The sequence below is a fragment of the Protopterus annectens genome, chromosome 1.part1 (assembly GCF_019279795.1).
Source record: "Protopterus annectens isolate FY-2018-M chromosome 1.part1, PAN1.0, whole genome shotgun sequence".
In the NCBI taxonomy this organism is placed as follows: Eukaryota; Metazoa; Chordata; order Ceratodontiformes; family Protopteridae; genus Protopterus; species Protopterus annectens.
In genome coordinates, this window is record NC_056726.1 from 675,878,557 (window position 1) to 675,950,645 (window position 72,089).

Genomic DNA, 72,089 nt, shown 5'->3' on the forward strand with positions numbered 1-72,089 from the left:
TGGAACAGACTTAGTAGAAATATAAGGCTATATAACAAACAATACTATAAATAAATAAATATGTACACATGTAAAAAACTTACCCACCACCTATATATGCCATAAATTTACAGTTTACAGTTTTCATAGAGCAGATAGAGACATACAAAGTAAAACGCATGACATGTCTTTCTTCTTTGCAGCTATTTGCTGCACCCATTAAAAATCTATGGAAGGCCAAGTGCAACAGGACCACCTCGATGTGACTGGTTGTATTGTATAATAAACATGAACATAGAAAGTGTGGCATACTAGACAGATCTTTTTCTGAAATGATTTCAAGCCTTTATAAACTAAAGCACTGCTGGTGATTTTTGCTGGGTGAGGAACATAAACCTTTATTTTTTGTCTGTGAGTGACAGAGCTGTTTTCTATTAAACCTGCTCCATTTTGTTTCATTCTAAGAAATCTGCTTAGCCTAGTATTTTAGTTTTATGAGAGAGATAGACCCTGGGATTCAGCAAACTTCCATGCAAGAATAGCTTATTCTTGCACATAAGGGACCAACTGTTGCCATGCAGCATAGCAGCATGCCATGCATATACATGAAGACATGCTGCCCTGCTCTAATACGGACATGGTTATGTGTATGAGTGCAGGGGGTATGTCTGAGAGCAGTGCTCTCACAATACACATGGCCCCTGCACTCCATAATTGCCATACGGCAATGTAAAAGTAGTGAGGGTGTCTGCAGACACCATTACCTCTCAAACTCACAAAAAATCTGGACAAAGTCATACAAAATAAGGGACAAATAGGGACAAATGTGAGATATTGCTCTCACAAACTTATAAAGTTGATAAAATGACAGGCTTTGTATTAGCATAAAATTCCCAAAGGGTATGAAGTGTAAAACCCAAATGTTTGTCATTACTTACTAACTGCAGTCTTTAATGCTTTGACACTAATCTACCAGAAAGCCACACTTGTTTGAAACCTAGACCAAAAATATAAGGCAAAAATCTGGACATTCTGTGAAAATCTGTACAGTTGAGAGGTATGGCAGACACTGTTAGTGTCCATGGAGCATACCTCTCAAATGCAAAGCCTGTCATGTCATCACTGTTTGAAAAGCACAGACCCCCCACAGATAATGTTGCAGAAATCAATGTGCATACCCTATATTACAAAAATAAAACACAACAGTTTAATTTTTTTTTTAGCCCACAATAAAGTTTAAGCATAGCTGAGTGGGTGTGCACATTGTGCAGCTTGACTCAGCTTAGCTTACACATCACAAGGAGCTAAATAGGAATATACTTCAAAAAGTAGCAATGCAGAAGTAGCAGTGGTTAGAACGTTTGCTTTGCAAATAATCATTCCTGATTCGATCCCCACTGAAGCTAATTTTCATTTTACATGTGAAAGCAGTACATCATTTTTTTTTAATAATTAGGTAGTAAATAACATATATTTGTTAACCAGAGTAGTGTAGTATGTCCAAATGTGAGGTGTCAGTGTAATAAAGTTGTGAAACCCCCATATAAACACAAATGCCCCATACAATATAGTCACACACGAAAAAATGTAATGAAAGCACATGGGGGGGGGGTGTCAGGGAAGGTAAACAAAATTATAATATGTCAGGAATGCTGAATCAGTCCCAGACAGCTGATAGTCTATAAAATAAAACATAAGCAATGCTAAGCATTGCAATGCTATGCTTACTGGGTGTAAGCATTGTTTAAATATGAATGGTAAGCAATGAGTAGCCCAGCTAAGTTGATTTGCCCATTGATAAGTAGTGCTGAACCTGCCCCTTTAAACACTGCCAACCTTAACTAAGCAGGTTTGCCCGTAGCTTAGCTCAGCATATTCAAAACCATCCAATCACAGCAAAGGGTGGGAAATCGGCCATATTTAAACCTTGCAGATGGGAATACAGCTCATAACCAGTTGTAGCTCCCCACTGTAGGCAGTATGGCTGGTGTTGGAGAGGGTATACACTTTCGAGTGCAGCACTGGGGCATACAGGAGTCCAAGGTCATGGTAGGACTCCTTGTTAAAAGCCATGATGTGAGACTGCTGCAGGACCAGTACCAGGGCTCTCAATACAAAGCAGAGGCCTGGGAAAGTCTTGTCCATTATCTCACCAGTGCCACTGGCATCGCTCAGACTGGTGAGCAGGTCCGGTACCACTATGCCGACTTGAAGCGGAGGAAGAGGGACCTTTTGGACCAGTGGGTCCAAGAAGTATGGCAGAGGGGTGATGTCCCAGGCATGTGTAAGTATTCATATCAATAACTGTTTACCAAAGTCCAGCCTGTGTATGTGATGGATAGGTATGCATAAATGTTTCTCTATCTTCTTTACAGCTCCAGCTGAGCAGGCTGTGAATCAGGAAGCCCATGCAAGCAGGTTGCAAAGGTTGCATCGTGAGGCTGATGAGTAACAATCTAGCTTGTAGTATTCATACCAAATAAATATAAAGGAGTAGACTGTCACCTGGCAGTATTAAAAATGAGTATGGTTTATACTGAACATACCAGACAATATTACAGTAATAGTTTCATATAGGTTATATATAAATAAACCTATAACTGCCTGTCAATAAAATTCAAAACCCTGGATTGGTTGCGTTTACTCTGGTACTGTATGAATTGAAATGTGTACAGGTTATGGATAGCAACTATAGCTCTGAAAGCATTAAACAATCAAGTCTCATCTGGCAAAGTTAGTGCCTCTGTAAGACATGAGATTAACTGATATGAAATGTTTCATGCACCAAGATTTGATACCTGTATAGTAATGTTGTGGTATTTCCATATTCTTAAGGATGCAAACACCTCCAGAGTAGTAAACTAACATTATGCATTACAGATCCTGCAGGTGCAGCTAACATTGGATAAGACAGTGGTTCAAGTTGTAGCCTGCTATAGGTCCCCAAACATGTCACATGACTCACATACATGACCCTAAACACTCTGGAGAATATTAGTGTCCAACCTAACACTCTCATCTTGGTTGACTTCAACTGCCCCACCATTAACTGGAAAGCTACTTATGTATCGATGCACATGCCCATCACATCAGCCTGATCCTTGCTAACATGGGCGACTGTTGCTGTACACCAATAGTCAACTCCTTCTTTGTTATATCTGAACACAAATTAATCACCTTTGAAAATCCACAGCCCTCCCACTCCCCCTGCACAAGTAACCACCATGAAAAGCCTTTCCAAAGCTAACTATGGCCTCCCAAAAACAGAAGTGGCTAACCTCATGGCAGATATGCAAATGGAGACTAGTTACATGACTGCTGAATCAAACAACAATGCACTATGAACACATACACAAATGCATGGATACCGCAATACCCAGTAGAACCAGGACCCTCATCTTCAAAAAAATGAAGCCAACCTGGTGGTCCCCGGCCATAAAGAAACTGTACAACAGAAGGAGGGAAGTGATATGGAATAAGATGAAGTCCCAAGACTGGAAAAAACCCTTATCAGCCTCAATTAAAAGTTGAGATCCCTCATCAAATACTACAAAGTTAGCTCTGAAAACAGAATTGGAGCACATAGTAAAGACAACCACAAGGCCTCATACAGTTATGTAAGGAATCTACATGCCAATATCAAGATTTGCTCTGAGCTACTAGACAATGGTACCTCCTAGACTGAGCCAACAAATATTGCCAATATACTGGCGGACATATTGAGTGCAAACTTTAACCCTCCCCCTAAAGGATCAATCACAATATGGTATACTGCCAGGCACCCAGTATTACTGCTGCACAGGTTAAAACACCACTGTCCAAGACCAAGAATACAGCTTCTATGGGACCTGACAATATCTCTGGCTGTGTTCTACATGAACTACAGAGTGGCCTGGCACCTCACCTGTGTGCCCTGTTCAAGCACAGTCTCACCTCAGGCTTTGTCCCTACTGAATTATGCACTGCTACAGTCACCCCTCTCTACAAATGGGGTGCGACTACATACCCTGGGAAATAACCGCCCCAACTGCCTGACTGTTATGCAAAGCTATGGAATGCATCATCATGCACCTAATAAACAGGGATATGGGAATCTGCAGACTCATGATCCCACACAGTTTACTTTTGTGAAGGGTATGTTATACTCAATCAACCTGGTCAACTTCTTAGAGTCAGTCACGTGAGCTGTGGATGAAGGCAAGGTGGCACATACAGCCTACCTTGATCTGGCCAAAGCCTTTGATAACATTCCCCACTCAGGAATCATGCACACATTCACTAAGCTAAGCATCAACCCCTATATCACTAGGTGGGTTGCAAACTGGGTCACAGGTAGGACTCATAGTGAGAAATAGCTGACTCCAAGTCAGACTGCTGAGCATTCATAAGTGGAGTCCCACATGGTTCTGTCCTGGGTCCTCTCATGTTTGGTATCAACTTCTCTGAAGTCCATGCCAACATGAAGGGACTCTGGCTGACAAAGTTTGCAGACAATTGCAAGTTGGGAGCTATTATTAACTACCCAAGTGATGTTGGCATCCTACTGAAAGGCCTCACTGAGACCAATGACTAGTGTCAGAGTCATGGCCTTATGCTCAATGTCAGAATATGTGTTGTCATCCTCTTTGGGGAAAACCGTGTTCCCATAAATTACCACATCAATGGTAGTCCCCTGAACAAAGAAGGCATTATAAGAGATCTGGGTACACAGGTTGACAGCAATGTCTCTTGACCACCACATTGTCACTGTGGTCACAAAGTCTTTCTATGTGGCACATCTCAGTCCTAATGCATTAGCATCCAGGAAGGAAGAGGTCATTGTCCCCCTGTACTCTTCCTGATAGAGTGACACAGTTTGTTTCAGCATACATATTCTGATGGATATGAGGTAGGTAAAAGAAATGTATGTCCTCATTTTCTGACAACAATCATATTATTACAGTGATTTTCCAGAGAAATGATAATAATCTGTAAAACAGACCTGAAATATGAACAATAAACCTAGACATCCTGAAACAATCCAGCCAGTTGACAGGTATACTCAGAACCACTTTCCGCAATGAATTTGAACCAAGGCTGACAAAGTGGTGGTTGGAAGCCTTGGAAATGGGGATGTATCTGAAGTACTGGCATGGATAAGCTAACACAGTTGCTGTAGTAATACCATCCTGTGTGCTCTAACATATATTTAGTGAAACAGCACAAGTAATTGAACTAGGAAATCTGCTATGGGTAATTACACATGTATTTGCAAATATATCAGGCACTAAGGGGATGTAACAGCACTGACAGACACCAGTGTGAAAGTGCATACCCACAATCAATATCACCACAGTCACATACCGGTAAGTCAAGTGAACAGTAGAGTATATGGACTGTGTGAGCAAACACATCATTGTTTGCCACTCACACACTAGCCCTACATGTACTGTCTCAATACTCAGTGTAGTCTGAATCCTGACCTTGGTAAAGGATATGTCTCACTCTGCCCCTACAAGCACATACAGCCAATAGTTCAGCAGAAACTGGAGCAGCATGCGCAGTCAGATAAAGGAGACATAACACTTACATCCACTCCCCTGCATACACAGCCAAATAACATGTACACATGACATGTGTACACAATCATGACAATCTGTTAACAATGGCCAGACATACACAGGCCTCTCATGCACAGTTCATCTCAGAATGTACAGGCTCAGGAATCATGTTTATGGACTCTTCCTTGACATGTCTGTGGGTCTACTACATCACTGGGATGGTAGCAGAAATTAAGTCAAGAAATAATGATAATAAATACATCTGCACCTCACTGACATTTGGACAAAGCCTGACATTTGGGGACAGAGGCACAAACACAGGGGTAGAGTGAACATATTGCTGTCATACATTGAGACAGTTGCAGATGTTACTGGGTTTGTTGTAACATCCTTTATGTGGAATATGCCATCGGTAATACCAATAGATGTGAGTATTTACTGACTGCATTCCCCAAAGTACACAACTGATTTATCAAGGGCACCAACTGTCTGGGGAACAGACAAAACATAATAGGCAAACATTTGGCCGGTCTATGAACAGTGTTCCAGTGGAGATGTATGTCAGAGACATATCGCTGTCAGTTGTGAAGTCACTCACTACATGCATGTCCACACAAACCCTGTAAATCTATCAATCCACCATGTGTATAACAGCACTGTTGACATAGAATCTGTTCAGAAATCTGGGGATATGTCCCCCATGTTGTTTGGCTGTCTCCACATGTCCTATCCTGTGCTGTATTGCCATCTACAGTATGTGAATCTGTAGCCCACCACCTCTATAATGTCCCTCACACAGGCAAGGAAAAGGGGCAAGACCCACATTAAGGAATGTCTCATATGTCAGAACTAGCAGCAGTGTCCAAGCCCACAGCACAATACTATGTGGGCACCTACATAGTGGTATGGCCTTAGCAATACCTGACATCTGCACATCTGTACAGAGGACAGACAGAAAGTAGATAGCCAACAGGTTATGCATTAGAATTAATGTTTTGAAAGATAGAAGTCTGAAACTGAAAGGTATGTCATTACTACATGACAGCAGTCCTCAATGATATGTCCAGAAAACATAGTAGTCTAAAGTTTATATCAAAATATCAGATCAGTATCCAATAGAAGATACATAAAAACATACAGCTCAAACACCAAGAAGAAGATAGTCAGTGCTCAGAGTCCCAGCTTTGCAAGCAGGGGTGTATGGTTCTAGTACTACAATCTGCAATCAACTTTTACCTGGTAAAGCACTGTTAAATGTACTAATGTAATGATACCATTTGCGCTAAACTATTTTTGTCAACCAGTGTACTGTAGCTGGTGTAACATGCAAGTGTGACTGCATATAACCTGGGATACTACCCATGTATGAAACAAATACAAAGAAAAAAGATTGTGGTACTATCCATGAATACCCAGGTGTCCCATACAGTATAGTCACACCCCTTGCTACTGTAATGACAACACATAGAAGCATGTTATGTACAGGAAATTAAATACACTTATTAAATATGTCATTACCCTGCTATTTTATCAGACTGGAATGTGATCATTGTTTACCAGGTCTGAGCTATGCTTAGCAGGTTTAAGCATTGCTTAAATGTAAATGCTAAGCATATTTGCACACTGTTAAACAAGGCCTACATGGTTTAAGTACCTATTCACTTAACCATACTTTAGCACCACTTACCGTCACAGAAACCCACACAAACACACTTAAAGCTGCCCGAAACTGCCTTAACCACTCTGTATCCAACAGTCCTTGTTTTGCCTAGCAACAAAATAACAGCCCATGCAGGTCTGTATATTGTCTTATATATATGGTTCCCCTTTATAATCTCAAAATACTATAATCTCAAATTTCAGTATCTCAAGATCATAAAGGCGAATGCTCAAAATCCCGAAACCCCAAAACCACAAAAAACAAAATCGCGAACATTAACACACCATACATCACACAACACATACACCATCCTACCCACACTACAACAAATCAAACAACAAAACATACACAAACACAACACACATCAACAGAGCTAACTGTGCCCCCTTACACCACCCTACTTATATATACTAACTCTGAGATCTCACAAACAGGAAAAGACAGCAAACTCCCTCCCAGACATTTTACAGTCTCACACACACACACACACACACACACACACACACACACACACACACACACACACACACACACACAACACATATACAAACACCAACACATCCAACACTTACACACTCATACTTGCAATACCTACCCTAACCCACACGTGCAACTTAAAACACACTCAAATGCATCCAAGCTCCCACCCAAAACCCTTACAAAACACTCACCTTAAATCGCACCTAAATCCACACATGACACAGGACACCATCCACACAAAGCACCACACATAAAGTAGCGTAAAGCCATAACCACAAATTTGAGATATTCAAATTTGTGATTATGAACTTTCACTATTTTAAAATTTCGCTTTTATGGTCTCAAGATACTGTAAATTTGAGATTTCAGTATTTCAAGATTAGAAAGGGGAACCATATCTATACATGCATACATGTCTCAAAATTCCCATATAAACATTACTGCTAGACCACCCATAACTAGGGCAGCATGCACAGTCAGATACAAAAGGACCCATGACACTCACATCTGCCCCCCACAGTCCAAATAAATAAGTGAACAGTACACTGCTACAAAATCATGATAGGCCATACACAATGGCCAGACATACAACAACCTCTTAGCAGAACAACTAAAATGACTGAACACAGCAAAGAGAAATACAACCAGCCAGTAATTCACACATTTATTATACTCTGATGTCTTCGCCAAAGCCTTCAAGGAGTAAAACATTACAAGAAATACTTGCCTTAACCACAAGAAGCAATTAACACTTAATTGCATAATTAAATACACAGCCTCTAATTACACTCCTCATTTAACCCCCTAAGGGATAAAGTATCACATTTAATATTAATACATTGAGTCTGTACATAACAATTGTCCTTTTATGAATGTTTCGTCAAACTGAGAAACAGAACTTTTCCAAAACAGTGCCTTGGAACCCACTACTGTCCCCATGGTGAGATTTATTCAAATGTACGGCTATAGAGCTGTCATCTTTCTTATCAGTAATATGTCTCGTGTTCTAACACCTAGTTGTAAAACATGTGTTACTCTCCCCCACATAAAATATGTTACAAGGGCATCTAAGAACATTCTCTATACATCATCCTCTTGAATCTACAGACTTCAACATGTTTTCCAGCCTTTCCCCTCAATAGGAATGACAGCACTAAAATGATAGACCATTATACCTATCAACCTCCTACTGTATGACATCTGGACAAAGCCTGACATAATTTGTGGACAGAGGCCTAAATACATGGCCATACTTCAAATATCGCTGTTATACATTGACAAAGTTGTTGGTGTTACAGGGTGTATTGTAACATATCTTTTCTGAGGGATATAAAGACAGAAAAATAAATGGATGTTAGCATTTACAGATTGCAATCACCAATGTCTGCTACTGATTTGCCAAGGACAACACCTGTCTGGGGAACAGACCATACATAACAGGCTAACCTGTGGCCATTGTGAATAGCCCTACAGTTGAGAGCTATGCAGAGACAGAACTCTGTCAGACCGAAATCCATGCAGAAGTAGCATGTGCATACAAACCCTGTTAAACTATCAGTATTCAAAACATATAACAGTAATACTCACATTCTGCCCCTAAGTCTTGAACCTTTTCCACCATTTAGTTGGCTTGTCTCCACAAGTCTTGTTGTAAGAGGTAGTAGCCCACAGAACTCCAGGATGTCTTCCTCACAAGTAAGGGAAACGGCCAATGCCCACATGAAGTACTCAATTATAGGAGTGTATTGCAATGACATTGGCTACTGGATGAACTACCCAGCTGCTCTGCATGCAATTAGCAAGTGGGGAACACTAATAGGTGCACAGGCCATCACCTAGTCATGAGCATCACCTACAAAAGCCATGCTGCCACCTATTCAAACCAGCTCTATCTTTGTAGTGCACAGCGAGAGAGAGAAAGAGAGAGATAACAAATAAAACAAACTGGAAAAGTGAAGAAAAAAGAAAAGGTAAGTGGAACATGTAAGCATGTAATTGAATATAGTACTTGGTCTGTAATAATGGGAAATATGATTTGGAAGAATATATGTCCCAACAAGACTTGCTGTAATAATGTCCTGCTGAACAGCCACTATGGCCATAGCATCTGGCCCTCTCTACAGTGGGAGAAATCACAGCCATACCTCTTAACTGTACAGATCTTCACAGAATGGCCAGATTTTCCCATCATAGTTTTTTGTCTGTTCTTCTGAAATCTGTAATTTTATGGCAAATAGGTGCGGATTGAAGTCATCAAGTAATGAGAAACACTTGAGTTTAAGACTCCACATCCTTAAGAATATTCACGGTGATGCAAGGTGTATCATTCTACAAACTTCCTAAGTTTGTAACAGGAATATTTAAAGTTTATCCCTATTTATCCCCTCATCATTTTAGGCTTTATCTAGATGTGATGCTCTAAGAGGTTGTGAGGTAGGATGACAGCTCAGGAGCCTGAGTCACCTTGGGAAAGTACAGCTCACATATGACAACTACTGGAGTGTCTATCAAACAGTTGTGACTGTGCCCTGCTAGGCCAGTTAATGGGATGTTGTCCATATCGATATGTTACCTGTGAATTTGAGTATGATACATGTTTGTCTTGTAAAGCTAAGAGACCTATATAGGGCATGTGCATAGTAAAGTACTGTTGAAGACATGTGTGTTGAACTGCATGTGATACGTTGAATTAATAACATTCAACTGTAAAGTGTTCTGCTGGACATTAAGCACATTTGTGACTGATATATGTAGTCACATACACATATACCTGTGTTATGTCAGCCAAACCATTGGCAGGTCTATGAGCAATGACAATGTAACATAACAGCTACTTATGACTGTTGGACATCATCCAGGTTATCAAAGTGATGTCAAAGCCTACTGTGCAATCAACTTACTAATGTATGGTGCAGCTATATTAATACAGTATCAATACCGATGTCCCTTTTGTCACCCATTTATGGGTCCAGACATACTGCTATAACAGGTTGAGAAGTATGATTGAGCAGCATGACTGTAAATACAGTGTGCCATGCTAACATAGAACAGAAATGTATTCCAGGTATCCCCTGAGCACATGTATGTATGCATATGTTCAGCTGGAAGGCCAAAAACTAATCACATGGATTTCAAGCAGTCAGGTACATAGGTTGTGCATCCTGCACATGTGTGTAATATCAGTGTCAGTGCATACAACAGACATAAATGTGCACAGCTACTGGTTGTTGTATTGCTCTGACACTGATATGGGTACTAGAGTAGGCATGATTATCAGGTAGTACTCAGAGAAGTGTCCAGTTGTGTTATGACCCTCTGTACATGCCTACCACTAACAGCTATATCAACACCTATATACAGTGGATATCGCAAGTGTACACACCCCTGGTGGAATGCAAGGTTTGTGTGCTGTATGACAATGAGACCACAGAAAATCATTTCATAATGTTTCTCATCTTGAATGTGACCCCTAACCTGTACAATTACATTGAAAAACAATCAAATGTGTTTCTAGGAAGGTTTGCAACTATTGCCAAGTGAAGATGTGCCATGATGTTAGAGTCCAAACCAAGATGAAGGAATGCTGTAACCATCTCAAGAGGTGCATACACAGCATATCAGTTTAAGGGTGTGCACACTCATTCAACTGGCTTATTGCACTGGTTGTTATTTTCATATGTTTTCACAGACCAGATTGTCCTGTTTTCAACTGAATTGTACAGGCTATAGGTCACATTAAAGGTGGGAATTGTTTTGAAATGAGTTATTATGGTGTCATGTTTCAATTGCACAAATACCAGGCATTGTAACAGGGGTGTGTACCCTTTATATCCACTATAGCTATATGGACTCAGCAGTACCTGACCTGTATAACCAGTCTCCACCAAGGTAGAGTAATCCCCTTTGATGGACACCAGCAGTACACAAACCACATAATAGTTTGCTATATTGGTTGTACAGGGACACATAGTTGCAGGCAACAACTTGGAAGCAAGTTCACCTCTATCTAAGCAAGCATGTAAGTTCACAGGTGACTTCCTGTAAGGCTGACTATGACTACAAATCAGACATATCCACACCATCAAAGACATTTACAACAGTGTCTCCACATATGTTGCCAGTCTTACAGGAAACAACACAATTCACCCTATACTGGGGGTAAAAAACACCTCATACACACATGCCATCAATATAGACAACTTGCATCAGGCAGGTTAGGTGGGAACATCACCACTCTGTTCACCCCAGTTGTATAGGGGGATATGCACATCAACCACACTCCTCCCCTCAGCAAAAGTGAGTATGTATATATTGCCTACTGATGGCAACAATGGCAAATCTCCATGGGGCATAATAACATCACTGTCTGCCTCCTACATGAACTCAGGTATGTGCTCACAACACCATCACACACCACAGTTAAATACAGACCTGCCATCATCCTCACACCATCCACATGGAAAATGGCTACTGTCAACTCTCTAAACATAAATGAAAGGAGAATAGAGGATTATGCAATTAAGTGTCCAACATTGGGGGAATTTGATAGCTCAGGCCCAGGAGTGTAATGCAAGCTGCTATAGCCATGATAGATTGGAGGGTTATGGTGTAGTTTGGATTATTTGCAAGTAATATCCACTGTTGATGTGCAATTTGACAACCGTATGAGGTCATGTGACCTTTTCCTGTTTATGTCTTCCAAGTAACACGCAGAGGGCTCACCTACCAGCATTCTCTGTTGGGGCATCTGACATCATCACCCAGTATATGATTGAATATTATGCCCTGTTATTTGGACGGAGAGCAGAAGATGTGAAGGAGAGGACTTCCCTGTGGAACAATCTGGTCCACAGGGTAAACGATGCTGGGCTGCACCACAGACCTTATGAGCAGGTGCAGCCTCAGGCCATCAACCTCATCAACCATGCCCTTCAATGGGCTGCTGCTGTAGCGAGGGACCAGTTAGCCACAGGTGGGCGCCCAGCCATCCAGCACCCACTGACACCCACCAAGGAGCCAACCTTGGGGCACCCGTCCAATGCACAAGCCATGAAGCTGAGGAAAGCATTGTGGAGGTGGGTTGCACACAAACACTGGATGAGGAGCATGCAGGTAAGGGCCCAGTGGGGATTAGTACACTAATGTATCACACATACATGTATTTGTATTGTATCTACATGTATGTGTGATACATTAGTACACTAACATATCACACATACATGTATCTGTATTGTATCTACATCCATGTGTCAGGTCCAATTGTAGTTGTGGATGGGGTTTTCTAATGCACAGAGGTGCACATCTATGGTGAGGACAGAACACTGTGCATTACTGGAGTTAGCATTGCAAATGTGAAGACATGCTGCATCCATCCTGTACCAAGGCCACATGTGAGTCTGCTGATAATAACTCCCTCTCACAACTACCTAGGACCCTCTGGTCTGCATATGGGACAGCAGCCAGAAGCTGGTGAGTATGACATTGTTCTGTTGTTGCCTGGCAACACCCCAGGCATGTGAAGGTCATGCAATTTACCATGCACACAACTATGAGTAATAGCTATATTGCTTTATGTAATAGCTATATTGCTTTATGTGCATGTTTACTTGTGCTGGGGTTAACTGCATTGCATCACAGTGGTCACCACTGGGGCCTATCTGACATGAATTCAACATTCCTATAGCATACCTCACAACTTGTCAGTGCCAAGACGTCTGGACAGACCAGCAAAATGGGCTGGACAAATGGCCTATGGTAAGAATATGTGTGACATATTAGTGGTATACAGTGGATATAAATTGTGTACACACCCCTGTTAAGATGCAAGGTGCTCCTGTTTCATACCCATTAGGAACACAGTATACCGGTCCACACCTCTTCCAGCCTTTAATGTGACCCATAACATGAACAGTTCACTTGTAAAACCAAGCATCCAGACTCATGTATTGCACCTACAATGCTGGCCACCTATGAGAGTGGCAGATGTCATATCACTATGATGTTTCAGTCAGGTATGATACCTCATGCTGCCATATTTGTCAGTACACACAGTGTCCTATTTGGCTACAATATCACATACATGGGCATTGTTAAGGCACACAGACCACTTCTGACCATGTATAAGTTGTAAACATCTGAATATTCCAGACACATCTGTACAGAGGACTGTGCAATGGTTTAACTTGTTTCATGTGAGGCAGATGCTGTTACCACACTATATAAAGTAATAGAAGTGGGAGGTGGTCACCAGCCGTGTATGGTATACACATCAAAATGGTATAAGCCACACAAGATATGATCCTCACACGTACAGTTGCCAGCATTTGGATTAGATCTCCTGCCTATTTAGGTATTTCTACTACAGTGCTGCACAGTTCTCAGGTGGGCCACAGAGCTTATACATTTCCACCTTCTCTAAAGGTACTTCTAAGTTGGATGACATCAACTGGACTACTAAATTGGAGTGAGGGGAAATGTAAATGGTAGTAGTGAGGTTAAGTGTAAAGGGTAGTACACAGGTCAAAAACAGTGTAACCTACACTACATTATTCTTACACAAACACACACACACATCCACACAGTTGCCAGTAGATTAAATTAGAACTCCTGCCTATCTAGGCATGTCTACTATAGTGTTATGGAATTAGCAGAAGTACCACAGAGCTTACACATTTCCACCTCCTCCAAAAGTACTTCTACGGTGGATGACATCAACAGGACTACTAAATTGTAATGAGGAGAAGTGTAAAGGGTAGTACACAGGTCAAAAATGATGTAACCCACACACTACATGATTCTCACACAAACACCTTCAAACAGTTGCCAGTAGGGAGATCAGAACTCCTGCCTATTTAGTTATTGCTACTGTAGTGCTACACAATTAGCAGACGTGCCACAGAGCTTACACATTTCCACCTCCTCCAAAGGTACTTCTACGGTGGATGGCATCAGCAGGACTACTAGATTGGGGCGAGTAGAAGTGTGAAGATTAGTACACAAGTCAAAATGGTATAAGCCAGCCAGTACATGATTCTCACACACGCACACACACACACTTGCCAGTATTGGGATTAGAAATCCTGCCTATCAAGTTATGTCTACTATATTGTTACAGAGTTACTGCACTTGCTACAGAGCTTACTGAACTTTCACCTGGGCAAAGCTGCTGATAACTGCACAGCTAAGGTAAAGTATTACAGGTGGCAGAAAGTCTGCCTTCAGTTCCACTCTTACATTGTGCTAGTTTTTTTCTGTCTTGAACTTCAAATAGCATTATGGCTTGGCACTTCACCAGACTATTGTATCAAGAAGTGTTGCACATCTGGGAGCCATCAGCAGTACTCATTCATCACAGAAGTAGCCCCAATACTTACTAGTTATGTCCACCCCTCCTGACATGATTGAAGGGCAGTTTTCTGTGCTTTCACCCATTAACCTGGTGCATGTGTCCATTCTGAGGCACTGTTGCAACTGCCTCATGTACACAGACAACCCTCCTCTCTAAACTCCAAACACTCAGACCTGTGAGAGTTACCTGTATATCACCCAATGTGGACATATGCACTCTCCAGCAAAGACTGGATTAGTGGGTCAAGATGATAAGATCAACACCTACACCACACCATGTGGAACAGATAGCTCACCATGACACCCACTTTGACAGCCATGACATACAGTGAAAACCCGCACACCCACCTTCACAGAGGTACTCAATGGACATTTACCCAAACAGCACAGACCAGCAAGACAGACACCCACTCAGACACCATGACATGGCACATGACAAGGGACACATATTCAACCTACACAGTGTGCCCCTCAACCTAAGCTCCTAAGGCTAGCCATCTTGCACAATACAGTGATCATGGGTAACTCAATACTGAGGCACACACATATCCCAGTCACTAAGTTGAATATGGAACAGGTAGCAGCCAACTATCTATCACATGCCAGCATCCGACACATGACACAGCCAATTATGGCACTCTACTACAACTATGAGTATCACTCTGTAGCCATGTGTGTGTGAGTGACTTGGGACACACCTACATGGTTGAACTCTCTTATGTGGTCCAGGCAGGTGTGGCAGTAGCCATGAGCAGTGTACTGCTGTCACCCAGAATGATGCTGCGGTACTATCAACATATGATTGACTGCAACACTGGCTTATGCGTTTTGTGTCATTCTCACGGGATCCAGTACCTATCTGATTGGGATGACATTTTTGATGGAACCCAATGCCTTGAAACAGATATCCTACATCTGTCAGCGCTGGGTTTCCAGGTACTGGCTACGTTTCTTGCCACCCCTATGATGTCTTATTAGGCAGTGTTCCTAATGTAATTACCACCATAACAGCTAGACATGTATGCAATCTAAGGGTCATACTGCTCAACAGTAGACATCTAACTGTCAGGATGCAGTCACTCAAAGCAATTGTTGGAGTGGAGGACATTAACATGTCTGCTGTAATGGAGAGGTGGTTCACAGCAGCCTGCAGTATCAGGCTATAATGCATTCCACAGCTGGACATGGACCACACCACACCTCCACAGGAGGTGTTGTCTCCATATTCTTTATGGATAGGAACACCTCCAGTCTAGTATCTCAGCATAATGCTTTGGGAATACTTCCAGTACAATGGACTTGGGGTAATAGTACAATCCAGACCATAGCCTGCTATGGGGCCATATCTATGTCCCTAGACTGTCAAAGCACATTCCTCAACACCCTGCCATCTATGGTGGTCCAACACAACACTGACATAGTATGAGACTTTAACTACCCCTCCATCACCTGGGGAAGGTAGCCAAGCACCAGTACAGTGACACAAGACTTCCTGGGATTCATCATTTCCAATGCCCTGGACTGGCTCATAGTGACCACCGGTAGAGGATGCAACAACCTTGACCTGTTTTGACTACTTAAATATGAGACTGTTGCTCATCCATAGTTGTCAATCCCTCCATGGTGAGATCCACACAGGCTGTAATCAAAATGAGACTCAACCTGTCCCTCCCACCCCCCACATAGGTAACCACTTTTCATAACCTCTCCAAAGCTGACTTTGCAACAATGAAAATAGGGTTAATGACTTCACTGCACCAATGGCAATGAGAAATAGCTGTATGACTGTCGAATCATACACATATGCACTGTACAAACAGGTACAGGGATGGGATGCATGGTACTAGCCAGAGCCAACAGAACCCAGACACTGTCCTCCAACACTGGGAGACAATGTGATGGTCCCCTGCCATTACTAAAGTGTACAACAAATGTGAAACAAATACACAACTAGAAAAACTTGTACTGTTTAATGGTTAGCACTTTGATCTGCCACTAATAAGCAAACTTCATCAGCCCATAGAACAAAAGGAGGACACTGTTGCACAGACAGGTGGTGTCCCATGACTATTGAACTCCCTTATTAGCCTCAAACACAACTTGGGATCCCTCATGGAATCCATTAGAGGCATCTATGAAGGCAGACATGCAGCAGACACTGACAACAATCACAACAGCCTTTGATAGTTACATCAACAACCTCCACAGCATTAAACACAAGTGACGTGAGTTACTGCATAATGGTAATACCTATCCTGAGACAACATATATTAGCCACAGTCTTGGCAACACATACACTGCCAGATTTACCCCTCTCTCCCCCCACAAGTAAAGTGCTGAGTGAATGTGTTCTCATATGCTGTATCCTGTTTCCATTCTAGGAGTCTGTGTGTCAACAGAATGTGGCCCTGCAGCAAGACCAAGGGGTATGGCAGTGTGGTAACACATCCACCATGTCTTAGGCAGGGTACAGCGGTATCTGTATGGATCTCCCAGGTCTGTAACACAGTGATTGCATATGCCTCACAGATTATAGGTCTGAGGGTTGTACATAGGTATATGTTGATTTGTAACATCTGTGTCATCTGTTGTAGAGTGGAGAATGGTACATGTTGTTTGAACACACCTCCGATTGCTAATAACCACAGCCACAGAGGATATTCATCAACAAAACACAATGGGATTACTATTCACACACAGATACATGCGCGCACACACACACACACACACACACACACACACACACACACACACACACACACACACACACACACACACACTTGCCAGTACTGAGATCCATAGGTTCATTGCTTCATAGGTGTATAGTAGGTGAATGGGCCTAAAGGCTCTACAAGGCTACCCCAAGGGAATACCCTGGCATCAGGCCACATGACAATAGTCCCCGGTGTGGCTCAGGAGTATAGTCACTGGAGTGGTCCCTGGGGGTGCGTATTGTATTCCCCATCCACTCATTCAGATTTCTATTGTGGGTGGCCAGTAATGTATGTGATTTATATTCCAATAACATGGACAGTGTCTGGGTTGTGCACCTGTCCCACAAGCATGTCCTTTAAAGTGTGGAAGTGTACTTGAGGTCTCTGTGGCATGCTGTGTGGACAGATTGGTATCTTCAGATGTAGCATTCCTGATCTAGTTTGGTGAGACATGGCTGTGTAACTGAGCTAATGATTGCACCTACATAGACAGTTTGATACAGGGATTAATTGGAGTTATTGGAGTCTGTCCATACAGGGCATGTGTATAAGCCATGGTATTCCATTTGTGGGGTAGGTTTGCAGACTCTACAGTTGTTGCAGGTATCTAGTGGGGAGCATGGCAAAAGGGCCACTGTACACATTGATTGGGCTATGGAGGGGATGGTACAGGGTGACCATGTACTTTTACTTGCTGGATAATACACAGTTAGGTGATGTAACACATCAAAGTATTTTCTGATGTCAGTGGCACTGTTGTGGTCAACAGGCAGGTGACTGTCAACCTGTGTTCCCCATTCTGTTATAACAACATCACTGTTCAGTAGACTACCGCCAATGTATTACTTCATGTGAGCCATGGTGTTCGCAAAGGTAATGGCGGCACATCTCTTGGCATTGAGGTAAAGTCCAGGGTTCTGACAACAGTCATAGGTGTCAAGTGGCCTTTGTGCATGATGTCAGCATCACATGGATTGGGAATGCTACCCACCCACCTTACTGTTGTATGTCAACATTTTCAACCAGGATGTCTTTGTGTTCTCCTGCACCTCAGAAGGGTAGATCCCAAACATGAGAGGATATTGGTCCATACCCTGTGTGACACCAGTCATGTCTGGTCATCGGTTTGACATGGAGTCCACTGCAATCACATTGTGGGTATTATCTGTGAGGCAGTTTGCAGAAGAACTACTGATATAGTGGTTGATGCCTAGCCAAGTGTGTTTGTGTACGATTCCTGGGTGGAGAGTGGTCTCTGAGTATTAGAAAGGTTGCCTATATTGTTAACTATTCCATATTGTCACATAGTCACTGCATATGGCACTACACATTTAGGGCTGTGTATTGTCTGCACCAACCTCTACAGTATTTGACAACTGTTGGCCTTGTAATGTGGACATTGGGACATATACTAGGTCATCAATATAATAATTTAGCAAAACCCACCCCAAAGGATCCTGTTATTATACAATCACACCAACACCCACACACAATACTGATGACAGAGACACACAAACTTGCTGGTACTGAGATTCAAACCCCTACCTATCAATGTACTGCTGCTACATCACTAAGCATATATCAAATGTGCCACAGAGCTGATAGGATGGATGTTGTCCCAAGGTATTTCTAAGGTGAGGAACATCACCAGCCCTTGTAAATACTGGCATTGGGTGATGTAGTGGGTGAGAGATTTCATAAAATACTGTACCCTACACACACATTTACATTTGCCAGGAGTGAGGGTCAAACTTTTATCTAACTACGTTTTCAGATCTTTATGTCAAGCATTTATCACACACACCACTGACCTTACATGGTTTAGGATTGCCAACAGGTACTTCTAAGGTGAATGATATCTGCAGGACTGCTAAAGTAGGGCACTAAGAAGTGTACTGGGTGTAAATGGGGTCAAAATCTTTAAGTTACGAACACACACACACACACACACACAGGTTTTTACAAAAAAAGCGTATTTGTTGTATGTGTAGCCGTATATACTTTATTAGTTTTAGTTTTATTTTGTATAGTTAGTATTACTAGCCAGACCAGGTTAACAAATGTAAAATAAAAAAATAAAATAAAAATATATATAGATATATATATATATATATATATATATATATATATATATATATATATATATATAGATATATATCTGTACATATATACACACACACTCACTTGCCAGGAATGAGATTCAAACCCCTAACTATGTAGTCATTGCTACTACATTGTTGCACATGTAGCACATGTGCCACAGAGCTTATAGATAGAACAGTGTCCAAACATACCTCTAAGGTGAGCGACATCAGCAGCCATTGTAAAGTATTACACTTTGAAATGTACTGGCTGTGTATGGAAACAAAATACTTCAACCTATAGATATATACACCCACACAAAGACATTTTTATAATTGCTGATACTGAGATTAGAACTCCTACCTAAGTAGTGTTTTGCACTATAGTATCATACAGTTATTGCAAGAGCCAGAAAGCATATATGCTAAAAAGTTCTCCAAAGGTATCTTTGAAGGTGAGTGACATCAGCAGTAGTAGGGAGTAAGGGAAGTGTAGTGAGTGTGAATGGCCTAAAATCATATATCTACAAAGACACACACACTTTCACAGTTGCCAGGACCGGGATTAGAACTCCTACTTAATTAATTTGCTACACTACAGTATTACACAGTTATCACAAGCACCATGGAGCTTATATATTGAAGAGCTGTCCAAGGTATCTTTGAAGGTGAGTGACATCAGCAGCAGTGCTAAAGAAGGGGTAAAGGAAGTGTAGTGAGTGGCCTCAAAATCATGTCTCTACAAAGACACATGCACTCTCTCACACAAACACACACATTTTCACAGTTGCAAGGAGTGGGAATTAGAACTCCTACCTAATTAGTTTGCCACACTATAGTATTACCCAGTTATCCCAAGCACCACAGAGCTTATATGTTGGAGAGTTGTCCAAAGGTATCTTTGAAGGTGAGTGATTAGCAATGCTAAAGGAGGGGTAAGGGAAGTGTAGTGAGTGTGAATGGCCTCAAACTCATTCATCTAGAAACACACACGCACACACACACACACACACACACACACACACACACACACACACACACACACACACACACACACACACACACACACACACACACACACAACTTTACATTTGACAGGACTGATATTACAACTGCTACATGGATACTTATTTGTACTACAATGTTACACAGTTATCACAAGTACCACTGAGACTATAGGGCTGATGGCTAACCAAAGGTATGTCTACAGTGAATGACATCAGCACATCATGTGATATAGGCCAATGGGATGTGTACTGGGTGGGAAAGGCCTCATAATGGGATTGTCTCTGTCGCTGTCTGTCTCTCTCTTCCCCATGTCTCTGTGTGTGTATGTTTGACATATTATGTTGGCCTTAGATATGAGTGAGTATTCCTATCCAATGTGTGTGTGTGTGTGTGAGAAGTATCAATGGTGTACAATTTGATGTGAGTGCACAGACATCTGCGAATAACAGATATCTATAGTCCATTGTGTTGTCAGACATGGGCTTCATTTCTCTAAGTGCAGGAGCATGCCCAGTATGACCTTCTATATTGGGTGTGTACATCCATTCCTGGGGGAATTGGACTTCAGTTCAGGGTTTTGTGTACTACAGCTGCAGCTAGCAACCTGTTTCTGCAGGATATCTGTAGATAGGTTGCCAGTATGGAGACATAATGGACGTAACATACGGAGGATACTGTAACTATTGCTGTCTGTGCTGCTTGTGTAACATGGTTGGTTGTAGCATAGATTTTCTGACATATGTACTGTTTTACACTGTGATGTACCATGTCATCAACTACTGACAGGTATCATTATTTGTTCACAGTTATTTGCCAGTGAAATACAAGATGAATGAAGCTGAGACCAATATCCGGAGGCATATAGACTACACTTTCTGGCACACTCCTGCCGTTGTGGAGGGGTAGCTACAGACAATAGACTGCTAGTTCTGTGCAAATGGTCCAGCACCTTGGTAGTATGCTGGGTGGGCATCCTCTTCTTGTGCTTTTCTCAACTTAATGGAATGGCCATATCCTGCTGGGGCCATACCTCTCAGCTGTACAGATACACCCAGGTTGTCCAGAGGTAGGACTCATATATCTGGTCAGTTTACCTTCACATTGTGGTTTACAAGCAGTTTTGTGGCTATTCATTCATGGGTTTATGGTCAGGGAATAGTATGGGCAAACATTAGAGTTTCAGACTTCACACACTCCATGACATCTATGCTTCTACATGCCCACTGTTATTCTCTCCTCTTCCTAACATTATGAAAGCAATATCTCCAAGGTATCCCTATAGCTGGCCCTTTATCCCAGTAGTATTTATAGCCTGGTCCACAGTTCTTGCAGTGGGACATGGGGAGGCATGCTACTGGCATTTGTCAGCATGGCCTTGCATTTGTTTTCTGTTTACTGTGTTAGGTTTTTAGTTAGGACCCCCTGACATTCCATACATTGGCTTTATGGCTGAGGCATGGGCCTTTGCTAGAGGACTGTAGGCCACTTGAGAGTGCTGCAGGCCATCTGTAGCAGGCCAGTGGATTCTGTCAATCATACATTCCCAAGCTGCAAGCCAGTGGATTACTCTGGGGTGACAATGGTGAGTGGTTGAGGTGTTCCTGTTAATCCTTCTTGTTCATACTGATCCAAGAGTCTGGATGTAGTCAGGTTGCTCCTTACAGCTAAGGACACACCTGTGTGAGACACCTATTCAGCATGCAGCATCATGTATGTATTCTTATACAGAGATGGGTTCATGCTGTACTCATTCCCTACAACAAGAATATGACCTGTGATAAACCTGTGGCTGATGGTGTGAGCTGGGTGTATGTGTGATTTGGAAGCTACTGGCACCTGACTCACAGATATACCGGGGATATTCCACTTATGCTGGCTTGTGTGTGGACATGAGCAGCCTGTCCTTACTTTATAACTGTGCCTTTTGTGGTCTGCCAGTGATTGGCCAGACTACCAGTATTCCATACTACAGGGACAAGTAATGTGATGCTAACCTCTATGTATAATTCCCAAGCTGTATGAAGTTGACAGTTATTTTATATGCACTCTGTGTAGGTTACTTCCACCTGTGTACTGTTTCTATGTATGGGCGCCCAATCATGGCATGTCCAGCTTTCTGATGGTGACAGATATTAACATCTGGACAGTGAGTGTGAGCATGTACAACTGCTGACATGGGTGTAGCTGAGAGGCAGTGTGGTTGGTACTGCAGTTGTTGGAACATGGTCCTGTTGACCACTGTACTGTACCTAGGCCACTGAGGCACAACCATCTAGGCCCACATGCTGACCATTTCCAGGTAATATTAAACACACAACAAACTTACCACACTGACCCCTGCATATTGCACACATGCAACAATGTAGATTGATGCAGCTCTGGCTATCTGTGCTCCATTGATATTACTCCTCAAGCTTACATGTTACTGCATTTCTACATGGGATTGTGGCGGGGGGGTGCACACCTGAAGACTTTAAACATTTGCAATGACTGTACTGGTATTTTGGTTACTCTGTTGGCTTCCATTTCGTATTGTATTGTGACCTATCATGCAGAAGGGAGGCATAGCAGTAGAGTGCACGTCATATTTTAATGGCATAAATTTCAATTTCAGAGTTCTTACCCTTCAGAATTAAGATGGAACTGCCAGACCTGTTGTAGTATGTCTGTGTATGTCTGGAGGGGGGGCTATTCATGATTGCCATCATTTGGGGGACTTAGCCCTGCCTTTCTTTATGGTCATCTACACCTGTCTGGTGGTGGGTATGTGACCCTCATTGACATCATTGTGTGTGACCTATTGACTCCCACAGTTATTTGGGCCATCACATGTACGGCTGTGGGAGTTGTCACCTTGTGTAATACTGCCTAGTATGTTGACGCCAGTATTTGCTATGGATTTACTGCTGTCTCATGTAGCTGTCAGCTGTCTGCTGCTATCCCATTTAGCCACTCAATTCCCTTGCATGCTTGCATCCGTACCATACATACAACTATCAGAACATACTACTCCATTCAGTAATTGATAGGAAAAGTGACTTACCTTGCTTCTGGGCCAGTATTGAGGATGGTGTGGAGGGCTGACTATGTTGGATGCACGTAGTACACTCCCTATACATGGTAAAACACAGGTAGTGTCATGTTTTGCATCCATTTACTGTATGTGTGAGTTGGAGAGAGATATCAGTCTCTGGGTCCCTACAGTGTCAGTGTGTGTGCTATTCATTGCCTCTTTGCCAAGGTCTGGGCATGCCTTCTTCTGTCTACAGGGGCAGGCCTGGAAGTTCCTCCTCCGAGTGCCTCTGTGCCTGTGCTGGCCTTGGCAATGGTGGGGGGCTGTGTGGCCCTGCCCCGTGCTGTTCCTGTTGCAGCTGTTTCCACAGTATCATATTGTGTAGCATTGCACATACTATGAACATTTGTGTACATGTAGCTGGAGAGTACTGCAAGGCTCCACCGGATATGTCAAGGCAGCAGAACCATGACTTAAGCATCCCAAACACACAATCTACAATTATCCTGGTTTGTGCGTGTGCCTCATTATTGTGTTCTTGTTCGGGTATGTGTGTATTTCTGATGGGTGTCATCAGCCATGGCTCCAGTAAATAGCCAGCATCCCCGACTAGATGGCCATATGGGATGTCCCCCCTGGCAAACCCCTGATACAGCTGTGAGCAATGCCAGATTTGGGAGTCATGATAGCTTCCAGGGTGGCCAGCACACACATTCATGATAATGCCCTGGGCATTGCTCATGACCTGGCAGTTGATGGAGGGGAAGTCCTTGCAGTTTATGTAAACCCTACCCCGCTCACTGGGTGGTGCTTTGATGTGGATGTGCATGCATTCTATAGTACCAACTACCTCAGGGCATTCTGTAATACAGTGGAAGAGATGCATACTTCTGGTCAATGCCTCACGGGTGTTGGGAAATATATATGTGCTCATTGGGATGTGGTGTCATGGCATCCAGGAACTGATGGATTACCCTGGATGCTGATGCCTGTGAGACCTCAATGATATCCCCAGTTGGTCTTTGGAAGGTACCCGTGGCTAGTATTCTTAAGCCTACACATACCTTTGTATCCACTGGGATGGGTTCCCCTCTGTTGGTTCTGTGTGTGAGGCAGGGACAGCACAGCTGGACGATTTGCTGTTCAATGTCCCTTTCTACCCTATAGCACTTCAATATCTCCAGCTCATGTAGGTCCTGGTAGGTTACCCTAGGTCTGTACACTCTTCTCCTCCTCCTCACTGTGGGTCAGTTGTCAGGATTCTCCTCCTCACCACCCTCAGTATCTAGCACATATTGATGGACTAAAGCAGTAGCAGCTTCTAACATTTTTAGCTAGTTTTGCCAGTTAAAAATCTCCCATCTGTGTACGCTGGTGGTATAGAGTTTGTGGGAAATACCAGTCTGAAAGGTGTTTGCATAGTTTATAGTAGTGTGCTGGGCTGCTGCATCTGTAATTGGCTGATTCTGATACATTCCACCTGCCAGCTATGCTAGTTCTCCTTGATTGCCTTCCAACTGCTGTTTCCCCCTTCCCAGCTCTCGAGGCGCACCTCACATATCCAGTGCTGAAATGTAAATAGAGTTGCCATTTCCTCTTTTTTTTTTGTTTATGTTTAAAACCCTGTGTATGGTGTGCACACCTGTTTAGGCTATGTACACAGTGCTCAGGCATATCTGATACACCCCTTCCTTAGCTGTGCTTAGATAAGGGCAAACACAGGCCACAGAGCTCCAATGAGCTTACAGCAAGCATGACACACTGCCTTATGAAGTCATCCAGCTCTTAGACTTGCACTGTTGTATTGCTGCACCTACACAGTTAGGTATAAGCTGACACTTTGAAGAAATATGTGATTCAGTAGAACTCCCCTCATTTGCATACCCCAGTGAGTAGGTCGTTACTTACTGCACTAAAATGGACCCTTTCCCTTTGATAACCAGTCCTCCCTGGTATTGTTTACATTCTGCATGCCATTGACTTTAATGGCAAAATGCAGATTTAACTTAAAATTGAGCTTTCCCATTTTTTTTTTTTATTTTCGGCACAATCCCATTTGCACGCCACTTCCCTATGCTTAAACAGCCAAGATCGGCCAAAAAAAAAGTTTAATTTCCATAATAATTAATCTATCTTTAATGCCAATGTCTAATGTACATAATACATGCTTTTTCACAAGCTGTCATGCCTCCATTTTGTCAGTTGCAGAAATGTGCTCAGTTATTTTCCGAATACATTTCTGCACTGACACTGTTCTAGCATGGAGACCTGACAGCTTAGTGAATCGGTAAATTATCTAGGCTGCACATTTCAAATGTTTTGTGTTTTTTTTTCATTGGTTAAATTGTTTCTTGAGTGATACTTAAATACACATTGACTTTATGGGTCTTTGTCTTTTTTTCCAAAAAGATTTCAAGCCTTCATAAACCAAAAGCACTACTGGTTATTCCCTGCTAGTTTTTTCCCAACTGCCCTCCACTTTGTTGATCTGCTTTTTAGACCTGGTGATTTTAGGCTGCCCATCCCTACTGTAAATTGAGCTTAATAAGCTCTTCCCTTTCTACACTACTGTTGATATCTTGAATTATTTAATTGCCTTTCCTTGTGCTTCTATTGAAAAAGTGCATTTTGCTTCTCATTGTCTGTTCTACTGATTTTCTTGCTCTTAATTCATTATCCAGATAGCTGTTGGATAAAATAGTGTATTTTTAGACACTAGCAATAACTTGTTTCTACATCAAGATTTGGGATGCATGACTAGGCTTAAAAAGGCCCTTGTGGTCATTATCCTAGTAAACACATATGAACCCATGAACCTATAAGAGGTCAGTGGATTTTTCATTTAGTCCACTTTGATGAAGCCTTGTCTGTTTAGTTTGGGGAACATTTGAAATATCTACATGATATTTTATTGGCCGGAGGGCTTATTAATAAACTTATATTGTTTTTAGAGCCTTCATATGTCCTGTACAATTGAGTGCCTCTTGGTTCATTTATACTAAGCAAAGTACTTCTATTGAAAAAAAGCACTTTTATAAGCTTTTTAAAGTGCACGGCTTTATCTGTAAAGTTTGCTTTTGATAGCATGCCATATCTTTTAAGCTTCTTTGTAGAAGCATTTTCACTCCAGGTACTCCTTTACTATGCTTTTACATTAAGAGGACTGGGATTATTCATTTAGTGGCAACAGGTGTTTACCTTGTATGTCTGAGATGGGAATCACACAAAGAGCTCTAAATATTTTTTGTACTTGTTTTACATACTGTGACTGCATTTTAGCAGTTTAAAAAAACGGTACTGTTTGCTGCTGCTTTAAGTAGTTAATTGCAATGTATTACATTGTATGTGATAGCTGTAGGGCTGTTATAGGTAGCTTGTGTGGTCTTGTTACACTTAGGCACCAAACCAGTTATCCTATACTAAGAAGGTGTTTTTCTGCACCCCTGTGGCAGAAGTGTGCTGATCTAACCTGTCTGAGTTGGGGGTTGCTTGTGGAAGGCTTATTGTGTGCTTTCTGGATTGATAATTAGCTTAAAGCTTGTTTCTCTTTGCTCATATATAAGCCTTGTGTTTGCATGATGCTGTTATTTACATGGTGCTGCTTTTCACACAGTGGTGGTTAGCAGTGTACTGTTCGTCTTTTTGGCTTTTTCCCAGTTATTGGTCGCCACAGTGGAACTCCGGTCTGCTAATGATTGGCAGTAGATTTTTATGGTACCAAGTTGCCAGCCCGATGCCCAACCTTCAGCGAAGGCACGCCCATTCACGCATGTCTTTCGGAGGCCACACGACTGTGGGGAGGACATGCAGACTCCACACAGAAGGCACTCCAGCTGAAAATCAAACAGGAGAACCTCTCTCTGTGAGGCAACAATGCTACTGCTGTACCAGATGCAAAAAACTAGAAGCTCAGTTTTTCCCTAAACAGCTGTCATTGAAACTTTTCTAATCCTTTCTGCTGCACTAGGAGCAATTCAGTTGTGCACTGAGCAGCATTGCCTTATTGATCAGCCTTAGCCTCCACAAAGCAAAGGCCCCTCTTCTAGCCTTGGTGCTACCAGCACAGTCCTGTCAAACTAACCCATTCTCTTATATAATAAAAAAAACAGTAAGAGCTTGCTATCATGGATGGACAGTTTCCCATTATCTCTCTGGTCAGCCTGATAGACATGGGCAGCCTGAGGCAATGCAGCAATTGTCTCATGCATACTGACAGTCATTTACTCCTGAAACAAGCAAATACTTTATGTGAAAGATGTAGTTACACTATGAAATTGGAAGCAAGACTCTCACATAAGGATGAATTGAATGCCAAACAACTTGTCAGTACACACACGCACACTAAATAAGGACATGACGCATAAACCCAGATATGTGGAGGTACTGATTAATAATTTAGCAAAAGATCAGAGGCTTCCCAAATGGAAACCACTTATACACATAGCAATGCAAAAAAACAAACAAAAAAAAAAAAAAACAACCACAACACATAACATACACACACATCTCAGTAAATAAGCCCATGAGGCATAACACCATAAAACCTGATTATTGGTCATAGGTGACTATTGTGTGACACACGGATGTTCCCCTTACCAGGCTGGATAAGGAGCTGGTTACAGTTAGCTGCATGTCAGGTGCCAAGATCCATCAAGACACTCAAGCACTAAAGTCAATCAACCACAAGTGCCAGTATGATTCTGTCCTAGTCCATATGGTGAATGACTTGAGACGTGCCTCACTGGACTATAGAAGAGAGGCATGACTGAGCTCTCAGATTATGTGTCACAGGCAGGTATAAACCTATCCTTGAGAAACATTCTAACTTCTCCAAGGAAGATGCCATAGTACAAACAAAACAATGATTGACGTTAACAATTGGCTTACCTTCTGGTATCAGCCCACCGGGTTCCAATATCTGTCAGTCTGGAGAGACATGAATAAAAGGCCACAGTGCTTTGCAAGAGATGGCTTGCACCTATCTCCTCTAAGCTTTCAAATACTGGCAAAGATATTAGCCACCCTTATTGTGCCTTTTTTAGGCAGTGCAAAATAACCAACCTCCCAACATAACAAAATCCTCTCTAGATAAACTCAAGGTACTGTTGCTTAATGCTAGGAGTTTAAACAAGGAACTGCACTCCCTGGAAACATTCCTCACTTTGGAAGATGCTGACATCTGTGCAGTCACTGAGAGATGGCTGAAAGGCACAGAAAGTATCCCAGTCATGCTGGACTCCAATGCCTTCTATACGTTTATATCACAAACTGAGCATGAAAGAACCAAAGGAGGAGGTGTATCCATCTTCATTAAGGATAAGTACATCTTAAGACTGGTCAAACCGTATGACTCTCTTGAGCTACTCCATGTCCAATTAAATATAGGCAAACCCCTTACTACATCATAGCTAGCTATAGGTCCCCCACCATGAAACAGGAAAAGCATACACCATACCTGAACTTACTGGTGTCACTTGGCATACAGCCCATCACCTTACTCATAGGTGATTTTAATTTTCCTACCATCGACTGAGAAACATACATGACCACAAACATGCGGGCTCAGTGGTTCTTGGACTTTGTCAATGCAAATGCTCTGAAACAGCTGGTCAGCACACACAAGAGGCTCAAATATCCTGGACATAGTAATCACTAACATGGAAGACCATTGCTCCCTCACCCCATGTGATGTCCTTTCTACTAAGATCAGACTATAAATCAGTCTCATTTGATGTAATTATATGACCAGTTTCTCCATCAAGCTCAAAAAAACGTTTAACATTTTTTCAAAGACAAATTACCTTCTACTAAGTGATGGTATAAGAAGTTTCAAAACACCCTTGAATGCAGATGAGATGGGTTTATATGCAGAGATATACATCTATGCCTGTATAACCACATAAGTAGTTACATAGAATCAGCTGTACCTGAGTGGAATAAAAACAGGTCTTGTCAAGAAAAGAAGCCACCCTGGTGGATCCTAATGTAAACTACCTATACAACAAGAGAAAGAAACTAATGTCCAAGAACAAGAGAGAACTGGCCCAGCAGAGGAAGAAATCCCTCTCTAGCTTAAACAAATAAATTAGAGATCTTGTGAAGCTCTCTAAAGCTAATTATGAAGCAAACATAGCCTCCTTGCTAAGGATAATCATAAGACATTCGTTAACTATGTCCGAAATCTAAAAAAGAATACCCAGCTATGTGCTGAATTGATTGTAGATGACACCACCCATACTCAAATAGAGGTAATAGTCAACCTGTTAGCTGATAGATTTGGAGCAGAGTTCACCCCCCGTGCCCTCCAGTTGTCCCACAAAGTATACCTGCCACCATTCTTCAGCCTATTATGTCAAGAGAGCAGGTTATCTCAGCACTCTCCAAGGCACAAATACAGCATTAATGGGACCAGACAACATCCCAGGTTACCTTTTAAACAACATAAAACATGACCTAGCAGACCCACTTGGATCCCTGTTTAACCACAGCCTGTTTATGTTCTGGCAGAATGGAGGACAGCAACAGTAATCCATCTGCACAAAGGGGGACCATCAACCGAACCTGGGAATTATAGGCCCATAAGCTTGACTAGCCTCATCTGGAAGCCAGCGAAAGAGTCATTACAGACCTAATTAACAAGGACATAAGTAATTGCTAAATGCTGGACCTATCCCAGTTTAGACTCCTTACAGGTAGGTCATGCCTGTTAGACATGGCTGACTTTTTTGAGAAAGTCTCCAAGGCTCTGGACAAGAGAAAGACAGTGCATACCACCTATCTTGACCTAGCCAAGGCATTTGACAAAATCCCCCACTCAGGTGTTATAGAGAAACTCTCCCAGGGTTATATACTGGGCCCCTTACTATGGGGAATTAATTTCTCAGAGGTTCAGGCAAACTTGGATGGTCTGTGCCTGACCACGTTCACTGACAAGTACAAATTGGGAGCAATCATTGAGTCCCCAATGATATTAATATACTGCAGACAGGATTAATGATAACAAATAAACTAAATACAACCATAAAAGCCAGTTACCCCAAGAAAAGGCTTCTAAGCTGAGGTGCTAAGATTTTAATAAAATTTGCTTGAGGTACTGGCTTTTATGGTTGTATTTTAGTTTATTGGTTTTATGTTTAGTTGTTTTAGTTAATGTAGACAAATGACCGGTGCCAAAGCCACAGATTAAAGCTAAATGCAAAACAAATGTGTGTATATATATCTATATATATATATATATATATATATATATATATATATATATATATATATATATATATATATATTATTCCCATTGGGAAAGCTGACATCCCTGCTAATTATGTTATAGACAGCACCCCCTCCAAGTGTAGACCCATTGGTACATGATCTGGCTAATCAGGTTGACAGCAATCTGAACTTTGACCACCACGTATACACAGTAGTATGGAAATCCTTCTATGTGACACTTCCTACAAGTAAAGGCATCACATCTAGAGCTAAGGATGTTAGAATTCCTTTATGGTTATCCCTCATGAGACCATTAACTGAGTATAATGCTCCCTTTTGCATGTACCTTACCAGACACCTGCAACAATTCGAGACCATAGAGGTTTCTCATCTAGAAATTACAGGGTACACAAAACAAGTATTAATCAGACAGACTGAAAGCCCTGTCATTGTATTCTTTCTCCTACAGGTTGCTAAGGGTTGACCTGTGTCTGACTTAGAGCAGTCTCTATCTCAGCACTGATTGAAATGCTACACATTCATAAATCAAACTTCAGGAGGGTCACTCATTCCAGGGATCTTAACCTTGCGATAACATGAACAGGTTATGCTGGACAGATAGCAAGATCTCCCAGAGACTACCATTTCTCTGGAACAAGCTTCTAATTTACATGAAACAGAACCCCTCCCTGACCTTCAAATGCAACCTAGATCAATGGATGGGTAGCTGCAAATTCACTACTTGGATGGCACCCATATCCTTACTGGACAGAGGATGTTGGTATTAACTACCATATACCCTTACCTCTGTGAACTTCACTCACCTAACCACTGACAACTGGGGCAAATAGGGGTAAATATGGCTAGGCTTGTAAGGGCTTTAGGGCAGCTAGCCTAGTACCCTCTATGAACCTGTGAGGCATTGCAGAAATGGCTATGCATCTTGTGTGAGGGTGAATGAAAAGGGGAAAGAGGCACAAATTACAGCACTGTCCTGGGCAACAGATATCTGGCTTTAACACATACATGTAGTATACAGAACAATATATATATATATATAAGGATACAATGCTACAGATGTGTTTTGGGGGAAAGTATCGCCAGTGTAACCATCTCATGCAGCCCTGCTGCCATGGGCAGGAATGATTCACAATGAAATCAAACGTATGGCTAGGTCTATGGAATATACTGTATTACTATATTACTGTCACCATGTCAGGGGGATAAAGGGTGACTGAGCATTTGTGCTTCTATGACCACTACATAGCTGCACTTTGTTACAATTTTCCTCTAGTAACTATCAAGATTTGTACATCTGGATAAGTGGTAGGCTAATAGTACTGCTCAATACATTTTGCTGAAAAGCACATCAGATTTAGTGAGCAATCAGAATGTTTATATCCACACATATTCCAGTACAGCTGATCTACATTCACAGTCTCATAATTTCAGTCAATATCAATTACTTCCCGCATTCCTTAGGGCTTGATGAACTATGTGTGTTGCATTACTTTGCATTGCTACGCTATTCCTTGCCTTTTCCTTGTACACAACGGCTAAGCAGGTCTTGCCTGGTTTTCATGGGTTTTATGAATTTTGTATGGTTACAGGCTCTAGACAATTGAGATATATGTTTATGAGTACCACCCTTATGTATCTGAGATATCTGACAGTTTACAATACATCAGCTATGCATGTTCAAGTGATGGTAGCCAAAAGTAATTAAATGTATTTAGTACTATTGAAAAAGTAGGGAAGAGATTGACAGACTGAAATATATCTGTCAACTGTCTAGACTTTCACATAATGTCCAGATTTTTGCCTCATATTTTTAGTCTCTTCCTCATAAAATTTGTGTTTTTCTGGAAAATTGCCAAGGGTTGAAATCATTAAATAATGACATAATTTTTAGTTTCAGACTTCATATCCTTCAGAAAACACACACTAACCCTAAGCCTGTTATTCTAACAACTTTGTAAGTTTATAAGAACAATATTTACTATTTTTATTTTTGTACCTTTGTCCCCCATTATTTTGGTTTTGTCCAGATTTCTTGTGCTAAGAGTTTGAGACATTTAGATAGAAATATTAATATCACAATGCAGGACCATGAATTGCCATTCCTAGGGTCAGAAAGCAATTTATTATAATTATTTTTAAGTAGAACAATTAATTTAAACAGAAGACTGTCATGTGTTTAATATTCTTTAATTTGCCATTCAGCATCATAACAGCATGGTGAAATATATTAATTTTACAAGAAGGAACATTAAAAATAATAGTAATTGGGCCACTTTGTTCACAGACATTACATACAGTGGTGTAAAAATACTGTCCCCCGGATTCAGCAAGCAGCCGTGCAGGAATAACTTATTCCTGGACATCAGGGACTGTTCTGGCTCAGCACGGCAATACGCCATGCATATGTATGAAGGCACACTGCCATGCTGTAAAATGGGCATGGTTCTGTGTACAAGTGCAAGGGTGTGTCTGAGAGCAGAGCTCTCACAATACACATGCCCCCTGCACTCCAGAATTGGTGTTCAGCAATTTACAATGAGTGAGAATGCTCGTAACACCCCCAACCCATCAGGGTAAGAAATCTGGGCAAAGTCATAAGGGACAATCATCCCTACCAAGCCATAAAGTTGATAGAATGACAGGTTTAGCATAAGCAAATAGTGCACACCTCCCAACCCACCAGAGTAAGGAATCTGGACAAAGCCATAAGGGACAATCATCCCTACAAAGCCAGAAAGTTGATAAAATAACAGGTTCAGCATTAGCATGGATATTCTGAGGGGTGCAAATTAAAAAACACAACAAATAAATTCTTATTTTCATATGCAATAAAGTTTAAGTGTAGCTGCACAGGTGTGCCCATTGCTTAGCAATGCTTAGCCAAGCTGAAACAGCAGGATAAGTTAAAAAGCCCCCAAAAGACAAAAAGCCTTGTATGTAGGCATTAGTTTGAGCCATATGTCAATGTTGTATATCCGGTAGTGTAAATGGGTTTTACGAAACTGAAAATTCCCCCTTTAAAAAAAACAAAATTTAAAAAAGGGCCCCCAAAATTTTAAACATTAAACAAATTAAAATTTTTAATCGAAAAAAATTTTTTTTTTTTTAAAAAGGTTAAAAAATTTTAAAAAATTATAAGACAAAAATTTTTTTTAAAAAAAAAGGGTTTTTGGTTTTTTAAAAAATTTAACTTTTAAAATTTTTTTAAACCATCAAAAGAATTGTTTTAAAGGGGGTTTTAAAAAAAAAAAATTAAAAAAAATTTTTTCAAAAACCCCTTTTAGAATAAAGATTGAAATTTTTCCCCAAAAAATTTAAATTGTGGGTTTTTTTCAAAATCCTTTGTTGAAAAACCCTTAAAACCCCCCCAAAAACCTCAAAAATTTTCCACCCAAAACCCAAAAAAGGGAATTTTTAAAAAGGGGAAGGGGGGTTTTTTTTTTCCTTTTTTTGAAAAAATTAAATTTAGGGAAATGCCCAAAAAACCCAGGAAAAAAAAAATTTGAAAACTTAAAACCCAAAGGTTTTTTAAAACATTTTTTTAAAAAATTACAAAAGGGGGTGGGGGAAAAAAATTTTAACCCCCAAAATTGAAAACGGGTTAAAAGGTGTTTTTACCCAAAAAAAAACCTAAAAAAATTTGTTTTTAAACCCATTTTCCCGGGGAAAATTTTTAAAAAATAAAAATTTTAACTTTTAAAAAAAATTTATAAATTTTTTTTTATTTATTAAATTTATTTAAAATAATTTTTTTTAAAATAAATTAAAAAAATTTTAAAAAAGGGTTTTTTTTAAAACCAAATTTTTGCCCAAAATTTTGAAAAACCCCAAAAAAAACTTTTTAAAAAAACTTTTCCACTGGGTGAAGGACCCCTTTTTTAAAAAAAAAACCCCCTTTTGGGTTTAAAAAAAAAAAAAAAAATCCCATTTGATTCCGTTCACAAAGATTTTAAAAAAAAAAATTTTAAATTTAATGAAAGCAAAAAAAAGTAAAAATTTAAAACCCAACCAAAAATTTTTAAAATAAAAAATAAATCCAAAAATTTAAAAAAAAAAAAATTTAAATAAAAAGGGTATTTTTAAATAATTAAAAAATTTAAAAAATTTTTAAATTTAAAAAAATTTTAAAAAGGGGCCGGAAAAAACGCCCCCCTTTAAAAACCCAAACACCCCTTTAAAATTTTAAACCAAAAAGTGTTTTTTCTCTAAAAACCCAAAATTGGCCCAAAATTAAAAGACGAAGGACCTTTAAAGGAAAAAAGGGGAAAAAAACCTTTTTTAAATTAAAAAAAAAACCCCCAACCCCCCTTGGAGTTTTTAATAAATAAGGGTTTTTTTAAATTTAAAAAAATTTCCCCAAACCAATCCCTAAATTAAAAGGTTTCAAAGGGGTAAAATTTTTTTTATTTAAAACCCATAAAAAAAAAAATCATTTAAAAAAACCCCCTTTTCACAAAAAACAAAAAAAATTTTTAAATAAAAAAATCCCTTCCGCATAAAAAATTTTTTACGGGGGAAAACCAAAGGGGTTTTCCCAAAAGGGTTACCCCAAAAGGGGCCCCCAAAAAGAATTGTGTTCCCTTTCAAAAAATTAAAAAGGGAAACCAAAATTTTTAAAAAACCCCAGGAAAATTTAAATAGTTCAAAAATTAACTTTAAAATTAAAATTGGGGAAAAAGATTTAAGCCAAAATCCCCGGGGTTTAATTTTTTCTAAATAAACAAACACAAAAAAAAAAACCCCAAACCTCCAAAAAAATGAAGGAAAAAGGGTAAGAAAATTGGCCTTTCCCCCCAAAAACATTTTTTAAAAATGTAAAAAAAAAATTTTTTTAAAAACCCCCCTTTTTTTTTTGGTTTTATATTCCCCCCAAAAAAGGGAAAAACAAAAAAAATAAAAAAAACCCCCAAATTTTATGTAGTAAAAATAAATTCTTAATTTAATGAATCCCGGGCCCCTTTTTTTAAAAGAATTATAACCCTTTTTTAAAATTTGTTTTTGGGTTTTTGGAAAAGGGAAACGAAAATAATTTTTTTGGGAAAAAATTTCCCCTATGGGCAAAATAATTTTTAAAGGGGAAAAAACCCCAAAAAAATTAAATATCGGTTTAAAAAAAACCCCCCCGGGGGAAAACCTTTTAAAAAAATTTTAAAATTTGGGAATCCTTTTTAAGGCCAAAAATTTAAAATTTTTAAAAAATAAAAATTTTTTTTAACTCCAAGGGGGGTTTGTTTTTGGGGTTTTCCTGAAACACCAAATTTTTCCCGGGAAAAAACCCCCAAAACAAAAATTTAAAAGGGGATCCCTTTTTCCTTTTTAAAAATTTTCCCCACATGCCAAAAAACCCCCCCTTATTGTTTCCCAAAAAAAACCCCCCCCTTTTAAAAAACCCCCCCAAAACCCCCAAAAAAAAAAGGGGGGAAATAAAAAACCCCCTTTTTTAAATTTTTAACAAAAAAATTTTTTTTTTTGGGTGAAATTATAAAGATAAAAGAAAGGGTTAAGAAAACCCCCTTGAATTCAAAAAAACCCAAATTCCTTTTTGATTAAAAAAAATGTTTCCCTTTTCTTTTTAAAAATAAAAAAAATTTTTAAACTTTTGTTTTGGAAAAAATTTAATTTTAAAAAAATTTAAAAATATTTTTTTTTAAAAAAAAAATTTTTAAAAAAATGAAAAAAGGAAAAAACCAAAACTTTTTTAAAACATTAAAAAAAAAAAAAATAAAAAAAAAATTTTAAATCAGTTACTACATTTTAAATTTTTAAAAAGGGAAATTTTTAAAAATTTAATTTAAAATTTTTAATTTTAAATCACAAGGGGCATGGAAAGGTCCCATTTTCAAAAAATTCCAAAAATTTTGGGAAAAAAAATTTTTTTTGTTCCAATTTTTAACTTTTGTTTAAAAAATGAAAAAATTTAAATTAATAAATAACACCTTTTTTAAAAAAAAATTTATTTAACCCAACTAAAATATTTAAAAAAAAAATAAAAAATTTAATTTAATTTTTAAAATATAAAGAATATAAGAGTACAAATTAAAAAAAATTTTAATCCCTTTTCCAATTTTTTAATTTTTAAAAAAAAAATAAAAAAAATTACCCCAAAACAAATTTAAAAATAAAAATTTTATAATATAAATTTAAATTTAAATTTAAAATTTAAAGTTTTTAAAATAAAGGGTTTTTACAAACAAAAAATTAGAAAAAAGAAAAACCCCAAAAATTTTTTTAAAAAATTTCCCGGGGAAAATTTAAAAAAAAATTTTTGAAACAAGTTTTTTTTAAAAGATTGGGTTTAAATAAAACTTTAAAAAAAGCTTTTAAATATCCAAAATAAAATTTTTTTAAATTATTCAACAAAAACAACATTTTTTAAAAAACCCCAAAAACCCAAAAAAGAGAAAAAAGAAAAAACAAAAAATAAAAACAAAATTTTTAAAAAAAAAAAATACCATAAACAAAAAAAAAAGGGGAACTTTTAAAAAAAGTAAAAAAGGGGAAAACAAAGGGAAAAACCCGGAAACAAAAAAAAAAAAACCCCAAAAGGGACTAAAGGGAAAAAATTTAAAAAAATTTTCTTTTTTTTTAAAAAAATTTAAAGGGGGCTAAAAAGGGAAAAGACCCAAAAAAAGGGAAAATTAAAAGGGTTTAAAGGAAATCCCCTTAAACCTTTTAAATGAAATTTTAAAAAAAATTCTTTTAAACAAAAAAAAAATACCAAGGGGATAAAAGAATTTGAAAAATTCAGAATAGGGTTTAAGGGCCAAAAATTTTTGGGGTTTTAAAGAAAACCCCCAAACCCTAAAATTTAATACCAAAAAATTTTAAAAGGGGTTACAAATTTAAGGGGAAAAATCATTTATAAAAATTTTGGGCCCCTTTTTAAAATTTCCCCCCCTTTTGGGGTTTTTGGGTTAAAATATTGGGGGTTTTTTTTAAATTTTCAAAAAAAATTTTTTAAAATATCCCAACCAAAAAATACCCCAATTAAAAATTTTATTTGGGGGAAACTCAATACTATTAAATAAAATAAATTTAAATCCCCATTTCCCCAAAAAAATAGTCCTTTTTTTAAAAAAAAATTTTGGAAATGAAAAAAAAAAGGAATAACCCAAATCCCCAAAGTTTTACATAAAACCCCCATTTTTAACAAAAAAAAAAAAACTTTAAAATTAAAAAATTTTAAAAAAAGGGAAAATGTCCTTTTTTAAAAAAACCCAAAAAAATAAGAAAAAAAAAAAATATTGATTCCCAAATAAAAAAATATACACCAAAATTTTTTCCCAAACCCAAAATTTATCAAAAAGGTTGAAAAAACCAGGTTTTTAAAATTAAAATAAACCCCTTAAAAAAAAAAAAATTTTTTTAAAAATTTTCAATGATTTTTGGTTAAATTTTTCAAAAGCCCTTTTAAAATTGGAACTTTTGGAAAAAGGGCTTTCACCCAAAATTTTTAAAAAAAATTTTTTTTTTTTTTCCCTTTTTTAAAAAATTTTAAACTGGGGCCCAAAAATTTGGAAAAAAAATTTTGTTATTTTTCCATTTAAAACCCCAAAAAAATTTTCCCAAAATTTAATTAAAAAAGGTTTTTTATTTGCAATTATTTAACCTTTTCCAAAAATAATTTTTAATTAAAAAAAAAATTTTTTGAAAAAAATAAGTTAAAATTTAAGGTTTTTAAATTTTTATATTTTTTTATACCAATTTAAATTTTTTATTTTAAAAAAAAATAAAATTTTTAAAAAAAATTTTTAAAATTTTAAAAAATTATTAAATTAAATTATTTTTTAAAAATTTATTTAAAAAAAAAAAAATTTTTTATAATTTAAACCATTTAACAAAATTACTACAATTAACTTTAAAGTTTAAAAGAAAAAATTTAAAATTAAAACTTTTAATTAAATTTAAAAAATTTAAAAAAAATTTAAAAACAAGAAATTTAAAAATTTTCAATTACAAAAAAAGGGGTTTCCTTTTAAAAAAAAATTTTTAATAAAAATTTACCCCCCTTTGAAAAAATAAAAATTGAAAAAAAAACGAAAAAATTTTAAAAAAAATAAAAAAAATTTTGGGGGAAAAAGGGGGAAAAATTTTTTAAAAATTTTTTTATAAAATTTAAAAAAAGGGAATTTTTAAAAAAATTTAAAAAAAAATTATTAAATTTAAAAATTATAATAAAAATTTTTAAAAATTTTTTAAAAAATTTAAATTTTAAAATATTTTTAATTTTAAATTAATTTTATTTTTAAATTAAAATTTTAAAAATTAAAAATATTAAAATTTTTTTAAAAAACTTTTAAAGGAAAATTAAATAAAGTTTAAAAAATTTTTTTTAAAGGGGAAAAAATCCCCCTTTTGGGAAAACACTTTTTTTTTAAAAAAAGGCTTTTTACTTTTTAAAATTTAGGGGTTTTTACTTTTTATCAAAAAAATTTTTGAAAAAGGGGTAAAAAAAAAATTCATTTTAAAATAGCCCCAAAAACCCAAAAATTTTCCATGAAAAGAAAATCCCTACAGTAAAAAATACATTTTAAACCTAGGATTTTAATTCATTTTTTCATTTAAAAAATGTTTTAATTTTATTTTTAACTGAAAAATTTTGGGGGGTTTTTTAAATTAGAAAAAAAGGGAAAAAAAAAGGGAAAAAAAAGGAAAAAAAAATTTTAAAAAAAAAAAAAGGGAAAATGTAAAAAGGGAAAAAAAATTTTAAAAAGCCCTTTAAAATTTTCCCCCTTTTTTGGGGGGGAAGAAATAAAAAAGGTTTGGAAAACGGGAATACGGGGCCAAACCCCAAAAAAAATTTTCAAACCCGAAGTAATTTTCCAAAAAATTTTAAAATATATGCTTTTAAAAAATTTAGAAAAACCAAAAATTTTAAAAGAAATTTTTTAAATTTTTAAAATTCAAACATTCTGGAAAGAAATTTTTCCCAAAATGGGGGTTTTTTTTTTGGGTAAACCCCGTCTTTCCCGGGATTTAAGGGGGGTTTTTGGAAGGGCCTGAACCTGAAAAGGAAGCCCCCCCAAGGAAAAAAAAATAAAAAAACCCCCAAACAGATTAGGATTAACTTTCCCCGGAAATTTAAAATTTTTTTTAAAAAACCAAATTACAAAGAAAACAGGGTTAATTTTTTAAAGTGAAAAAAATAAAAAAAAAAATGGTTTTCATCCGGGGTTTAAATTTTTAAAAACCAAAACTTACAGCAAAATTTTTTAAAATTGATTTCCTTTTTTGTCACCCAGTGATGGCCCAAATGGCCAGAATCCGGGTATAACAGGTTGAGACATATGATTGAGCTGCAAGATTAAATACAGGGGATATGACATAGAACAGAAATGTATACCAGGTACCCCCGGGGTTATGTATGATGTTCAGCTGAAAGGCACAAATTTAAAAATGGGTCACAAGCAGCCCAGAAAATAGGATGTGCATGTTGCACATGTGTGTAATATCACTGTTGCATAAACAAATAAAATGTGTACTGCTACTGATTGTTGCATTCCATGACACTGATATGGGTACTACAGTAGGCATGCTTATGGTAGAAAGAGAAGTGTACATTGTTTTACCCACTGTCATGCCACCCCTAACAGCTATATCAACACCAAAACACTGGTATCAAAGTGTACACACCCTGTTTGGGAAAGCCAGGTCTGTGTGTATGCCAATGAGACCCCAGAGTCATGTCAAAAAATTTACCTCAAATGTGACCCATAACCTGTACAATTCTATTGAAAAGAAACAAAACTGTTTCATGGAAAGGGGAGCAACCATTGCCAAAAGATGTGAAAAGTTAGAGTACAAACCAGACAAATGGATGCTGTAATCATTAGCAGGTGTTTTCACAACATATCAGGTTTGGGGGTGTGCACACACATTCAACTGGCTTACTGTACTGAGTTTTTTTCATATGTTTTCACAAAGTTATGTATTGAACTGAGCAGGCTATAGGTCCCCACAGGTGGGGGGTTTTTTACATGTGCTTTTTTTCTTTTTAATTGCAATACCATGCATTGTAACAGGGTGTGTACACTTATATCCACTGTAGCTATATGGAATAAACAGTACCTGACCCGTACAACCAGCTCCACCAACAAAAAGTAATCCCCCTTTGGTGGCAAGACACAAAAACCCTAATAGGTTGAATTTTAGGGGCACATATGCAGACCACAACTTGGGAAGTGCACCTCTATCTGAGCAAGCATTGGTTGGTGACTTCCTGTAAGGCTGTTTTTGACTAAAATCAGACATATCCAACCACCAAGGCCAATTGCAACCATGTTCACATATGTACAGTCTCAGAGGCAGTAACACAAGTCAATGTACTGGGGTAAAACATCAAAACACATATGGATACAGAAAACCCGCATCAGACAGGATAGTGGGAACAGTGGGACCTGTCCACACATTTGTACAGGGGATATGCACATCAACCACACTTCCCATCAATGGTGAGATGACATAACAACTGATGGCAACAACAGCAAGTTTCCCTGGGCAAAACACCCCAGTCTGCCTCCTACATGAACTCAGGCATTGCTCACACTCCCACACACTACAGTCAAACACAGACTTTACCATCCCCCACCATCCCATGGAAGATGGCCACTGTCATTCTACACAGAAAAATAAAAAAGTGGATTATGCCATTAATGTCCAACATTGGGGGGAAATGGGCAGGTCAGGGGCCGGAGGTAATGCAAGATGCCAAAACCTAATTACATGTTATGGTATAAATTTGGGTTATTTGCAAAAAACACTGTTTATTTGTGGACAACCGATGATCCTGTGACCTTTTTTCCTTTTATGTCTTCCGGTTTAGGAATGTTTGCCAACATTCACAAACCTTTAGAATGACAAAAATCCATTCAACATATGGGAATATTTCCCCAGGATCTGCAAAGGACCCCTGTGGGAACCACAGGGTAAAAAATTGGGCCCGCACAAAAAATTATGAGCAGGTGGCATCATTGAGATCAATCTGCACATGTCAGTGCTGCTGGGTTTAAAGGGGCCAGCTCCACAGGGGGGAATGCCATCCGCCCCCCGACACATGCTGAGGAGCCCCCGCCTTGGGCACCCACACCGACAAAGCAGGCTGAAGACAACATTGTGGAGGTGGGTGCCACCCAACAATGGATGAGGAGCATGCCCCCAGGGGAATTACTAGACCATGTGCTTATCCATTTTTATCTGTAAAGATCTACATGCATATGTCAGATGGTCTGTTGAGCATGGGAAAACCAAATTTTGGTGACTGCAAATTTTCACCCTGACAAGCATACCAAAACCACTGGGTAAATGACCCTGGTACCCAAAAATCTTTGGGCAGTGACAAATTACCCTTGGTTCCAATAAAAGAAATAATTTTTGAATGATAGGTTTTTTGCAATCATTTGGGTTAGAAAGACCTTCATACCTGGGGGTTTACATAAGAGACATTTCACTCATCACCTACCCCTAATTGCAATATTTGGGGTGTAAATACTCTGCAGAACTGAAAGCAAAAAACCAAGAGGACAAGGGGTAAAACAAAGCCACACAGTGGCTAAAAAAACCCCTTTTGTTAAACCCCCGAAACTCCCTGATTATAAACCCTGTAAAAAGAATTAAGGAATGTATAGGAAAAAAATTAACAATGGTAATAAAAACAGTGGCAGCTGGGGGGACAACCCCGATTTACCCGGCACCCAATCCATTTTTGGGAGAGTTTAAACCCCTTCAAGAAACAATTTATGAATCATTTTCCCATTTTCTGTGCCCACGCAGAGGCACAGTAAACAACCTTCTATTTGACCATACAAACAGTAACAAACAAAATGGCAAAAAATTTTACTTTTAAAAAGCCCCCAGATAGGAAACAAATTAAAATATGTAGAATGACCAATGCATAACCCAGTGGGGATGTCATGTCTGAAAAGGCCCCGTCCAACCCCAGGGGTGGACTGACAATTCCCACACAACATTTGGCCCCCTGGTATTGCAGCAAAGTGGGGAGTATGGATTGTTTTTAGGAAACACTCCAGACCATATTTGCCCCACATTTTAAAAACCCCCCAGCATTTAAAGCATTTTTTTTGTTTAATGCATGATCAATGGGAATTTAAACTGGGGGGTAAAATTTAAATACCACAACCTTAAAAAGTGTGGCAGAAATAACATAAAGGTGGGGGAAAATCCTACAGTGGACATTCGAAAAAATCCCCTTAAATGGAAAAAACAGTGAACAAACATTAAATGGAACTTCCTGAATAAACAAGGCATTACCACATTCCACCCCACAACCTGAATGTGATCCCAAATAGCAAAGAATTGTAATAAATCCATTTGGCAACAAAATGGGAATACACTTAAAACACTGGAAGCATTGTAACACCCAAATAACAATTTTGAACTGGGTGTATGAACATTATCTTTTGAGTACACATTATCAATAAAAGGGCCTCAATGTCACAAAGTAAAGGTTGTTCCAAAAGATGTCCCTGCTTTGATCATGCAAAAGGAGCCCTGGGGACACAAACCATAAAAACCCATATTTCAAAATGTAGCACTAAGTGGGAAAAGTTTACCAATTCATTACCATGGCAAACACAACATCATGTTTTATTGGGACAAATTTTGTAAAATAAACAAAGATAAAACAGTGCAAAAAAAAAGTTGCAAACTGGTATGGAGGCTCCCCAAACATCAGCAAATGGGGTTGGGTGTGGTTGTGGTTGTTGTGGTTTGTTGGGGGTTGGGGTTGGGTTGGTGGGTTGTTGTTGGGTTGTACAGGTAGCACATAAAATCAAGCCCCCAAAGGATGTGTTAATGTGTAATGGGTCAGAACCAAGGCTCAAACCACAACAGTTTATAAAGAATGTGGTGCACAAGCAAACTCACTCACCCAGGGATCATCCCCAATAGCTTGCTGGTGCCAGTGTACACCAGGTTTTTTGCATTAGCTGGAATTCATTTTTGGAATTTGGAACACTGCAAAATAAATTGGCCCCGTTGCACATTGCAAAAGGTGGGTGGGGGGTCATTGAAACACAAAGTGAACTGAAGCAACATCCAAAGTCATAAGAATGGGGTTCTGAACACATCAAGGTTATGTTGGCCAGCAAAAGGGGCTTACAGAATAAATGGCCCTGTGTGCCCCAAGGGGGGCACATGGCTGAACTTTCAACTGGCAGAATTGGGGACCTTTTTAGGGGAGAGGACCAAATAATCAAAAAATGGGCCTCTAAACCCTTCCAGGAATAGGACCTTTTTCACAACAGGTTTTCAACAAACCTCAGTTAAAGGGTTAACACACCCCATATTTATGATCCTTCACATTGCAATAAAACCCTTTTTTTGGGAATGCATTGGTTGACAGGTAATGTACTAAGGTTGAATGTTAATGCAACCCCTTGCATAATGAAATGGGTTCAACAAAGGGGGTTAAACCCTTACCCATTTTAAACTTTTAAAATTTCAGGGTAAAGATTTTTTGCAAATGTGCGATGGGTCTGCTCAAAGGTGGCATTAAATTGACTGTTCAAAATCCCGGTACAGCAAAAACATAGGGCTGAAACAGACCATTGCCACAATATAAATTTGAAGGGGGGTACGGGGGGTTTGGGGCCAAGTCAGCCTTTACAGGGGACAAATAGTGTACTGGGTGCAAACCAAAGGGGGACACCACCACAACTATGCATCAAGAGAATTTTTGTTTAAAAAGGGTTATATTGCAGTGCATGCTGTTGATGCCATATGTCATGCAGTTATGTTTAATGAAGGTTTGGTAATTCTTTCCCCTCACCTGAAGTTGGTAAACCCTAATGTCGGTTTAATTTGAAGGGGGGGGTGGGTAAACCCCTGGGAAACTATTTATGTCCCTAAACTTACAATATAAGGGAATAGGGGGGGTCACAATCCCATTGGTTTCTCCCACACCCCCCACCCCCCAATTAACAACCCCATACCCTGGCCTAATGGGGAAGGGCAAAAAAGTTTTGGGAATAAACCCCAATGTGTTGAAAGACCTTTTTCCCGATCCAAAAAAACCCCTTTTTTCCAATAAAGGCCCCCATCAAGCACAGAGGCCCCCAGGGAAACAACCCAAAATAACCGACTTTCTTGTAAGGAAATCCCCCCTTTCAATATGGGGAGTTGGTTTGTAATTAAAAATTTTTAAAATTTTGGGGGGCAAACCACAACAGGGAAAAACAATTTACATGGAATGCAAATTTAATATGTTTCAAGCACCGCACTCAGGGCTGGGTTTAAAAAACAGACCTGGAGGGGGCACCCAACTCCAAAATTGATTTCAGAAGCCCCAAATGGTTTGCCACTAACCCCCGGAAAAAAGTTCCCATCAAAGAATGACACCTGTTTTAAACCATTTAAAAATTTTTGGGGCTTTTTGGGAAACTTTCATAATTTACCCCCTTTAACAAAATTTTAAAAAAAAAAAAAAAAAAGTAAAAATGTGTAACCAAAGTATTTAAAAAAAATTGGAAAAACCTCCAATTTTAATAATCCTTTAAAATTTTATCCAGAACCAGAGAAAAGGTTTTCTTTTAAAAAAAACCTTATGGGGGTTTTAAACCAAAACTTATAAAATTAAAGAATGGCCCAAAGTTTTTTTTTCTGAAAAAAGTGAGGAAAAGTTTGGTTTTTTTCCAAAAACAAATTGGTTTTCTTGGATGTTTAACCCGGTAACTAAAAATTAAAGTTTTTAAAAGAAACAATATTTAATGAAATGAAAATTTAGAGGTTTTAAAATTTTAATTTTAAAAATTTTTAAAAAACCCCCTTTTTTGGGAAAAATGGGGGGGGGGGGGGGGGGGGGGGGGGGGGGGGGGGGGGGGGGGGGGGGGGGGGGGGGGGTGTGGGGTGTGGGGGGGGGGGGGGGGGGGGGGGGGGGGGGGGGGGGGGGGGGGGGGGGGGGGGGGGGGGGGGGGGGGGGGGGGGGGGGGGGGGTGGGGGGGGGGACAAAAAAACCCCCCCCCAAAAAAAATCCCCCCCCTTTTTTTTTTTCCCCCTTTTTCCTTTTTTAGGGAAAAAAACAAAGGGGCTCTTTTTTCATGGGCCCCCAAAAAAAAAACCCCGGGGTTTTGGGCCCCAAATTCATCCCCCTTTTTTTTTTTTTTTTTTTTTTTTTTTTTTTTTTTTTTTTTTTTTTTTTTTTTTTTTTTTTTTTTTTTTTTTTTTTTTTTTTTTTTTTTTTTTTTTTTTTTTTTTTTTTTTTTTTTTTTTTTTTTTTTTTTTTTTTTAAAAAAAAAAAAAAAAAAAAAAAAAAAAAAAAAAAAAAAAAAAAAAAAAAAAAAAAAAAAAAAAAAAAAAAAAAAAAAAAAAAAAAAAAAAAAAAAAAAAACAAAAAAAAAAGGAAAAAGAAAAAAAAACAAAAAAAAAAAAAAAAAAAAAAAAAACCCAAAAAAATTTTTTTTTTTTTGGGGCCTTGAGAATTTTATTTTCCAGTTTTTCCAAAAAAAAGGGGGGTTTTTTTTGTTTCAGACCATCATGGAGGCACATGCACGTATGAAACATTACACCAGAGATAGTCTGAGGCTGCAAAGGGCTGTTTTTCCTGCTGTACATGACTACATTCATGATTTTGCAGATGCCCACTGTTATTTTGCAGAGGTCATGGATAGACAGTTGCGTGAGATGGTGGGAATCCTCAGCCATGTGGTGTCTTTGGTAGAGCATGTGGTGGGAGTAGGGTGCAGGCCACATGGACGTAGGTCAGCAACACTAACAGGTGGAGGTCTACATGGACATGCAACATCTCACGGCCTCTCCCATAGTGGCAGTACCAGCATCAGCACTGCAGGGGGGGTGCTATCCACACCACAATGCAGCAGGCCATGTGCATGTGGTCCTGGCCAGTACCATGAGGGACGTGGACATAGCGGACAATTGTCATTGTCAGGGGAGAGTATCATATATGGGCTTCTGCCTGGTAGTGCCCGTACAACCCCTGGCAGGTGCAGTTCGTATGTCCATGGCTGGACACAGTGAACTGTACACTCTGCCATCTACAGTCCACAGCTGTCCAACATACACCTGTATAGGGCAGTCACATGGCAGAACTGTGTGCATACATACACACACATCACCAACACAGCTAGGGCACCTCCGTACCTACGCACGCCATGTCTGCACAGGCCATTTAATAAAGAAACCTCTAACCCACACACATGATGTCAACCAAATGGCTCAGCCTGGGCCTCTGGCAAACCCATACCACACCCTGTGCATATGATGATACCTGTGCCAAATCCCTGTTATCCATACCATCGATGCAGGGACATGCTAATATGGTTCTGATGCACAGAGTGAATGTACGAAAGTTTAGCAATGTAATGCTGTTTAACATGTTGTCAGCTGGAATGTTTAATGCTTACACATCATGGTGTGTAGCTGTCCAGCCATGATGCATTATAGCTGTTATTAACACTGACTGATTGTGGTCTCCATAATGTATTCTGTTTGTGTTCTAGGTGTCTATATGTCAGGAGAATGTTGGTATGTTGTCCTTTCCTACAAGGGGTGTGGCACTGTGGTGATACACTGACTGTGTCATATCCCGGGTACAGCTGAACACAAGTAACAGGTCTGTATAAGAAATTACTGCATGTGCCACATGTCTGATAGGTCTGAGGGGTGTATACAGGTGAGTGCATGGTGGCTGATGTAAGCAGCTCTTCTACAGTGGACAATGGTAAGTGTACTGGGTAACGCACACCAAATGTTTGTGAATAACACACTCACAGAGGCTTTTGTGTTGATGAAATACACAGGGAATACCGTTCACATGGATGTACTTCATTTTTCAGAGAACTCATTTTGTCCTATGTAATTCCACCAAGACCAAATTGCCAAAGCATCACATCAGTAAATAATCAGTCCGCCAGTTTAATGTTATTGACAGAGTATATGTCATCTTCCCCAATGTAGTGCAATCCTGGAGTTGGTAAACATAGGTATCCTGGTGTGGGGGGAAGAGCCCCCCACTTTGGAGGGTGTGGGGTGCTGTAGAACCACACATAGTGTGATTAACAACTACTTAACCTCTTAACATAAACTGTACAGTATAACAGCACACTAAGTGGGGGGATACACACAACAATAACCCCAATGTGGGTGGCTGTGCCCACAACAATCACACCCAACTATATATACCAACTCCAGTATCACTGTACACTGTACAGTGGGGAAGAGGGCATTTACATATCCACTACTAGTTTTGATGGAATACATTTCCACAAGATGATCACTTTGAAATGTTACCTTTTCCAGTTAGTTCACGGACAAATGATCTCCTGGGAAATATATTTTCTGCAAACTGAAGTAGATCCCTTCACATACACACACACTTAGCAACACTGAGAGTAGAACCCCTACCTAGGTACTTATTGCTACTAATGTGTTTGGTTTTAATTGTACACACCACAGAGCTTGTAGGGTGAGGTGTGTCCTGAGCTTCCTGTAAAGTGAGCAACATCACTAGGCCTTGTACAGTATGGTAATGGGGGATGTACTGGGTGTTAATGGACAATACATAATATAACATACTGTCATATACACATTGACAAACACATACAGTCATAGACACATTTGGCAAACCTGGGTTTAGCAGTGCTGACTACCTTGTCAGTGAGTCCATACTGTTACAGAGTTTTTGCACACAGCACATGCATCATTGGACTGAATAGTGTCATCAGTTACTTGTATGGTTGATGGTGACATCGGTCCTCATACAGTAGACCTTGGGACATGTACTGGGGGTACCATGGTGTAAAGACAGTGTAGCCAGCACCCCCACCCCACATTGGATATTGTACTCACTGAAACCCATGATAATGCTCTGACATATATCAAAGTCAATGACCAGCAGACTGTGGTATATAGCACATTATAATATATTTAATGTTTGTGCTTGTGCTAAAAAGCACATTATTCCATAGAGTGAAAATTTCACCAGACCGGTTTCGGCTGTAACAATAAAGCCTTCTTCAGTGTGACATAACAAATAACAGAAAAAAGACAGAAGAAAAACTCCTCTATTTATAAATGTGGAAATCAAGCCTAATGTCAATCATCTAAATTTCTTAAAGGTACTCATTCAAACCTGGAAAAAACAGACCTCCTAATTTTAATAATCCATTTTTTCTCCATTGGATTTAGAATCTCATGCCAACCAGCAGCTTTAGATCTACTGCCTGTGATCTTATCTATAATTGTAAAGAAAAACCTGGCATTGGGGTGTTTAACTGTATGCTTATATAAGGCATTAGTAAGACATTTATGTCTGATATCTCACAAGTGTTCTGCTATCTGAAACTTAATTGCTCTAGAAGTTTGTCCCACATAAAAAGCTGAGCAACTATATGTTGCCAGATAAACCACCCAATTGGTTTGACAATTCCCAAAGCAAGAAATAGTGTAAACCATGCTTGTATTACTACTACTAAAACTGGTAGATTTGTTAATGTTAATACAATACATACAATGACCACATGGGAAACATCCCTTTAGATGGTCCCCTAAAAGGGTAGATTGTATCAATGGGCGTAAAGGGCAGTGTCCCCTTTTATAATGGCTGAAAATGGATCCCAAATCCCTGCCCTTCCTGTAGGAAAACAAGCATCTGTCATGCAGCAGTGCATTCATCCTATCATCTGCCTTGAGAATATTCCAGTTATGTTGTACACTATTGATTAATTGAGCAGTATTATATCCATAAGTGGTAACAAAGCAAATTACCTGATTGGTATTAATAGCTCTAGATTGATATTCAAGCAAGGGCTCACGCTGTATAGAATCAACCGTGTTCCTGGCATGTAATGCATGTCCTAACTTGTAACCTCTCTGTAAGAACCGGGTGGTTAAATTATCCCTGAATTTCTGATATGAGCTGTCATTTGACCAAATTCATTTGACTCTCATATATTGAGATTTAGGAATGTTCTTACAAATATGTGGCAGATGATAGCTGGTGGCATGGAGGAATTAATTATATTGGGGTAGTTATAGTAAACTTCAGATTTGAGTGTTGTCCAATTGTTTGGTAACTAATACATCAAGAAAAGTAATCTGATCTAAACTGTAGTTAGCCGTAAAGTGAATTCCCCATTTGTTTTCATTAAGATAATTCACAAATTCCTGAAGGTATTCGGAATCCGACCTCCATACCAACCAGCAATCATCAAGATAATGCCTCCATATGTCCATGTCCTGTAGAAAAATGTTGTGTGAACTGTCATATATTAATTGCTTTTCAATGTAAGCCATGAATAAGTCAGCATATATGGGGGCAAATGATGCCCCCATCACTGTACCTTTAATCTGTGGGTAATAAGAATCACGATAGAGAAAAACATTTTTTGTCAGTACATGTTCAGCTAAGCCAGTTAATAAGGTGTTAATTCCAGGGGGATAAAGTTCAGATCTATCAAGCCAATATTTTAAGGTCTCAGTACTGGCCAAATGTGGGATGTTGGTGTACAAACTTGTAAAACATCTAAACTACATAATAAGCTGGGACTCAGAAATGATCTTCAAGAATTCAGTGGTATCCTGAATTCTAGAACATACATACTTCAACAAAGGTTTTAGGTACTTAGTAAAAAATTGTGACAACGATTTGGTCAGAGAATCATGGCCTGAAACTATTGGCCTGCCCAGTGGATTTTGTAAATTCTTATATATCTTGGGCAAGAAATGCTCTGACATACCCACAATAACACATTGACCAGGACTGTACTACAAACCCTTGTCTATCTAATTATTGCTACTACAGGGATATGCATTTATTGCAAATGCCACAGGGATTGTACGGTGAGGGTTTTGTCATGGCTCTCCTAATGTCAGCAACATCACCATCCCTTATAATGTATGGCAAGGCTTAGTATATTTGGAGCATGTGGCCACAGAATGCTATCTCCTACAAATATGCACACACACACACAATTGCACACACAAATGCACACATACATACTCACATTTGCCAGTACTCCGAGGGTAACCCAAGCCTACCTACCCATTTGAAGAACAGTGTTATGCTGGCACTGCAAGCTCCAGGTAGCCCATAGGGTGAAGATTGTCACAAGGTACATTTAATGTGAATTACAGCAGCAACCCTTTCTTAGTATAGCAATGGGGGTGCAGTGGGTGAGAAGGCCCTCAGTTTATTTTCAACTACAAGTTTACAAACACAGACACTGTTTTACTCAGTCATGCACACAGACACATTTGTCAGTACTGAGGTCGAAAGGTGCAGGTGTTCCTAGATGTGTACCAGCCTAATGTCCATGGAGAGATGAGAAGAGTAGGGTATGTGAGTACACTGGTATCATGCCACCTGACATTTGTCAGCAGGCCATCTATCAACTGATGCCACTTGAGTGATCCCCAGGGTGACAGATAAATTCAACACCCACTCATCTGTTTTTTTTCTTGAAGAGGGCCAGTGAGGTGCTCCAATTGACATGTATGCAACATATATTGCATAACATGGCCAGTGTCTGGATTAGGGACCTGTACCCAAACATGTTATGTTGACAGTGGTAGTCTAGTTGAGGTATCCATGGCATGTGGTGCATACAGCATGGGGTTCCCTGGCTGTGGCATTCATAACACAGCTGGGCAGACATGTCAGTGTCAGTCAATCAGAGATTGCCTGTAAGCAGCCAAGATGAATACCTGACATATGCACATCTGTACAGAGGGCATACAGAAAGTAGCTAGCCAATAGGTTATGCATTAGGAAGAATGTTTTGAAAGACAGACGTCTGAAATTGATAGGTATGCCATTACTACATGACAGTAGTCCTCAATGACATGTCCTAAAAACATAGTAGTCTACAGTTAATATCAACATATCATATCAATATCCAATAGGAGATACTTAAAAACTTACAGCTCAAACACCAAGAACACAATAGTCAGTACTCAGAGTCCAGCTTAGCATGCAGGGGTGTGTGGCTCCAGTACTACAATATGCAATCTACTCTTACTTGGAAAAGACTGTTAAAAGTAGTAACACAATGATACAATACATGCAAGTGTGACTCCACATAACCTGGGATACTACCCAAGCATGAAACACATACAAAGAGAAAAGAAAATGGACATGCATCCAGTCGGACTATCCCGGTTAACAAATGTAAAATAAAATAAAATAAAATAAAATAAAAAAACTACCCATGTATACTCAGGTGTACCATACAGTATACTCACACCCTTTGGTACTGTAATGACAGCACACAGAAGCATATGTACATGGAATTAAATACACTTATTAAAGATGTCATTACCCTGCTATTTTATCAGACTGGAATGTGATCACTAGTTACCAGGGCTGAGCTATGCTTAGCAGGTGTAAGCATTGATTAAATGTAAATGCTAAGCAGATTTGTGCACTGCTAAACGAAGCCTACATGGTGGTAGCGCCTAATCGTTTAACAGTATGTTAACACTGCTTACCATTGGGCAAACCTGCACAAACCTGCTTAAAGCTGCTCAAAACTGCCTTAACCACTCTGTATCCAACAGTCCTTGTTCTGCCTAGCAACAAAATAAACAGCCCTTGTAGGTCTTGAAACCAGGATCCTCTAGACTATAGTCACAGCAATTAATCATTAAGCCATCTGAGCTGCAAAAATGTTGCTTTTTCAAATATATCATTCAGTACACATACTGAATAGTAGTGAACAACTGCTTTGACTACTACAATTGTTTACTATTTGTTAGTGAAAATAGTGTTGAATCAGTAAGGTTATTATATCTAAATATACACATATCAGATAAATATGGTGGGATACATCTGAGAAGGTATATACAACACTTATGTTTACACATAACAAGGATATATATATATATATATATATATATATATATATATATATATATCCTCTTAGTACAAAGGAACGCAATGTAAGTATTGCAGTTATAAGTGTAGAATGTTGTTACAGTAACATGGGTTGTGTCAGCATACATGTTGTGAAGGAAGGTTCTTCTGAAACTGACATATACACCATCAGTTACTGACAGACTTCATAAAATCATCATAGTGAAGTACCGCACAGATCACAGTAATGATCCTGTGAAATACAGCAGAAATATGAGCAATAAACATGGACAGTCTGAAATAATCTGGTCAGTTGAGAGGTATACACAGAACTCCTTAGTGCAAGAAATGTGGACCGAGCCTGACAAAGGGGATGTTTAAAGCCATGTAAATGGGGACATATCACAAACACTGGAGTAGATAACCTGACACAAATGATGCATTCACATCCTCCTGTGTGTCCTAACACATATTAACTGGAGGAACAGAGGTCCCAAGCCCACATACTTCCCTCTAGTTAGTGACATACATCTTCACAGCATTCCACTGCTTTGTCAGAAATACACAACATGTATGGTGGTCATGCAACAGTACATCTGACAAATATATGGATATAACATCACACTAAGGTGAATATACTGAGCTGCTATGCATGTCACCAAGCACTGTCTACACTACAGACAGACTGCTACAACACTAACCCAATTTACCTATGGGAGAATACACATGTAATTGTGAATATAGCAGGCACTACAGGCATGTAACAGCAGGGAATAACAGACACCAGTGTAAAAGTGCATACCCACAACCAATCTCAATACAGTCCCAGTCACATTATGGTAAGCCTCATTAATAGTGCAGTATATGGACTCTGTGAACAAAATCCATCATCATATTTGCCACTCACACACTAACCCTACATATACTGGCCCAATTCACGGTGTAGTCTGATGCCTGACTGTGGTATGGGACATGTCTCAGTTTGGCCCTACAAACATATAAGCTGATAAAGTACCAGAAACTGGAGCAGCATGCAACATCAGATAGAACAGGACCAAGAACACTGACATCTACTCCAGTCTGCACACAGGCCAAATAACATGTTCACAATACACTGATACACAATACTGACACTCTTGTCAACAATCATCATAAGTACACAGACCTCACTACTGTACAGACTACAACAGAATGTCCAGGTTTTGTCCTCAAATATAAGGCCTCCTATACATAACATGCCTGACAGTCTGATATGTCACTGGCTTGATATCAAGAATGATGTTAGTAAATTATGATATACTGTACATATCCACCTCTTACTGCATGACATATGGACAAAGGGTAACATACTTGGGGGATAGAGGCACAAGCACAGGGCCAATATTGACACATTGCTGTGATAAACTGAGAAAATTGCTGGTGTAACAGGGTTTGTTGTGACATATCTCTTTTGAGGGATATGAAGTCAGTAACACACATGGATGTTACTATTTACTGACTGCAATCTTCAGATTATGCTACTGCATTTATAAAGACAGAAAATGTGTGAGCAACACACCACATGTAAGACTCCAAACTCTGACCAGTCTGCATATAGCCCTACTGGTGAGAGTTTTCTCAACCACATAACGCTGTGATGCCAGACTTTAAATAATGCAGAACAGCCATATCCACACAGACCCTGTTAAACTAACATTACTTCAAATGTAGAACAGTAATACTTATATTCTTTCCCCATGTCTGGAACATCCACCTCCAGTTTGTTGGCCTGTCTCCACAGTGTTTGTTATAAGAGATATTTCCAACTACCCTCTGTGATGCTGTTTGTCAAACACCTACATGAAGTCCTGCTCACACTGAAGCAAAAGGACCAACACCCACATGAAGTGCTTAGTTATAGGAGTGTATTTCCATGCAATTGACTATAGGAATGATACCACAGCTGTTCTACATGCAATTAGCAAGTGGGAGACTCCTATTCATGCACAGGCCATCAGCTGATCATGAGCATTACCTACAAAAGTCAAGCTGCTGCCTACGCAAAACTGATGTATTTTTCCACATCTGCCAGAGTGGGAGAGAGAGAGAGAAGAGAGAAAGTCCCAATCGTGTTTGTGTATGATCCATGGGTGGAGAGTGGTCTATGGGTTTTATAATGGTTGCCTATATTGTTCACTAATCCATACTATCACGTAGTCATTGCACATGTCAGTAGACATTTATGGCTGTGGATTGTCTACAACAACCTCTACAGTGTTGGACAACTGTTGGCCGTGTAATGTGGACATTGGGACATATAGGGCCTCAATATAATACTGTAGCAAAACCTGCACCACAATGGATCCTGTTATTACACAATCACCCCAACACCCACACAGGATATTGATGACACACACACTTTCCGGTTCTTAGTTTCAAACCCCTACCTAGCTATGTATTGCTATTACAGTGTTATGCATTTTTCACAAGTGCCACGGAGCTTATATGTTGGAGAGGTGTCTAATGGTATCTTTGAAGGTGAGTGACATCAACAGCAGTGCTAAGGGATTGGTAAGGGAAGTGTAGTAAGTGTGAATGTCCACAAAATCAGGTGTTAACAAAGACACACACACTCTCTCACACACATTATCACTGTTGCCAGGACCAGGATTAGAACTCTTACCTAACAAGTTTGCTATACTATGGTATTATGCAGTTATCACAAGCTGCATGGAGCTTATATGTTGGAGAGCTGTCCAAAGGCATCTTTTAAGGTTGGTGACATTAGCAGCAGTGCTAAAGGAGGGGTAAGGAAAGTGTAGTAAGTGTGAATGTCCACAAAATTAGGTGTCAACAAAGACACGCACACTCTCTCACACAAACACACAAATTATCACTGTTCCCATGACCAGGATTAGAACCCCTATCTAATTAGTTTGCTACACTATGGTATTAAGCAGTCATTGCAAGCACCACAGAGCTTATATGTTGGAGAGCTCTCCAAAGGTATCTTTGAAGGTGAGTGACATCAGCAGCAGTGCTAAAGGAGGGGTAAGGAAAGTGTAGTAAGTGTAAATGTCCACAAAAATCGGGTGTCAACAAAGACTCACACACTCCCACTGCCACCAGGACCAGGATTAGAACTCCTACCTAACTAGTGTGCAACACTATGGCATTACGCAGTTATCGCAAGTGCTATAGAGCTTATATGTTGGAGAACTGTCCAAAGGTATCTTTGAAGGTGAGTGACATCAGCAGCAGTGCTAAAGGAGTGTTAAGTGAAGCGTAGTAAGTGTGAATGTCCATAAAATCAGGTGTCAACAAAGACACACACACTCTCTCACACACACATTATCATTGTTGCCAGGATCAGGATTAAAACTCCTACTAACTAGTTTGCTACAATATGGTATTACACAGTTATCACAAGCACACTGAGCTTACAGGTTGGAGAGCTGTCCAAAGGTATCTTTGAAGGTGAGTGACATCAGCAGTAGTGCTAAAGAATTGGTAAGGGAAGTGTAGTAAGTGTGAATGTCAACAAAAATCAGGTGTCAACAAAGGCACACACACTCTCTCACACACATTATCACTGTTTCCAGGACCAGGATTAGAACTCTTACCTAACTAGTTTGCTATACTATGGCATTACGCAGTTATCACAAGGTGCACAGAGCTTATATGTTGGAGAGCTGTCCAAAGGTATCTTTGAAGGTGAGTGACATCAGCAGCAGTGCTATAGGAGGGGTAAGGGAAGTGTAGTAAGTGTGAATGTCCAGAAAATCAGGTGTCAACAAAGACACACGCACTCTTTCACACAAGCACACACATTATCACTGTTGCTAGGACCAGGATTAGATCTCCTACCTAACTAACTTGCTGCACTATAGTATTACACACTTATCGCAAGTGCCACGTAGCTTATAGGGCTAAGATTTCACCAAAGGGTTATTTCATGGTGACTGACATCAGCAGGAGTGCTAACATGGGCAATAGGAAGTGCAGTGTGTGTGTGAATGGGCCATAAATCATTCCTTTGGAAACACATGCATGCACTCAGTCACACACAACTTTACATTTGACAGGACTGAGTATACAAATGCTACATTAATACTGATGTGTACTATCATGTTACACCGTTATCACAAGCACCACAGACACTATAGGGCTGAGGGCTACCAAAAGGAATGTCTACAGTAATTATCAGCACATCATGTGATATTGGCCAATTGGATGTGTAGTGGGTGGGACACGCCTCATAATGGAATGCTGTCTGTCACTGTCTGATTCTCTCTTTCCCACATCTCTGTGTGTGCATGTTTGACATGTTATAGTGTGTTGACCTTGTATCCAATGTGTGTACAAAGCATAAATGGTGTACAGTTTGGTGTGTGTGCACAGACATCTACAAATGACAGATATGTATAGTCACTGTGTTGTCAGACATGGGCTTCATTTCTCCAAGTGTAGGAGCATGCCCAGTATGACCTTCTGTATTGAGTGTGTGAATCCATTCCAGGTAGGGTTGTTCTCCAGTCCAGGGTTCGGTGTTCGACACCTACAGCTAGAAAACTGTTTCTGCAGGATATCTGTAGATAGGTGGACAATATGGAGTCACAATGGGTGAAAGATAGGGGGATACTGTAACTATTGCTGTCTGTGCTGCTTGCGTTATATGGTTGGTGTTAGCAGAGAAACTCAGATATATGTACTGTTTTACACTGTTATGTATTATGTCATCAGCTACTGACAGATATAATTATTTGCTCACAGTTATTTCCTGGGAAATACAGGATGAATGAAGCTGATTCCAGTATTGTGGTCCACAGCCTACACATTCTTGCACACTCATGCCATTCTGGAGGGGTAGCTGTAGACACTTGCTGATGGATCTGTGTAAATGGTCCAGCACCTTGGTACTGTGGTGGCTGAGGATCCTCTGCTTGTACATCTATCGACATAACAGAATGGCCCTATCCTGCTGTGGCCATACCTCTCAGCTGTACAGATTCATCCAGGTTAACCAGAGGCAGGGCTCATATATCTGGTCAGTTCCCCTTCACATTGTGGTTTATGAGCAAGTTTGTAGCCACCCATTACTGGGTTTGCTGGCAGGGGTAGTATGGGCACAGATCAGAGTTTCAGACTTCACACACTCCATGAAGTCCCTGCTTCTACACACCCCCACACTCTGTTATTCAATCCTCTTCATAACATTATGCAAGCGATATCTGAGAACTATCTCTGTAGTTGGCCCTTCATCCCAACAGTATTTATGGATTGGTGCACAGTTCATGCAGTAGGATATGGGGAGCATGCTACTGGGATTTGTCAACGTGACCTTGCATTTGTGTTCTGTTGACTGTGTTAGATTGTTAGTTTGGACCTCATGAGATACCATGCATTGGCACTATGGGTGAGGCACAGGCCTTTGACAGAGGACTGTAGGCCATTTGGTAGTGATGCAGGCCATCTGTAGCAGGCCAGTGTATTCTGTCACTCCTACATTCCCAGGCTGTGAGCCAGTGGATTCCCCTGGGGTGACAGGGTAAGTGTGTGAGGTGTTAATGGCAATAGATCCTGTCCATATTAATCTATTGGTCTGGATGCAGGCAGGGTGCTGCTTACAGCTAGGGACACACCTTCATAGGATACCTCTTCAGCATGCTGCATTCTGTTGGTATTCCCATACAGGAGTGGGGTCATACTGTACTCATTCCCAACAGCAATGATATGACCTGTGATAAACCTGTGGCTGATTGTGGGGTGAGCTGAGTGCATGTGTGATATGGAAGCTGCTTGCAGCTGATTCACAGATATACCTGGGACATTCCCCTTATGCTGCCTTGTGCAGGGACATAGGCAGTCTCTCATTACTTCATAACTGTGCCTTTTGTGGTCTGCCAGTGATTGGTCAGACTACACCAGTATTCCATACTACACAGACAACTAATGTGCTACTAACCTGTATGTACAATTCCAAAGGTGTATGCAGTTTACAGTTACATTGTATTTACTCTGTCTAGGGTACTTCCACCTGTGTACTGTGTGTATGTATGTGCCCACATTCATAGCATGTCCATCTTTCAGACTGTGACAGATATTGACATCTGGACAGTGAGTATGGATGACTGCTGACATAGGTATTGCTGAGAAGCATTGTGGTTGGCACTGCAGTTGTTGGAACATGGCCCTGTTAACCACAGTACTGCCCATAGGCCACTGAGAAACAACCCTCCATGCCTACATGCTGACCACTTCCAGACAATATTGAACACATAACAACCTAACACACAGACCCCTGCATATTGTACACATGCAACAATCTACCCTGTAGATTGGGCCAGCTCAGGTAATCTGTGCTCCACTGATATTTCACCTCAGACTTACATGTTACTGCATTTCTACATAGGATTGGGGGGGGGCACACTTAACAACTTTAAACATTTGCTATGACTGTACTGGTATTTCAGGTACTCTGTTGACTTCCATTTCATATTGTATTCTGACCTATCATGCAGACTGGAGGCATATCAGTAGAGGACAGATCTTAGGTTTTATTGACCTACATTTCAGTTTCAGACTTCTTACCCTTCAGAACTAACATACAACTGCCAGACTTATTGCAGTCTATCTGTGTAGGTCTGGAGGGGGGTGTTCACCATTGCCATCAATTGGAGGCCTTATCCCAGCCTTTCTTTATGGTCATCTACAGGTGTCCTGCTGGCTGAGGCTGAGGCTGGTGTTGGGTATGTGATCCTCACTGACATGTATGTGTGTTTCCTATGGACACACATTTGGGCCACCACATGTACTGCAGTGGGATTTGTCACCTTGTCTAATACTGCCTAGTATGTTGACACCAGTATTTGTTATGGATTTTATGCTGTCCATATAGGTGTCCACTGTCTGCTGCCATCCCATTCCGCCACCAGATTTCCTTGCATGCTCACATCCATACCATAGATACAACTATCAGAACATCCTACTCCATTCAGTAATTGATAGGAAGAGTGACACCTTGTGGCTAGGCCAGTATTGAGGATGGTGCTATGTCGGATGCATATAGTACACTCCCTATACATGGTAAAGCACAGGTAGTGTCATGTTTGGCATCCCTTTTACTGTATGTGGAAGTCAGAGAGAGGTGTCATTACCTGGATGCCTACCATGTCAGTGCATGTGCTATGAGTTGCCTCTTTGCCAAGGCCCGGGCATACTGGGTATGGCTCCTTATGCCTACATGGGCAGGCTCAGGTAGTTCCTCCTCCAAGTAACTCTGTGCCTGTGATGGCCGTGGCAATGGTGGGGGGGTTGTGTGGCCTTTCCCTGTGCTGTTCCTGCTGCAGCTGTTTCCACAGGATCATATTGTGTAGCATAGTATGTACTATGAACATTTGTGTACATGTAGCTGGAGAGTACTGCAAGGGTCCACCGGTTATGTCCAGGCAGTGGAACCATAACTTGAGCATCCCAAACACATGCTCTGTTATGATTCTGGTTTGTGCGTGTGCCTCATTATGGAGTTCTTGTTCAGGTGTGTGTGCATTTCTGAGGGGTGTCATCAGCCACAGCTCCAGTGCGTAGCCAGCATCCCCCACTAGGTGGCCATATGGGATGTCACCACTGGCAAATAACTGGTACAGCTGTGTCATATGCCAGATGTGAGAGTCATGATAGCTTCCAGGGCTGCCAGCACACACATTCAAGATAATGCCCTGGGCATCGCACATGACCTGGCAGTTGATGGAGGGGAAGCCCTTGCAGTTTACATGGACTCTACCCCACTCGCCAGGTGGTGCTTTGATGTGTGTATGTGCACACAGCCTATAGCACCCACTACATCAGGGTATTCTGCTATTTGCTGGAAGAGATGCATATTGCTGGACAATGCCTCATGGGTGTTGAGGAAATATATGTGCTCACTGGCATGTGCTCACATGGCATCCAGGAAATGGTGAAGTACCCTGGATGCTGATGCCTGTGAGATCCCCATAATATCCCCAGTTGCCCTTTGGAAGGTACCTGTAGCTAGTATTCTTAAGCCTGCACATGGCACAGCTCAACAATTTGCTGTTGAATGTCCCTGTCCACCATATAGTGCTCCACTATCTCCATCTCATGTAGCCCCTGGTAGGTTACCCTGGGTCTGTACACTCTTCACCTCCTCCTCACTGTGGGATGGTTGTCAGCATTCACATCCTCAGCACCCACAGCCTCTTGCACATATTGATGTATGAGAGTGACAGCAGCCCCTAACATTTTGTTAGTTTTGTTCGATAAAATTTCCCCGTCTGTGTACACTGGTGGTGTAGAGTTTGTGAGAAAAACCAGACTGAAAGGTGTTTGTATACTTTATAGTAGTGTGCTGGGCTGTTGCCTGTGTAATTGGCTGATTCTGATACATTTCATCTGCCAGCTATGCTAGTTCTCCTTGACTGCCTTCCTACTGCTGTTTTCCCTTCCCATTGCCTTCCCATTTAAGTACAGAAGCATGATGCACATATCTAGTGCTCAGATGTGAACAGAGCTGCTATTTCCTGTTTTTTTTTTTTTCTTAAACCTGGTGCGCAGTGCGCACATCTGTTTAGGCAATGAGAACACTGCTAGGCAGCCTCAGACACACCCTCTTCCTTAGCTTTGCTTAGCTAAGGGCAAACACAGGCCATGCAGCTCCAATAAACTTACAGCATGCATGACACTCCCCCTTATGAGGTCATCCACCTCTTAGATGTATACAGTGGTGTTGCTGCACCTACACGTTTGGGTGCAAGCTAACACTGAGATGAAATCTGTGATTCAGTATCAGTTCCCTCATTTGCATAAACCAGAATGCTAATTCATAGTTACCACACTCACACTGAGTCATCCCCCTTAGCAACCACTATTCCCTGGTATTGTTGTCTTATGACTATTATAGAAAAATGCTGATTTGGGTTTAAAATCTTATTTCCCACGTTTTTTCTTATTTTTGGGGTGATCCTGTTTGTGCACCACTGCCCCTCTGCTTAAACCCATTAGGGTAAGTATTTGATGTTTACAATTTTTTTTTTTATTTTCGAAGTTACGGAACTTTAATAATATGGTGTCAACCATATTGTTTTCGACGTTCTGTAACTTCGAGATTATAATACAGGCCCGATCCATCCATTTAGGGCTAGATGTCAGAAGACATTACACCTATACATGGTCATATCACTTTCTGTCTGGAACACTTTTATTTGTACCAGGTAACTAAGTCAACTAAAGAGTTGTCTGTGATGCTGTGTGGGTTAATATTTCAGTTGTATACAGTTCATTTGTCATGGATGTGGATACCTTATCTCATTCAAATAGATGCTATGTCCCATGTCTGATGCAGGTACCCTATAACATTCTGGAGAGTGCATCATTGTTCTGTAACTCTTGCGAATTCTTTAGGGCTGGGATATATGCTTTAAATCACATAACCATCCCTACACAACTGCAGACCACATTTATAACTCTGGTAATTAGATAATACTAAAAATTACTAGGTCTGTTTTAACTTTAGATTATTTTAGCTTAATAATTTTATGTTTCAGTTTTCTAATTAATATTCTCCAGTCTGATATCATGTGTATCTATCTATATTGATAGCTACACACACACACACACACACACACACATGTCCAACACTCTATTGTTGACTTGTTTGCTGTCCAATGCCTATGGTTCCCTGAAAGTAGACATCAGCTCAATGACTTCACTGAATGCAAACTTGGTGACTTTTGAGTATATGAATTTTCATGAGTGTGTGTGTGTGTATTAACAACACTTGAAAACAAATAATATTTGTTTCAGAGCAAAAACAGTGGGGCAATAATGAACAAAAAGAGTATGCAACAGATTTTTAAACTAATTTTTCATGTGTGGTTAACATTAGGTCATATAGCAGTATTTTGTTCAAGTATTTCCAAGCACAAAGAATATATTTCAGCTTAGCCCAGTAAACTTTTTTAAGGATGCAGTAGCAAGCTATCCACCACAGATTTTAGAGAAAAGAGACTAAAGTGCCATTACCTGCTGAGTGGGCTTTCAGGAAAATAGTACATTAGATTTTAATAGTTCTTTTCCATTTAGTTTCCCTAACAAATGCAGGCTGTAACTCTTCCAGAGAAGATACAAAGAGTAAGGCAAAACCACTGTCCTCTACTGTGTGGGAGGTCAGAATAGTTCTTGCTTTAGCCTTTTTGTATTCTCTTTAAAGTACCTTTAAAAATATGGAGTGCACTAAAATATAATATATTATTATGTCCTGTGGAGTTTCAGATGGGGTAGTCAAAAGGTGGTAATAATTTCAAGCTTAACTTAAAACTCAGTTCATTGGTTCTATGACAAAAAATCCAAAGATTTCTCTTTAAGTTAGTATTCGTAAACCGCAAAAATGCAAAGAAACAAAATTATACATAATGCTGGTGGTCCCACCCCATCCTGTTCATAAAGAGGTGGGTTGCATTCCCACATCTGACGAGGCGTTTACATAATGGAAAACAAGTGAAGTGCAGGTATTTGTCAAAATCAGGGCTTTTCCTTAATGATTTGTGTGGTATAAATGACATTCTTAAACTCAGTGCTTTTGAAATAACTAAAACTAACAAAAATATCATATGCACTAAAAATAAAAATAAAGAAGAGTTGTATGCACTATAATGTAAATATCAAAGGCAAAACATTATTGATTTTGATTAGTCCTGCTAACATTTCATTTGGCATCATGACATTAGCATTTCTGTTTTTGTAAGTGAAGGGAAAAATAAGTTCAGATTTTATAGCCCTTCCCAGAAACAAGACTAGATTTTTTTTATCCTGGCAGATTGGCAGATTGCCAAAGTATTATTAAGCAGAGTACATCAAAAGTCTCTAAAAGCAATTCTACCTGTATTCTGCCTAAATCCAGAGTGAAAACTATACAGGCACTGATTCTTCGAACCATATGCTCCATGTACTACTGTATGGTTACACTAAAGCTAAGCTAGTACCTGCATACAGCAGATTGTTAATTCACTCACTCATTTATGTCAAAGAAATGTCAACTTTTAAGGAAAAATAACAAACAAAAGAAGCATGTAATGCAATTACTGGATAAAATTGAACTCATTAATACAAACATATTGATATTTTTTCTAACCTTCTATAAATGAATTTCAGTAATGTATACAAGCACGGACACAGACACTTGTTTAAATAGTTATGTTTTATTATGTTAATGTGTTTGCTTGTGTTTGTAACAATTCCGTGAAAAAAAAAAAAGAGTTGATGAATTCTCCTTCAGCTCCCTTCTTATATCCCAGCACTGCAAAGTACTTTATTCTCTCTCCTGATTAAAATTCTGCACCCATCTTTCACTCTTTTAGCTCTTTTTTCAAAATTTACTATACTCTAAGTGCAACACTTTTCTCTCTTCTTCCATAACTTTGTTTCACCTACAGACACTGAGAACAATTACTGGAACCTGTGTTCTGAGAGACTGCCTTCCAATCTATCGGCAAATATACAGAGCTGAGTATATTTTTTTGGTTTTAGAGTTTGTACTGTTAATTGTTGCTTAGATCTCTGTTGAAACTGTTTTGTCCTATCCACCCTCCCTATTTCTGGTTTGTAGTTTAAATTTGGTGGCTTTTGCAGTTGCCCGCCCCACTGTAGATTTGATCTGGGACACTCCCCCAGTCCCATCTCTTTACCACATTCTACCTAATCAACTCTTTCTGCCCTTGCTTTTAGTCCTTTTTAATTTAATTGCATTTTTTAAACTGAGTTTGGTCTAATATTGCTACATACTCAAGTGTGCTAGCTTACACTGCGTGAATTGTTTTTACTACTGTTTTAGCTACTTTTCTGTAAAAAAAAAAAAAAAAAACTGTAAGCTTGTTTCCTATGTTTCCTGTAGTGTTCCAGATACAGATTTACTGTATCCAGGACTGTATGTAAACTTCTGAGCTCCCCAAACCTTTCTGTGTTGGAGGGAAGCTTTCTAGCTTATCAGTGGGAGTGGTAAGCACTAGGTAACCTGTCTACCACATAAGGAGTGGTTTTGGCCCAGAAATTGTAGTTATTGGCTGTTTGGGCAATCTCTTCCATCTCTCTCAACTTTCTGATTTGAAAACCTGCATTTGCACGTGTTTCTGTCTTGTAACTCGTCTAGTGCAGATACAGATTCTTAGTTTCAGCACTTAAATTTGCTTATTCGTGCTCAGTACTTGTTCAGAACTTGTAAGCACTAAATAAGCTACTAATTACTATAGCACTCAACCTTCCTCATTACCTAGAGGAAAACAGTTTTTGTACTTACTTTTCTCACTTGCTTAGAGAAAAAAACAGCTCTTGTACACACTTTCCTCACTTATCTAGAGGAAAATAATGTTTTATTCAGGCATGTCCAAGGGTCAGCTCCCAGTGTTCTCTCCTGTCTATCTGATGAATCTGGGCATCTTGAGACAATGTAGAAATTGCCTCAAGTACACAGACAACCCTCTCCTCCTACCACCCAACACTACAACCTGTGAAAGATGCACTTATCTAGCCAAACTGGAGGTAAAGCTCTCTCCAACCAAGACTGAACTTGACAGTCATGAGGAGAAGGTAATCATTTGCACCACACCACACACATCACATAGTCTCACTAAATCTACATCACCAAAATCCACACATAGAAACACAAAAACATTCATGGAGGCTCTCAATAATAATATGTCTAAGCAACAGAGACCTCCAAAGTAGAAACACAAGCAACCTCCATCCCGCAACACAACCCAAATGACACATAGCCCACAGACTCAGTGTGCCACTCAACCACAGCCAATAAGGCAAAACAACATACCCAACACACTAGTCATAGGTGACTCTATAGTCAGGCACACTGATGTCCCACTCACCAGGCTAAACAAGGAGAAGGTTACTGTCAGCTGTGTGTCGGGTGCCAGGATCCACCACATGACCCATACACTCAGGTCACTCCTCAACAAGTACAAATATGACTCCGTCATTGTCCATGTTGGTGTGAATGACCTGAGATGTACCTCCCTGGACTACATGAAAAGAGACATGGAAGAGCTCTCTGATCTTGTAGCCCATGCAGGTATGACCCTAGCCCTGAGTAGCATTCTGCCATCACCCAGAATGATACCGCAGTAGAAGGAGAAAATGATTGACTTCAACAATTGGCTAAGCTTCTGGTGTCATTCTAAGGGGATCCAGTATCTGTCTGCTTGGAATGACATGGTCAACAGACCACAATGCTTTGCCACAGATGGCCTGCACCTGTCACCCCTGGGATTCCGGATACTGGCTAAGGCTCTTGCTTGTGGCTTGCTACAGATCCCCCACCATGCCCCAGAATTCCCACTCCTCTTTTCTTGATGTACTGGAAAATATTAGGGTTCAACCAAATGCCCTAATAATGGGTGATTTCAACTACCCCACCATTAAATGGGAAAACTACTTGTGTACCAACTCCTTATCTCAACGCTTTCTGGAATTCGTAAAATCCAATGCTCTGGATCAACTTATCCACACACCCACTAGGGGCAACAATATCCTAGACTTAGTCATTACCAACATGAATGACCGGTGTTCCATACCTGAAGTCAACTGTTCGTTGGTCCGATCCAACCATAAGCTAATCACCCTTGATATCCACATCCCGCCCCCACCCCCCATTAAAGAAACTACAGTAAAAAAATTCTCCAAAGCCAACTTCATGCTTCTTAAGACAGAAGTGGTGAACTTCATGACACCCATGCAGATGGACAATACAGTTACGACTGCTGAATCCTACACAAATGCACTCTATAAGCACTTACATGAGTGCATGGATCGTGCTATCCCAAACAGAACCAAGACGCTATCCTCCAAAACAAGGAAGCCAATCTGGTGGTCCCCTGCAATAAACAAACTGTGCAACAGAAGGAAGAAACTGTTGCAAAAGAGAGTAAAATCCCATGACTGGAGGAGCTCCCTGGTCAGCCTCAGTAAGAAGCTGAGATCCCTTATAAGATCCTCTAAAGCTATCTAAGAAATCAAAATTGCCACTAATTCTAAGGACAACCACAAAGCATTCTATAGCTATGTCAAGAATCTCGATGGCAACACCCAGATCTGCTCTGGGTTAAAGCACAACAGCATGAAAATTACAGAACCAACTGATATTGCCAACATCCTGGCAGATAGGTTCAGTGCTAACTTTACCCCCCTCACCCACTAAAGGGCCCATATCTATACAGGAAGAAAGCAGAGCCCCTGTAATCACAGCTAAGCAGGTAAAAGCTGCACTCTCTAAAGCCAAAAACACAGCATCCATGGGAGTGGACAACATCCCAGGCTGCGTTTTACACAAACTTCAGAACGAACTGGCTCCCCACTTAAGCACCATATTCAATGATAGCCTCGCATCAGGCTTTATGCCCACTGAATAGTGCACAGCAACAGTTATCCCACTCCACAAAGGGGGAGCCACCACTGATCCCGGGAACTATCGACCTATTAGCCTGATGAGCCTTGTCTGCAAGGCCATGGAATGTATCATCATGGAACTCATTAACAAAGACATTGATAACCTCCAAACTCTGGATCCCACCCAGTTCGTGTTTGTGAAAGGCAGATCATGCCTCCTGAACCTGATCGACATCTTTGAGACAGTCACCAAAGCCGTAGATAAGGGTAAGGTGGTTCACACAGCCTATCTTGACCTCACCAAGGCTTTTGACACCATCCCCCATTCTGGAATTATAGCTAAACTCACTAAACTAGGTATAAATCCCTACGTCACAAGATGGGTTGCCAACTGGCTCACTGACAGAACCCACACTGTTAAAGTTGCAGACTCCAAATCTGACCTCAAAGCAGTGACAAGTGGAGTACCACAGGGTTCCATCCTGGGACCTCTCCTGTTTGGTATCTACTTCTCTGAAGTACAGGCTAACACAGAAGGCCTCTGGGAAATGAAGTTCGCAGATGACTGCAAACTAGGAGCCATAGTCAAGTCCCCAAATTATGTGGACATCCTACAGAAAGGCCTCGCTGAGACAGATGCCTGGTGTCAGAGCCATGGCCTCAAGCTCAATGCCAAAAAGTGCAGTATCATCCCCTTTGGTAAAAAATCTGTACCCATGAACTACCACATAGGCAGCAATCTACTTAACACCGAATGTGTGATAAGAAACCTTGGGACCCAGTTGGACAGTAGTCTCTCCTTTGATAGTACATTGTCACAGTAGTCAGGAAGTCCTTCTACATGGCACACCTCATCATAAAAGGGTTCTCATCCAGGAAAAAAGAGGTAATTTTTCCTCTCTACTTGACACTCATTAGACCCATTATAGAGTACAATGCCCCTTTTGGAATGTACCTCACAAGACATCTGCAGCAGCTAGAAAGGCCACAGAAGTACCTCACAAAGAGGATTACTGGCTTCAAACAAATGCCCTACACTGATCATCTCAAAAAAACTCCAGCTTTACTCCATAGCATATTGCCTACTCCAAGGTGATCTCTGCCTAACATATAAATCTATGTCAAACCCAGAGCTGTTGGACATGCTACACCTAAAGAAATCCCAATCCCTCTGAGCTACATGCTCTAGGGACCTAATCCTTGTCACCACAATAAACAGGACATGCTGGAGGGATAGATTCCTGTCCCACAGACTTCCCATACTATGGAACAGGCTACCCATCTATGACAAGCAAAGTTCTTCATTAGCACTCTTCAAGAAAAATCTTGATGAGTGGATGGGAAATAGGAAATACACCCCAGGGATCACATCTGTGTCTGCTCGACAGTGGCACAGGAAAATAACTTTCTTGGGTGGCGTAAGCCAGGGAACCTTGTTGGCTAGGCTTATGTAGGCCCTTGGGCCAATAGCCTAGTACCTACTTATGAACCTATGAACAAACAATTCTGACTGCACCATGTTTTCAAATCTTATGAGTATCATAGAATGTCTCTTTCTGGATTATGTGTTCTTAAACGTTGGAAATGTCTCCTTCTTGATTTACAACTGCAGACCACCTTCACGTCCTTTCTAAAAGTAATACCAAAGGAAGAAACTCAGTGACAAACAACTCCAAAATGTGACAACTAGAAAAAAAATACAACAGGTACTGTAAAAGGTCCAGAAACCACCATAAGTAAAGGCAAAAATAAACTGATTATTCCAATACAATTCTTGGTTTATTCCAATAAAATAAAATAAAGTTTTTTTTTTGCCTTTACTTCTAGGTGCTTTCTGGTTCTCTTACAGTTACTGCTGTAATTTCCTTTGTAAAAGTTCACTAGAGAACTGCCCCATCTTGAAATAAAATTGTACTTCTAGTATTAACTGATTCCGATTCTTCTTTTTTCTTGTTGGGTTTTGCATTTCCCTGTCCAACTTTCTTTTTTCTTTTCCTTTTTTTGTTTTTCTCAACTTATCCTGAGACAGGTTATTTTCTGCCATCTACTTCTTTCCCTCTTTCCTGTTTCCATTTTCTCTTTAAATTTCCCTTTAATCATTTGTGCTTGCCAATAGTTACAATGTAATCTTTATATATTTGTTGGTCCATTATATCTGCTTGAAGATCTCATAAATGATAGCTCCAGTACATACATTTTTGAAATACATGTAAGCAAGCTCATCCTTTTTTATAAGAAAATATGATAGACATAAAAAAAATGCAGAAAGGAAACTCTTCTACATCCCCATCTGGTAGACTTTATCCATCACACCCATTAGTTTATTACTAAGATCTCTTTACCTGATAAAAGGAGTGAACATTGACAAGCAATCCAAACCTCTCTTCCAGTTTTTTCCTGGAAGATTAGGTCACCCACAATTAAACAGAATGGAATCACTGTAATGTTGCACAAATATAAAACAAGCAACATCATATGAATAACTTCCATCTTGAACTATTGTGCTTGAGTAGCTGTGAGTCGAGCATGCTTGATCCAAACAATTGAGTGGAAACCATATATTTGTATCATTGTTTATGTCATTTGCTGTTATAGACTCTGTTCTGGTTAACTACACCTGCATATTTAATGTTTTCTTGCTTGTTCTTGTCTATATGACATTTTGACTCATATATATTTTCCTTACCTTTTGTGTAAATAATTTCTCCTCTCTGTTGATATTACCTTTGTGTCACTTCCCCACCACTGCTTGTTGATTAATTTTTAAATGGTAAAACACTGAGAAGACCCAGTTCATATTTATGTTGATTTGTTAATATTATCTTGTCTACATCTGTTGTACATATTATACCTACACCAATTTTTGTAACATAATTGGATTTTTCCTTGATTAATGTATGCACGCAATCACCAATTGCATTTACTTCTGGAAATCATTTCCTTGTTTGTGAATGTCTTTTGTTTCTTGTAGTGCATTACATTGCGCTTATTGTGTTGTACTTTCTGTAGAGCTTGTTTCTCTATACCTCCACTGTGTTATTTTCTTTAATGCAATAACATGTCTAAAAGCAAATTGAATCTGCAGTCGAGTGCTGTAGCCCTCCATGTGTGGTCTAAACAGTGGCAATGTTGTCTAAACAGTGGCAACTGCATGCTACATTGCAGCAAGTAGTTTGCTGCAGTTTAAAAGAAAAAATCTCTCTCTCTCTCATTTTTCTAACTAAAAATTGAGTGCTGAAGGGCTCTGTGCAGGCAAGGTGTAAACTATACCAACTGTTTGCTGCAAACAGCTTGCTACAGTTTATAAGAAGGATTTTTTTTAAATAAAACATGAGCGCTGTAGTGCTCCATACAGACAGGGTATAAACTGTAGCAACTGTTTGCTACATTTGTAGCAAGCAGTTTGTTACAGTTTATATGAAGGAAATTTTTTTAACTAAAACCTGCGTGTTGTAGCACTGTATGTAGGCAGGGGACAAACTGAAGCAACTGTTGCTACAGTTTAGACCCCATATGGAGCATTACAGCTCTCAGGTTTGAATGCATCAGAGGAGGGAAGAGACAAAGGGACAGGGTGCAAAAATAAGACTGAGTGCCTAGGCAGGAGGTAGAGGGGGTGTTATGCATCTGGCCATCTGGCTAGAAGGAGTGTCTGTTATTTATTTATTTTTTTTCTTTTGGAAGAGCTATGTGTGGCTGCTTGTCTTAATAGAGTAACATTTTTTCTCTTTGCTCTTCAGCTTGAGGAGCTGAGGGGGTGGGACACTGTTTCTCAGTACCAGTACAGGGTGCTGTATGAGCCAGCTATGGTGCTGGCTATTCTGTATGCAAACTAGTTTCTGTGATTAAGGGCAAGATGTTATATAGTGCAAGGATAGAGTAGGGTCTATATTAGAAGACCGAATGTTTAGGTGATCAAACACCTAAACATCGATCTAATATCGAAAGCAAAAAACAGTGAAAGGCTGATTTAATGCAGGGAAAGATTTCCCTTGGCCATTCGCCAGAGTTTGCTATTTCCCTACTTTTGAGCGATCTCAGAGTTGGTATATTTCATTAGGGGGGTGTGGGGGGGCACGGAGGCGAAGCCCCCCACTTAATTTAGATGTAAAGTAATGCTTTTTGTGTTGTGGCCGAGGGATGTGTTTCCCTGGGACATTCGACATTGTGTGGTTCAATATTAGAAGACTGATGTTTAGGTGTTTGATCACCTAAACAGTCGGTCTTCTAATATAGAGCCAATAGAGTAGTGCTATTCAGTGTGAAAGCTAGCTGCTTTAAACTTAATTCCACACAATGCCATACTGCTTAACAGGCTTAGGACCTAATCCTAATTTAATAAGGAAATGTTACTGTCTAGGGATTTGCTACTGTACAAAGCACTGCTAAATGCTACTGCTGCTGCTGCACAGTGGGCAACTCTGCTCAAACACACCTGATTTATAGCAGAGAAAACAAACATCTTGAAAACTGACTGCTATGCTGTCTAACCAGTAAATGACTGCTCTTTAAGCTCCCTGGCATGCTCCCCAACTCAGAGAAGAGAACAAGAGCACAGCAAAAGTAGCTCTCCAGTGCAGTTTAAACAGCAAACAATTAAGTCCCTAGCTAAAGCATCACTCTACAGGGCAATTTGGAGGCAAGCAAGACCATAAAATGCAAGAAACAGTAAAATGACTATTTTCAACATGAAAATTAAATACATGCTTTACAATGCTCAAAAACAGCAGCAATGACTGCATGAAGCAAGTACAAGTGCAGATAATCAAGAAAACACTCAACACGGATGGTTCTGGGAGTAGTTGAAATAACTCAAACATTGTTCTGGA